At 37.9% G+C, this 72,089-nt stretch overlaps 1 protein-coding gene and 1 pseudogene across 1 annotated transcript; both read right to left on the minus strand.

Moving 5' to 3' along the window:
* Positions 1-4,313: 4,313 nt before the first annotated feature.
* Positions 4,314-15,929, minus strand: LOC141411414 (mas-related G-protein coupled receptor member B1-like). Its single transcript, XM_074042945.1, is given in 5 exon segments — positions 4,314-4,450; positions 15,019-15,212; positions 15,214-15,455; positions 15,693-15,711; positions 15,757-15,929. Coding segments are annotated over 5 exon segments (765 nt in total).
* Positions 15,930-40,924: 24,995 nt separating this feature from the next.
* Positions 40,925-47,961, minus strand: LOC141411424 (mas-related G-protein coupled receptor member X2-like; annotated as a pseudogene).
* Positions 47,962-72,089: the final 24,128 nt, after the last annotated feature.

A 72,089-nucleotide genomic window follows, 5' to 3' on the forward strand; every position in this document is an offset into this window, starting at 1 on the left:
AATTTAGAAGGTTTTTTTCATATTCTTGCTCTGGCAGTGACAATGTTACTGTGTTATTTATGACATAAATCCTTTTCCTACAATCACAGACAAAACTACAGCTATGGGCTTAGCCAACTCTGAGTCCTAATAACTTCTGATTGTCTTTAAAAATGTGGCAACTTTAAGCTCCTCGGTATCACTTTACATGGTGGGAGTGGGTGATATTTACCATCCCATGTAACTCTCCCGAATCTGCTCAGATTGCTAAACTGTTCATAATTATAAGGTGTTCAATTATCCAATTTTAGACCAACTGTTTTCTGTGGAGACCCAGAAAGATATGCAAAGGAAGGAAACTTTTGTAAAGCAAGCAAAACAAGTGACAGGATTCATTCATAGGTTTTAGTTGGGAAAAGTCTACATATACTCCATCTTGTTTCCTCAGTTAAGGAAAGCAGGAGGTTTCTCATTATGTCAGTAAATTTGAACAGTTGTAATGAAGGAGTTGAATAAGAGAGGGTACAAGAATAGAGAAGACTCCTATTTTTTGCCCTCACAGTCAAACCTGCCAGCACAAAGTTGGAAAGAGGGAGCTCCATGTCTCCTCTCTTTATCCTGACAGCCCAATGGCTTCTGTGATATTCCATGCCAAGGTAAAGTTGTGTGGACATAGATTAAGAATAAAAACTTTGGAATTCAGTCCTTAATAAAGTCTTACCTTTTCTTCATTCTTCTTTTTGGAGGTGTGCTTTCTGCTTTGTGATAATAAGAGCCTCCTGGGTTGACAGTTACTTAAGGACACTTAAGGACACTTCTCGGTCTTGGAGAAGTGACTGAAGAAGCTGAGTGAGGCCTGGTGCTCAAGGAAGGCTCATCAAGATGCTGGGCAACCCTGTGATTTCCTGTACTGGGTTTTGTTAAGATGAGAGTCTGTTCAGTCATGAGATGTTTTTCAGTATTTGGACTAACTCTACTCCTTTTCAGTATTTGGACTAACTCTACTCCTATCTCCAACTCTTCCCATCCTCACCCAGTCAGGTCTCCTTCCCTACAAGTAATTGTTGCTTTAGAACTATTTTCTGTCAGCTGAGCAGCAATAAGAATTTGTATTTATAAAAATAAAGCACACTATGCTTACTTGTCATTCAAGTCCCTTCATGACCTGGCCCACTCTTTTTCATTATCTTAGTAGCCCACACTGATTTATGTGTTATATTTTAATATCTCAGCACACCAAATGAAAGACAAAAATCTTCCTGAATCCTATTCTCCAGAATCAACAGCTTAATTTAGTTGCTCTTCTAAGTTCTTTTTATTAGTTATGACTATAAATTTGAATAGTAAACATATTTTGTGCTTCAATACATCTGTATTAATAGTATCAATTGCCATCCTTGAAAGATACAAAAAAATGACTTGGTTTCCAGATGATGGAGTTGGGGGAAGTGATTGGATCATGAGGGCTATGACATCATCAACAGATTAATCCATTTATGGATTCATAGTTTTATGGAATTATTGGGAAGTGATGGAAACTAGGAGATGGGGCCTGGTTGGAGGATATAGTCACTGGTGGCATGCGTTTGACAGGTACATCTTGTCCTGGCCCTTTCTAGTCTCTTTGCCTCCTGGCTGCCATGAAGTGAGCAGTTTGTTCTTCTGTGCCTTTTTTGCCTCACTATAGGCCTAAAATCCATGGAGTCAGCCAACTGAGGGCTAAAACCTCTGAACCATGAAGCAAAATAAATCTTCCCACCTTTTAAGGTGTTTCTGTCAGTATTTCATCACAGTGATGAAATACTGACTAGCATACTACCAAATAGATAAATGTTTATGCTATATATAACTAACAAAGGACTTACATTCAGCATATATTGAAACCCCTGCAGATCAATAATGAAAAAAAGAAATTGAAAATTAAGTAGATACTTCAAAAATAATTATGAATAACCAGTTAGCACATGAAAAGATGGTCAATTTCCAAAGTCATTAAAGAAATACAAATTAAAACACAAAGACATACTGTTTCATGCTCATTAGAATGACTAAAATTCAACAGAATGACAATATCATATCTTTGTGCATGTGAAGCTACTAAAATTATCAAACATGCTGGTGGGAACATGAAATAGTACAGCATATTAGTCAGCAGTTGGACGATTTCTTATAGAGTTAAGTATTCGTCTTCCTATGCTACAGCAATTTCACATTAGATTATTTATACAAGAGAATGAAAACACATGTCCACAAAAAGCCTTGAATAAGAATGTTCACAGCAGCTTTATTGATAGCTGTCAAGAACTGAAGATAGCACATGAGTCTAGCGTTATAAGAATATTTAAACTGTGACACTTTTATACAATGAAATAGTATTCAGCTTCATGGACTTGGATCTCAGGACAAGGGGAGAGCACATACGGGAGATATGGGAATAGGTAGAAAACCCAAAATGTGAAAGCGGTTGATGTCTCCACTCCAGAGGAACTAATCCAGAAACCTTAAAGCAACAGAGGTTAACTTAAGAAGGGGATCAGGAACCAGGGTAAAGATTAGTTAGAGATGAATCAACTTGGGATGTAACACATGTGTACATGAAAGCAATGCTAGGAATCTTTCTGTATAGCTACCCTTAACTCAGCTAGCAAAAATGCTTTGTCTTTCTTATTATGCTTATATCTCCTCTTCAACAAAATTAGAGATAAGGGCAGAACAAGTTCTGCCTGGAAGTGAGGGGGGAGAGGGCAGGAGAGGGGACAGGGGGGAGAAATGACCCAAACAATGTACGCACATGTGAATAAATGAATAATAAAAAATTTTTTTAAATAAAAAATAAATGCTAATATAAGGAATGTAATGATGTGGATAGATCCCCAAAACATTATGCTGCATGAATGATGCTAGGAATTTTAATAGCGCACATGAATGTTTAACTAGATAGATAAGCTTATTATGATTTAAACTTTACATTATATGTACATATATCAAAATATCACATGATACCCCACTAATATGTATGATTTTGTGTTTTATACACAATTAAAATTAAATTCAGTAGGCCAGGCGTGGTGGCTCATGCCTGTAATCCTAGTTATATAGGTGACAGAGATAGAAAGACAGTAGTCAAAGGCAAGCACTGGGCAAAAACACAAGACTCTGCTTGAAATATCAGCTAAAGCAAAACAGCTATGGCTTTGGTTCAAGTGATAGAATGCTTGAGACATGTGCAAGGCCCTGAGTTTAAAACCCCTGTACCACCAAAACAATCAATTAAGAAACAAAAAAGTATACATAATATAGTTTTTAATATATGAAGTCAAAGTCAGACAAAACTTATGTTTGATGACAAATATAGGAACAATTGCTCCCTCTGGGGGCAGGAGGAATGATTAGGGGGTCTTTCAGAGGTTTCAAAATGTTCAATCTTGATGTAATTTTGAATCAGATGGTGTATTCATTTGCCAAATCTTATAGATTATATATTTATGACTTTGCTTATGACTCTTTCTTGTTATAACTCTATTTAAAATAAGAAAATGTAATAATGTAGCATTTTAAATTGATACATTAATTTTATAGAACATGCAACTTAAAACTATGTGTAATTACAATAATAAAATAAATATCATGAGCAGATCAATAATGAACTTTCTGGAATGAAAGGTAAATTTGACCTCCATCCTCTCCCCAGAAACAGAGTCTGTTAAGACCCATCGGAAACCTTCCATGAAGGAATGGAGAGCGTACAAATGGAGAGCACATGTGAAAGGAAACCCAGGAAGACAATCTACATCAAGCATTAAATATGCATGGATGTTGATTTATCTGTTTATAAACCACAACTTTGTGTGCAATAAAACTGAAAATGGTGAAAGCAATATACTTAAGGATGGTGTCACAATAGAGATTTAGCACAGGCTTAGATTAAAAATTAATCAACTTATTCATTAACACTTACGAGGCTAGGGAGATATCCTACAACCTACCAAAATTAAAGAAGATTGTTCTATCAGGGCTAGATTGAAATTTAATGCTTTTTATTTGGGGAGGGAAATTGTAGGGAATGGAAAAAGAAACTTTTCCAAAATGTGACATTCATTATTGAGTGTAGAACCAAAAGTTTACATGAGGACTGGGGTGAAACCCGAGTAAGGCCTTTCCAGACACGCTGAAGTCAGTGTTTGTTTAACAGCTCTTGTCTCAATCCTCACGAGAATGATTATTATCTTGACAGTTTTAAGATCAGGGCAGAAAAAAGAAGTTAAGAAATCTTCCCAAAATGATAGGAGAAAAGTTGGCACTGAAATCTAATCTGTCATACCAAAGCAGGGGCTCTATGTCACTGCAACGCCATTTCCCAGTATCTCCCAGGATCCCTGAGAATGGGTATCTCTACATTCATCCTCCTCAGGAGAACCTGAAGAGCTCTCTGGAGAGCCAGCTGGAGGTTCTGTTGCCACTGAGCCACTGTCTAAAAGAGCCAACAAAGAAGTCGGTGCAACTATTAGCAGATAATGAGATAACGGAACTGAGAAGCATACCAAAAGAATGTACCAAAATCAATCTGAATCCAAAATACTGGGACTTTTAGGACACCAATGGCTAGGTTGAGAAAGCAGGCCAGCTCTATGAGGCTGATGATCACATACAGCCTGGTTATCAGCTTTTGCCTAGAGCTGTAAGAAATCTTGACTAGCAAGACCTGACTACACACAAAAGAAATCACAAATAAAGTAATATGACATGCAATTATGTGAAATCAAGTTTCAGACAACAGTAATAATCTAAACCTCTAGGCAAAAATCCACAATTATTCCCTTTTAAGGAGGCTCAGCAGCAGAGACGGGGCCCAGAGTAGGACAAATATGATGTGTGTGTCAGGCAATGGCAGTGACATCAATGGGCCACAGCATTAAGGATACTCAGGCCTGTAAGGTAGGCAAAGGTCCACAGACTGATAAAGAACACAACTGCATTTCCTGCCAGCCTAACCAAGGCTATGCAGAAGGTCAGCAAGTTCATGATCCAGCTCTCCTTTCAAAGTTATAGTGGAATGTCTTTCTCATTTTCATTCATTATTGGGATTTCAGTCCCACAGGCTGGAATGGTTGGATCCATGATCAGAAACCTTCCACACAGGCCCCTGAGAACACAAACAAAACTTGAATGCTTGCTTCTTGGTCACCAGTTCTAAGAACCATACTGCTATTTGGGAACTACTATTCCTGTGTTATAGAGAAGAAAGTACAGTTTGGAGAGTTAAATTTTTTTGAAATTGTAGGATTCTGGAACTTGGATAAAACACAGTATTTCTTGATTGTTAAGGCCTGGGCTTTCTCTATTGCAGCATAGGTCCTGTATGGTGTCAACACTTCCACTCATTGTTCTAGGTAATGTAATGACCCCTAGTGGCAGGAGAAAGACGAAATCCTGGAGATACAGATTTCCCTCTCAGGACCAAGAATTTAGAAGCCTCCAGCATTAACTATAGGTACCTTCAGTGAATGAAAATGATTCTGGTAGTATGGATAAATGATATCATGATTTAGCATCATTAAGGTAATGTGACTTGCTAGGGAAGGTGTAGGAACTTCCAGATTTCATGGGCTATAATATCTCAATGAATCCACTTCATGAGGATAGGAAGGACTTTATTCTTGTCCATTATTGTGTCACAATGCCAAGTTCCAAGGTGAGGACAGAGTGAGTTGTTAAGAAATTTGTAATTTACAAATTAATTAATGAATTAATGAATAAGGAAGATAAATTTATTTGAAAATTTGGGCCAAAGTTCACACAAAAAATGTTTAAGTGAAATTAGTCACCTGAAAACACATATGTGAAGAAATGGAGGAAATCTAATTTTCATGGTTCCTTTTGTGGAAAACACTGGTGTGTTAAAAATAACTCCTCATGCCTGGAGGGGTGGATAATGTCTCCATCCCAAGAAGCACAAATATATGGCTTTACTGAGAAGCTAGAAAAGTTTATGCCTAACATTTTTTTCTGCTATTGAGTTGTTTGACTTCCTTATATATTCTAGATATTAACCCCTTGTCAGATGTATATTTTGTAAGTTGCCTCTTCCTTTTCTTCATTGTTTTCCCTTGGTATGTAGAAACTTCTTAGTCTGATAGAATCCTCATTATCTATTTTCACTTTTGGTTCCTGTGTTGTTAGGGTCTTGTCTAAAATATCCTTGCCCATACCACTCTTGGGGATATACCCAAAGGAATGGGACACAGATTACTACAGAGGTACTTGTACACCCATGTTTATTACAGCAATATTCACAATAGCCAAGTTATGGAAATAGCCAAGATGCCCCACAACTGACAAATGGATTAAGAAAATGTGGTATTTACACACAATGGAATTTTATGCAGCCATGAAGAAGAATGAAATCTTATCATTCGCAAGAAAATGGATGGAATTGGAGAACATCATCCTGAGTGAGGTTAGCCAGGCCCCTCCCCCATATGCAGACTTTAGATCAAGGGCAAACACAACAAGAGGATAGGACTTTGATTACATAATAACGCGAGTGCAAAAAAAAAATATGGCAAGTGCATACAAGAAAGGTATGAAGATAGGTAGGTAACCCTCCCCCCCCCCAAAAAAGAAGATAGAATTTGATGTCTTTAATGCAAAGGAACTAATGCAGAAACTTTAAAGGAACAGAGGCCAATAGGAGAAGAGGACTAGGAACTAGAGAAAAGGTTAGTTCAATAAGAATTAATTTAGAAAGTAAAACATATGTACATGGAAGCAAAACTAGGAATCTCCCTATATAGCTATCCTTACTTCAACTAGCAAAAACCCCTGGTCCTCCTTATTAATGTTTATATTCTCTTCAACAAAATTAGAAACAAGGGCAAAACAGTATCTGCTTGGAAGTGAGGGGGTGGGGGCGAGAGGGAGGGGATGGGGGAAAAGGGAGGGAGCAGGGGGGAACAGGGGAGTAATGACCCAATCATTGTATGCACATATGAATAAAGGAAATTTTTTAAAATAATAAAATAAAATATCCTTGTCCATTTCAGTGTTCTGAAGCATTCCTTCTATGTTTAAGTAGTCTTATAGCTTTCAGTCCTATATTTAATTATTTAATCTGTTTTGAGTTGATTTTTTGTAATTAATGGACATGTAAATATCCAATTTTCCCAGCATAATTTATTGAAGAGACTGACCTTTCTCTGATGCGGCTTTGTCAAAATCTGTTGCCTGTAGATCAGTGACTTTAATTCTAGAGTCACTATTCTATTCCATCCTATGGTGTCTGTATTTATGTCAATGCTGTATTGATTCAATAACTACAGTTTTGCAGTCAAATTTGTACTTAGTTATTATAATACCTTCTGCTTGTTTTTCCTTATTGCTCAAGATGCATTTGACTGTTTTGGGTACTTTTGTGGCTCAATTTAAATTTGGGGATTTTTTTTCTAGTCCTATGAAGAATGTCGCTGATATTTTGATAAGGATTGCATTGAATCTATAGATCACTTTGAATAATTATGGGCATTTTAATAATACCAATTTTCCCAGTCTATGAGCACAAGATGTCTGTTGCATGTGTGTGTCCTCTTCAATTCTTTCAGTATTTTATAATTTCAATTATAGAAATCTTTCACCTCCTTGGTTAAATTGACTCCTAAATATTTTATTATTTTTATATGCATTGTAAATGGGATTGCTTTCTTGATTTCTTTTCTTTTTTCTTTTGTGATACTGGGGTTTGAGCTCAGGGTCTACACCTTGAGCCAGTCCACCAGCCCTTTCTTGTGATTGTTTTATTTATTTATTTATTTTTGTGAGATAGGTTCTCACTATTTGCCCCAACTGGCTTCCAACCGCAATCCACCTGATCTCTGTCTCCTGAGTGGCTGAGATTATAGGTGTGAACCACTGGCACCCAGCTACTTTCTTGATTTCTATTTCAGGTAATTCACTATTGACAAATGGCAATGCTACTGGATTTGCATATTGATTTTTATTTTGAAACTCTGCTGAATTTGTTTATTTCTAATAGTATTATGATGAAGTCTTTAGAGCTTTCTAAATATAAGATTATGCTAATCACAAAAAAATGACAATTTGACTTCTTTTCTGAATGGGATGACTGTCATTTCTTGCTTTTTCCCAATTGATCTGACTAGAACTTCCAGAATTATGTTGGATAAAAATGGTAAAAGTTGGCATCCTTGTCATGTTCCAGATATTGGAGGAAAATCTTTCAGCTTTTCTCCATGCAATATAGTGTTAGTTGTGGGGTTTTTATATATGATCTTTATTATGTAAGAGTATTTTTCTCCCCTACCCCCCCCAGCACTTTTTATCATGAAGGGACATTTAATTTTACAAAATGCATATTCTTTTTTTACTTTTGAACCCAAGGATTCATCGGTTTCTCAGGTTTCTTTTTTTTTAACTTATATGATTATCATATTTTATTTCTTTCATGAGTGATCTTTCAATGCAAATGGCTGAAACCACCAGAAGAAAGGGACTAAGGCAGAATGAAGAAAAATAGAGGAGATGAACCAATTGGGGCTATAATACATATATACATGGAACTATCACAAGGAAAGCACCTGTGTGTCTACCTTTATCTCAAACAGCAAAAATATAATTTTTTTTCTTTTTTCTTCTACAAAATCAGAGAACAGGAAGGCAGAAGAGGTCCTGCCCAGGGGGTAGGGGTGTTGGTGCCAGTGGGAGAGGTGAGGTGATAGAAAAAGGGGGTAGGAGGGTGAATATGATACAAAAATGTGTATACATGTATGTAAATTTAAAAAACGATACCTGTTGAAACCATTCCAGGAATGGGGAAGAGGGGATAAAGGAGAGTGGTGCAGGGGGTGAATTCAAGTATGATGTATTTGATACATTATAAGGACTTTTGTAAATGCCACAATTTACCCCAACCCAGTACAACAATAAAAAAATAAAATAAATACATTTTCTATACCTATTGAGATGATCATATGATCTTTGTCCTTAATTCTGTTGATGCGGTATACTACATTTACTGATTAGATATTTAGAAGCAACCTTGCATCCCTGGGATAAAATCTTACATGATTTTGGTGAATAATCTTTCTAATGTGTTGTATTTGGTTTTCCAGTATTTTGGTGAAGATTTTTGCTTGTATGTTCTTTAAAGATAATGGTCTGTAATTTTTTGTGGTTGTTAGGTCCTTTATGTGGTTTTTGTATAGGATTAATGTTGGCCTCACATAATATGCTGGAAGAATTCTTTCTTCTTTATTAGAATAATGTAAGGAGAGTTGGATCAGTTCTTTAAATAGAACTCAGCATTGAACCCAGGTGTTTCTGAGTCTTTCTTTGATAGAAATTTTCTATTATTTCAATCTTATTACTTGTTATTAGTCTGATCAGGTTTTCCATTTCTTGATGAATCAGTTTTGGTGGGTTATATGTTCCTAGAAATTTGTCTATTTCTTCTAGGCTAGCAAACTTCTTTTTCATAATAATATCTAATGATATTTCAGTGCTGTTGGTTGTGTCTCTTTTTCATCTCTGATTTTACTTATTTGATTCCTCTTTCATTTTCTTAGTTAGTCTAGCTGTTTATTGGTTTTTATATTTTATAAAGAAAATGTGGGTCTTTGATTTGTTGATCTTTGGCATTGTGTCTTATCCTCTAGTTCATTTGTTTCTGCTCTGATCTTCATTATTTATTCCTTCCTACTAATTTAGGATTTGATTTGTTCTTGTTTTTCTAGCTCTTTGAGATGTAGCAATAAGTTTTTTACTTGAGAGCTTTTTGGTTTTTTTTATGTAGGTGTTGATTGCTGCAAATTTTCTTCTTAGTATGATTCTTTCAGCACTTTATAAGTTTTGATATGTCATGAAGTCTATCTTCACATGCCCTGGTGCCAGGGTAGACTCAGATATGCCTCATCCACAGTCATTACCCTCTAGTTATGCATTGTGGAATTCTTCCCACTCTGGGCAGAATCACAGTGGATTGCACCAACCCCAGGCTTAAGTGATGTGGAAAGTCTGGAACTGTGCCAGTAACAGGTGATGACACAGCTCCAATCTAACTGATTTCTATTCCATTCATCATCACCTGTGACTGGTTATAGCAGCCATAGTCCACAAGTTCACCTCAGCAATAGGCAGTCCATAGCAGTATGGGCCTTCATCCTATCCCAGGGTTGTGCTTGCCTTGGCAGACTGTGGGATCAGGTTATAACAAAGTTTGAAGGTATTGGTGGCAGAGGTACTCCGGTCACAGTGATTCTGCCTAGAGTTGGGCAGAAGCCCCAGGCTTCTGTACCATGCCTATGGCCACCAATACCATCAAGTTCTGTGATAACCTGAACCCAAAGCCTGCTAAAACAAGCACAGCCCTGGATTAGGATAAAGGCCAACACTACTATGGACTGCCTATTGTTGAGATGGACTTGAGGACCATGGCTGCTGCAACCAGCCACAAGTCATGCTGGCAGGAATAGAAATCAGACAGACTGGGACTATGTGTCTTCCCCTAGTACTGGGGTAGTTCAGAGGTTCCACTTGCAGGTAGGTCTAGGGATCTTGGCAGTGTTAGGCTTCACTAACCTGATACTAAGTTCTAAAGTAAAGTACCCTGTTCAACCCCTGGTCCTAATCCTCTTTTATGAAGTCTTATTCCACACCATGCTACCCAAGGTTGGGGTAGTGAGGAGAGTCTATTGGACACCTAGGTTGATGCTATTCTGAGTTGTACATGAATCTTACAGCTGCAAGAATCTGCACAGTCTCAAGTGTACCCTAAAGCCCATGCCAAAGCTGGCAGCAATGTGGGCCAAAAAATGAATCTTTTTCACTAGGGTGTAGGTCTCTGCCTGGTTCCAGGACAGTTCTAGAGCAAGCAGTGTTCTGGTGATAGCTGTGCTGCCTAGGGTTGGGTGAAGTTGGAGGTGACAGTACCTTGGAAACCAATCCTAATGTTCAGCTGGTTTGCATCTGAGTCTCACAGCCACAATAATCTCCATAGTCTCAGGAAAGAGTTGTCTGTCTACTCTAAGTTTGGCAATTAAGTAGGTAGAAACTCAAGTCTGATTAATTAGCACATAGCTCTTGTTTGATGCTGGGTCAGATATAGAATGTCTGTCTATAATTCTGACTTTGTTCAGAGCCTCTGATTTCTACTAGGTGATGGGTCTCACTATAATGGGCCTGGCACTGAGTTCTAATGGAAACTTCTGCTGCTTTTTAAGCCTTTTCCCTATCTAGTGGAGTTTTGCTTCCAATCCTGCTACTCAAGGTTGGAGGATAGGTGGTGGGATTTCCAGTTGCACATTTCCAGTTGCGCAGCCTGTGGGTATTGATCTGGTGGTAGAAATCATGGGTCTCTGCTTAGCACTGGGTTTTACCATGGTGGGCTGGTACTAGGTTTCAAATTTAAGACTTGGACTTTATTCCTTGTCCTTCCAAGCAGAGTCATCTCTCTCTACTCTGTGCTTCTTAGAATTTGGGAAAGGTGATAGAGAAAACTCCTTCCTATCTTCTTCAATGTATCTTTTCCTTTAACTATACTATAAGCAAGAACTCTATTAGCTGGTTCCCTTAGCTCTTGTGAAGGTAGTTTTCACATGAATAGTTGTTCAACTTTGTGGGTCTGTGAGAAGACAATCACCATGGGATCTTACCCAGTGAAGAATCTTGGTCTTACATTACATTAATGTAAGTGTGACTTACCTTAACTTTAAATGTATATTGCAAACTTCAGGATAATCACTAAATAAATATGTAAAAGAAATATAATGGTTATATCAAGATGGAATAAAAATATAGTGACACAAAATGTTCCCTTCTCTCTAAACCAGAGAAGGGAGAAAAGATTGGAGTACAAAAGATAAAGGTGTTGAATAGGACTGGAGTGTATCTCAGTAGTAGAGTATGTGCCTATCATGCACAAGGCTCTGGTCTCAATCCCAGCACCACAAAAAAATAAATGATATTGAATACAAAACAGCTGCTTGTTTGTTAGACATTAACTCACCTATATTAATATTCATTTAAATATGAATTTTCTAAAATAGCAATTAAATAACAGTGACTTGTAGTGAATTTCTAAAAAAAATTCCTAAATATATCATTGCCAGAAATGCACTTTAAAAGTGAAGACATGACATGTTAAAATAAAGTGGTAGAGAAAGATACATCATGGCATTGGAAATCCTGTCACTTGCTACAATATAGGGGGATTTAAAGGACATTATGTTAAGTGAAATAAACCAAACACAAAAGAAAAGTATTACATGATTTCTTCTGTTTGGAATATTTTAATGGAGCCAATACATAGAAACAGAGAATAAGATAGTGGTTACCAAATTTTGCAGTGAGAAATAGAAATTGGGAAAATGTAGGTCAAAAAAATAAAGTAACAAATATGTAGGATGAAACAACTCTAATATACAGCATGAAATCTCTGTAATAATAATGTATTGTATTAAGGATTTTTCCAAATAAATATTTCTTGCCATAAGGATAAAAATAAATAACTATATGAGATGATGAAAGTGTTAATTGCTTCAGATATCATAACCATTTTGATATATATATCATATATATACACATATCTTATGATATGTAACTAAAATACATGTAACTTGATTAATAAATGCTGTGAATTCCTGGTAATAATATAATTCTGATAGAGGTCTCATTTCAAGAGTACATGGAATCTAGTGAAACCTATTGGAAACCTGCCACAAGGGATTAGAGAGCCCCAATAGAAGAAGAATCAGGGCAAATGCAAAGAGGAAGAAATGGGAATAGATACTCTTGGGATGCTAAGAGAGGTGTTGTAAAAGGAAACTTCAAACTTTAAATATACATAGATGTTAATGTGTCTGGTTATAAAACTTAACTTCATGCTTACCAAAGTTGAAAGTGGCAAAAGCAATGTGCTTAAGATGGAGACCCAAATTTGGTAAATGGAGGTTAAGCACAGGCTTGTCTTTAAAACGTATGCTACACAAGTGAGGTATGAGGATAGGTAAGAAACCCAAAAAACATGATAGTATTTGATATCATCAATACAAAGGAACTAATGCAGAAACTTTAAGGCGACAGAGGCCAATAGGAGAAGGGAATCAGGAACTAGAGAAAAGGTCAGTTCAAGAAGAATCAACTTAGAATGTAACACATATGTACATGAAAGCAATGTGAGCAATCTCCCTATATAGCTATTCTTATCTCAACTAGCAAAAACCTTTTGTCCTTCTTATTATTGTTTATACTCTCTCTTCAACAAAATTAGAAAATGTTATCATTTGCTGGTAAATGGATGGAATTGGAGAACATCATTCTGAATGAGGTTAGTCTGGCCCAAAAGACCAAAACTCGTATGTTCTCCCTCATATGCAGACATTAGATCAAGGGCAAACACAACAAGGGGATTGGACTTTGAGCACATGATAAAAGCAAGAGCACACAAGGGAGATATGAGGATAGGTAAGACACCTAAAAAATTAGCTAGCATTTGTTGCCCTTAACGCAGAGAAACTAAAGCAGATACCTTAAAAGCAACTGAGGCCAATAGGAAAGGGGACCAGGAACTAGAGAAAAGGTTAGATCAAAAAGAATTAACCTAGAAGATAACACACATGCACAAGAAAGTAATGTGAGTCAACTCCCTGTACAGCTATCCTTATCACAACTAGCAAAAACCCTTGTTCCTTCTTATTATTGCTTATACTCTCTCTTCAACAAAATTAGAGATAAGGGCAAAATAGTTTCTACCGGGTATCGAGGGGGTGGGGGGGAGAGGAAAGAGGTGGAGTGGGTAGTAAGGGAGGGGGTGTGGGCAGCGGGGAGAAATGACCCAAGCATTGTATGCACAAATGAATAATAAAACAATAAAAAAATTAGAGATAAGGGAAAAACAGTTTCTGCCTGGAAGTGAGGGGGTAGGGGGGGAGAGGGAGGGGGTGGGGGAAAATGAAGAGGGTGGAGGAGTAGAGGGGAGAAATGACCCAAACACTATATGCACATATGAATAAACTAAAAAATAAAAATAAGAAATAAAATGTATGCTATATACAGTCACTGAGTCATTTACTTAATGAACCTTTTTTTATTTATTCATATGTGCATACATTGTTTGGGCCATTTCTCCCCCCTGTCCTGCCCCCAGCCCTCTTCCTCTCCCGCTACCCTCCTTGCTTCCAGGCAGAACCTGTTCTGCCCTATTTTCCAATTTTGTTGAAGAGAAGACATAAACAATAATAAAAAAGACACAGTGTTTTTGCTAGTTTGAGATAAGTATAGCTATACAGACAGATTCCTAGCATTGCTTCCATGCACAAGTGTATCACAACCTGAATTGATTCATCTTTACCAGACCTCTTCACTACTTCCTGGTCACCTTCCCATAGTGACCTCTGTCAGCTTAAGATTACTATATTAGCTCCTCTACAGTGGACACATCAAACACTTTCAAGTTTTAGGTTTCTTACTTTTCCCTATTCCTCATGTATGTGTTCTCCCTTTAGCGTGTGACCCACGTCCAATAATATTACTGCATTTGTTTTAAGTTTAAACTCCACATATGAAGGAGAACATACAATTTTTGGCCTGTTGAGCCTGGCTAACTTCACTTAAGATGATGTTCTCCACTTAATGAACATTTATTAAGATACTGGAGTATTTTAAGACCCAGTTTCAAGGAACTGAAAAAGAAAGATGCCCAAAATGTAACATTCACTAGTCCCTATCAAATACGGTGACCAAAGAAATTCAGACTTTACCCAAACAGCTTTGAAACTTCTGCTGAAGGAGTGATTTGTCAAAAGTGGGAACAGTCCTGAACCTCAGAGTTGTTGAAACTCACAAGGGGTTAGGGTGAGGTAAGGTAGTTCCAGAGACACTGCAGTCAGTATTTGTTTAACAGGCTTTGTCTCACTTAAACCTCATAAGGAAGATTATTATCTCAATGATTTGAGATAGGCAAACAACTGGACAAGGTTATAAAAATCGCCCACATTGATAAGTATGTTCTCAAAGCCACATCTGTCTGACCAAGGCAGAGGCTTTCAATTGCTGCATCAGAGTGTTTCCAATTCTTCCTGGCATCTAGAACCCTATGACCATTTTCATTTTCTTCAGGAGTATCCTGCATGACCCTCTGGAGAAGCAGTTTGAGCATCTGCCACTGTCACTGCAGCTGCCTGAAGGAATCAATGATAAAGTAAATGGTGGGGCTGGTACAATTGTACCAGATAAAAGTCACAAAGGATACCATAATGAAAACTCTGGTTCACATTAAGAGGAAACAGTGGATCCCAAAACAGGTTGAGAAGAAGGAGGACCAGCACTGTAAGCATGATGGTTACATACAGCCTGATCACTGGCTTCCACCTGGAGTCACAGAGTATCTTGACTGGTATGGCCAGGCTGGACTCAGAAATAACCACAAATAAAATAATCAGCCATGCAGTAGTGATGGAATCAAATGCCTGACACCAATCATAATTAAATCATTTTAATCATAATTAAAATCCCTAAACAGGAAGCCACATTCTCCCCTCAGGGAAGCTCAGCAGCAGTAACAGGGCCCAGAGCAGGATACACATGATTGCAGATACACATTGCATCAATGGCAGTCATACCAGTGGTAGCAGATTGGCCACAGGACCAAAAGGCAGTGCTCAGTAACAGCCCTGAGCATACATGGCCCACAAGGTAGGCAGAACCAACACAATAATGAAGAAGCTAGGAATGAAGGAGAGGGAATGGAAGAGGTCAGTAATACTCTACATTGTAATTTGGAAGCAGAAGAAAAGAAAGTTGGCCCCAGCCAAGTAAAGAATGTAGACAGAGAAGGCATTCCTGCACATGCAAAAGCCAAGAAGCCACAGCACAATCACATTTCCTGCCAGCCCAACCAGGGCAATTATGAGGTTAAGCAAATGGAAATTAAAAATCACCATGGCACAGGATGAAAGAAGAGTGTGGTCACTTCCATTTTGATCCCCCAGCCTGGGGTGGCTGAAGCCATGTTCTAGTGACTAGTATCCCTGAAAAGACAAGACATGAGTAACTACTGTATGATCTCTGATTCTCAGGACTATGTTGCTATGTTGGGATGATTGACTTTGAGTTACAAGGGAGAGAAAAATAAGCATGCAGCCAAGATAAGCATAGTAAAGCCAGGAAGCTCTAGAACTTACTTTCAAACCTATTGTCCACTGACTCCAAATCTTGGGCTCCCTATACTGCAATTCATGTCCTCTACTAACATTGGAATAGTTGTAGGTCCCAGCACACCCACACAGCATCTTAGGCTGAGTGAGACAGAGAAAGAACTCTGAGCCCAGCTTTCTGTCTATCCTGAGACAGAGGCTTCCTCTCAGATTCAGGAAATTGGAAGCCCGAAGCATGACCCATGGCCACCTCAATGACTGGGAGGGATTTATCTAACAGGGAAAAGGGAAATTATGATGTGACTTCTTGCTACGATCAGTGTGATTGAAATCACTGGAAAGAATTCACCCCAGCAGAGTTCATTGTCTTAGTTCTCCCAAGCCAACAGGCTAAGCCTAGCCTTTAGACAGCCTTTTCTGGTTTGAGGTATAAAGACAGGTGAAAGAAAATGATTTACTGCACTCCACCAAAAACATCTAGCAAATTTCAAAATAAGAACCCTGAGGGAAAAATTTAGCATTGCCATCCATTCTCTTCTTAGCAAGGAGAAACCATTAACTATTTTTTTTTATTTTCTGAGATTGTTTTGTATCTGTTTTATTTTGCTTTCTCTCACTATTATTTTTTATAACTTCATTCCATATGCTTTATCTCTCCATCCTGTCTTGCTTCTTTCTTTATTCCTAGTTCCATTTTCCATTACTTTATTATTAATACTTTTAATCTTACTAAATTTAACCTCCAGTTTATCCTATATTATCTTAGTGTCTTTCTTTTCCATCCGTATTGGGAGTGTAGTTGCTGTTTCCAGTTTTTACCATATTTGAATATCTGTTCAGTCTTTTCTCTTGTAGATAACAAATCTAAGAGGTTCAGCACATAAAAAGGACCTTAACTCTAGCCTCTGTTGCTCTTTATGGCACCTTATAAGTAGACCCTGTTCAATGGAGGTGAGAAGCATGGCTTTTGTTTTTCCCTTTCTCTTCCCCCCAGGTGTAATGCTGATATGTTGAGGAACCATGAAAGTCCAGTGTAATAAGGGAACCATTCTACAGATGAGGTAGCAGCACAGTGGAAGAAGTTCTAGTGTTTGATATCTTGGTATCACCATTCAGGTCTAACAAACTTTCTCTCTGGTTTAAGTCACTGTATGATAATGGGATCCTTTTTATACCATTATGTGTCATGAAATTAAAATGCATATAAAAGCATGTAAACTGGGCAATTTTGGTTTCATTAATCACAGCCTCAAATCATCCTAATATGATGACAGTGACAGATTATTTGAAAGAAGTGACACCATGTGAGGAGGTACAAACAAACACTTTCAACAAAGTATCAGGGTACAAAATCAACAGACAAAAATCAGTATCTTTTTATATACACCAAGAGCGAAACACCAAAAAAGATATCAAGAATATAATTTCATTCATATTAGACATAGAAAAATAACAAAATGTTTAGGCGTAAATCTAACCAAGAGGTGCAAAACGCTGGGTAGGCAAAGCAATTCTGAGCAAAAGGAGCATTGCTGAAGGTATCACAATACCTGATTTCAAACTATAGTACAGAGCCATAGTAACAAACACAACATAGTTCTGGCATGAAAACAGACATGTAGAACAATGGAACAGAATATAATACTCAGAAATAAACCCTCACAGCTTCATTCATCTGGTTCTTGGCAAAGGTGTCAAAAACATACGGTGGAAAAATACAGCCTCTTTAGCATACTGGAAAACTGAATCTGAAGAAGACTGAAGTTAGATCCCTTTTAGTCACCTTATACAGAAATCAATTCCAAATGTATCAAAGGCCTTAATTTAAGAGCTGAAACTTTGAAACTACAAGAGGAAATCATAGAGGAAAATTTCAAGATAAGGTATAGGCAATGATTTTCTGAACAGGTCGCTAATGGTTAAGGAAATAAGAACAAGAGTTCACAAATTGAATTACATTAATTAAAAATCATCTATGGAGCAAAAGAAACAATTAAAAGAAAGCTTGAAAAATGAGAGACAATCTTTGCAAGTATTTATTCATCTGACAAGAGATTGATATCTAGACTATGTAAAGAGCTAAAAATATTAAACATCAAAAGAGCAAATAATCCAATTAATAAATGGGCAAATGAACTGAGTAGACACTTTTCAAATGAAGAAGAAAATGGCTAATAAATACATGAAAAACATTTCAACAACTTTAGCCATCGGGAAAATGAAAATAAAAAGTACATATAGTACATCTCACTCCAATCAGAGTGGGTACCATCAAGAAAACTGCTGTGAGGATGCAGGGGGGAAGGAATGCTTATACACTGCTAGTGGGAACATAAATTACTCTAGGCACTATAAAAAGTCAGTATGAAGGTTTTTCAAAAAATTAAAAACAGATATACCATATGATTGATCCAGTTATACCATGTCTGGGTACATACTTGAAGAAATCAAAGTCAGCATACACTGGTGATACCTGCACAGCAGCATTCTTCACAAGAGCTAACCTGTGAAATCAGCCCATGTGACATCAATGAATGAATGACTAAAGAAAATATGGCATAAACAGTTCATGCTAAGGGGAGGTTACGAACAGGAAAGGGAAGTTTAAAGAAGGGGCTTAAGAAGGAGAATATGGTGGATGTAGTTTCTATACAAGAATGAATATAGAATTTTTAAACCTGTTGAAATCACCATAAGTAGGGGACTAAGGTAAAAAGGAGAAAATAGAGGGATGAATCAGTTTGGGTTATAATATATGTTAGATGGAAATATCACCCTAGATAGCTACCTTAGACAAACAAAATGTCTTTAAAAAAAGTAGAGGACAGGAAGGCAAGACAGGTCCTGTCTGTGGGGGTGTGGCACCAGTGGGAGGGGGGAGGATGTAAGGAAAGGGTATAGGATGGTGAATGTGGTGGAAATATATACTCATGAATGTAAGTGGAAAAATGAGACCTGTTGAAACTATTCTAGCAATTGTGGAGGAGGGATAAAGAAGAATGATGGAGGGGATGAATTCAACTATGAAATATTATAAGAACTTTCATAAATGTGGCAATGTACCCCCAGAATAACAATAATATAATAAAATAAATAAACATACAAAAGTTAGTAGTTTTTAAATATATCAACAATGAAGAGATTAAGAAAGAAATCAGAAAAACAATTCCATTCACAGAAGCTTTGAAAAAAAAAAAACTAGGTACAAACTTAACCAAGGTAGTAAAATACCTCTACAATGAAAACTATGAAATCTTGAAGAAAGAAATTAAAGAAGACTCCAGAAGCTGGAATACCTCTATGTTCATGGATAGGCAGAATTTAAATTATGAAGATGGTTATTCTACTGGAAGCAGTATACAGATTCAATGCATCTCAAGTCTCAATGTCATCCTTTGCAGAAATTGAAAAGTCAATCCTAAAATTCATATGGAGGTGTCAAAGACCCTGAACAGCAAAAGTAATTCTGAGCAAAAAGAGCAACTGAAGGTATCACAGTACTGGACTTCAAATTACACTACAGACCATAGTAACAAAATCAGCATGGTACCAGCACAAAAACAGATTGAAGGCAAATGAAACAGAATAGAAGACCCAGACATAATATCACAGAGCTTCATTCATCTAGTCCTTGACAAAAACATACTCTGGAGAAAAGACAGCCTCTTCAACAAATGGTATTGCGAAACTGGTCATTTACATGCAAAAAAGACTGAAACTAGAACTCTATTTCTCATCTTGCACAAAAATCATCTTCAATTGGATCAAAGACCTGAAACCTTGAAACTACCACAGAAAAACATGGGGAAATAGGGAAACCTCTGGAAGGTATAGGTAATGATTTTCTGAATAGATCTCCCATAGCCCAGGAAATAAGAGAAAGTATTTACAAGTGGGACTGCATCAAATTTTAAAGTTTCTGAACATCAAAAGAAACAATTACCAGAATCAAAAGACAACCCACTGAATGAGAGAAAATCATTGTCAGCTATTTAACAGATAAAGAATTAATATCTAGAATATATAAAGAGGTCAAAAAACTAAACACCAAAAATACAAATAATCCAACTAATCATTGGGCATACGAATTAAATAGAGAGTTCCCAGAAGAAGAAATGCAAATAGCTAATAAACACATGAAGGAATGTTCAACATCCTTAGCTATAAAGGAAATATAAGTTTAAAAAGTGACACTGAGACTCCATCTCACCCCAGTCAGATAGTCAATCATCAAGAAGACAAACAACAAACGATAGCAAGGATATGGAGTAAAAGGAGCTCTCATATACTGTTGGTGGGAATGTAAACTAGTGCAACCACTATGGGAATCAGTATGGAGTTTCCTCAGGAAACTAAAAATAGAACTACCTATATGACCCTGTCACCTATACCACTCTTGGGCACATATCCAACTAGTATAAATCAATATATAAAAGAGGTAACTGCTTAGCCATGTTTATCGTAGCTCTGTTCACAATAGCTAAACTGGAATCAGCCTTCTGCTAAAGGAGGGAGTCATCAAAACTGGGAACAGTCCAGGACCCCAGAGCTGATGAAGCTGATGTAAGGAGGGAGAGAAGCCCTGAATAAGGCAGTTCCAGAGGCAATGCAGTCAGTGTTTGAAATGATAAGGGCAAAGTTAGCTCTCAAAGCAAATATGTCAGAACAAAGCAGGGGCTCTTCAACACTGCCACTCTGCTTCCCCACGTCTCCAAGTTTCCCTGAGGAAAGCTGCCTCCACATTTGTCTTCCTCAGGGGTGTCCTGCAGAGCCTTGTGGAGAACCAGCTGCAGATTTTCACTGATGATGCTGCTGCCTAAAGGAGTCAAAAAGAAGTAAATGACAGCATTAACATTGCTGTTAACAGAGGCAAAGCTAGATGAATCTTGAAAAAAAACCAAAAGAAAAGAATATAAGAAGTAGTATATGGTGGTGGAAGCCTGTAATCCTAGCTCCTCTGGAGGTTGTGATCAGGATAGGTTTGAGGCCTCAGCAAAAAGTTTGTAAATGCCCATATCAACCAATGGCTGGGCATTGGGTACTTGCCTGTCACCTCAGCTTCTCAGGGAAGCACAAATGGGATCATGGTCCAAATCTTCCCAGGTATAAAGCAAGACTCTATCTCAAAAATAACCAGCACAAAAAAGGACTGGCAGAGTGTCTTAAGTGGTAGAGTACCTGCCTAGTAAGCATGAGGCCCTGAGTTCAATGAGAGAAAGAAAGAAAGCTAGAAAGAGGGAAAGAGAGGGAGAGAAGGAAGGAAGGAAGAAAGGAAGGAAGGAAGGCAAGGAAACAAAGAAAGAAAGAAACAGAGTAAGGAAGGATGGAAAAGGGAAGAAAGACAAAGGGGAGGGAGAGGAAAGAATATAACAAAATCAGCCTAAGCCTAGAGTAACAGGACACTTTGGATGCCTAAAGGTAGGCTACAGGTGAGGTAGATAAGGAACACCAACACTTTGAGCACAATGGTCATCTAAAGCAAGGTCACATATATCTACCTGAAGCTTCAGGGAACCCCAACCAGCAGAGTCAGGCTACTCCTGGAGAGAATCCAAATAAAACAATCAGCCAAGTGGCTATGATGAAATGAAATGTCAGACACAATCAGAGTCAAAACCCTTAAATGGGACGCCACAATGGTTGCCTCTGAGGATGCTCAGCAGCAGGGACAGGAACTAGAACAGGGCATGTGTGGTGTGTGTCTTGGATGTTGTTAGTGGTATCAGTTGGAGTACAAGATAGACAGGCAGTGCTCAATGCTAATGGCTCTGAATATGCTCAGGTCTGCAAAGTAGGCAAAGGTCAACCCAGTGGTGAAGAAGCTGGGGATGAAAAAGGAAAAGAAATGCAAGATGATGGTAAGTATATAATAATGCAGGAGAAGAATTCCAGGCCAGCTAGTCATTTTTAGATAAAGAAGGTATTCCTGTATGTACAGAAGCACAGTAGCCATAGTACAATTTGTTTCTTGACAGCCCAACCAGGGCAAGAAGGGTCAGCAAGTCCAGGATCAGGGGTCTCCTTATGTACAGCCTGAGCTCTCTATATTTTGACAAAAGTCTCTGAATGATATTTAAATATTTGGTAGGCTCAACACTCCTATACACTGTTCTAGGCCATGTTATGGACCCAAGAGGCAGGAGATAAATCTGGGCAGGCTCTGAGGGGCAGTGGGTTCAGCATTCCTTCTGTCTTGGAACAGAGATTTCTTCTCAAGTTCAGGAAGTTAGAAGCCGCAGTTATGACTCATGTCACCACTGTTAGTGTATGGGAGGGTTCATTTAACAGGGAGAAAGGAGATCATGATGTGAACTCATAAAGGTAATATGACCTCTTGCTAGCACAGGTGTAATAATGGCCAAACTTCTTAGGCTAGAAATGTCTGAGAGAGTCAGCATTATGAGGACAGGAAGTCCTTTTCTCTTGTCTACTGTGTATACTTAGTGCCTATTTTCACTTGAGGCTCACAGTGAGTAGACATAAAATTTGTAATCAACAAATGAATGGGAGGCTAAGTATAGATGAAAATTTGAGTAAGCTGTTACTTTAAAACTTTTACATGAAATTAGTAATCAGAAAACTAGCATGTGTAGACATAAACAGAACTCATTTGTCACGATTCCTTCAGTGGTCAATGATGTCTCCAATCAAGGGAGGTCTAGTATATGGCTTTACTGAGCATCTAAATTCATACTCAAGGAAAATATTCAAAACTGAACTGAATTTCTTGGACTTTTGGGGAGTTTAAATAAGGTTTGGGAAAGGAAAGATATAAAAATGGCAATGGAGCCAATCATAGTGAGGTAGAATATCTAACGGGGATCTAATGGGAATTATTAAGTGATTTTCTGAGTTATTGATAGAAACTCATCCATTATCCTTCTTCCCCCAGGTGAATGGAATGGAACTTCCTTTCCTATGTAAAGCACTTGTGAAGAAGATTTATGAGGGAAGATGGTGGATACAGAAAATATGCCTACTCTTGTACCTTAGCTGGCTTAATGAAATGGAGGGAAACCATAATCTCTTTTATCACCTCTTGGGGCACCTTGGTTCTTTTGTTGATGACACTGAACACAATTTTCAGGACTATTTTTAAGTGCTTACCTTTTTTTCTTGTCTCCTTCATTGAACTCAAAGACCTGTTGTGCCTAGAGCTGTCTGGCTTTGTTGTGCACTATTGAACCCACAGTTTCTAGCAGGTGTCCATCAGAGAATCTAAGGCTTAAAGTACAAGAGATTTCCCTGAGATCACAAGGTCAAAGGCAGGTCAAATATCCTTGGTTTCCTGGATCCCTGTCCCACATTTACTTCTGTTGCATGGATTCACAATTCATTTCGTGAGAGGTCTTCCTGAGAAAAATCTTCATATGGAGCACTGAATTTTAGATATCACTACAGGCTATAGAGACTACTAGTTTCCCCCTGGTACCCATTCTCCTCTCTAGAGGAGATTTTGAGAGTTCTGAATCAGAGAAGAATGCCATTTCTCCATCCCATTGATGCTGGATGATAGCCTGAGACTAAGTGGTCACCAATAAGAAGTGGGTAGAGACCTTTCTGGGTTATAAGGTCAATAGAAGGAGTACAGACTCCTCTTCCCCTTCTCCCCCAGGTTGGAAGGCTGATGTGACTGGGAATTGTATAGGACCATGAGGATGAGGTCACTTCACTTTCCTATTTAAGTCACTATTCCTATTTATGGTCTCTATAGGTTCCTCTTTAGAGCATTAAATATTATAAATTTTAAAAACTTACAAATACCTGTGTGTTCCCACTTTTAACTTCCTTCCATTCTCAAGTCTTTTATGATGATAGTGAGAAATTATTCCAAAAAAGTGACAATACATAGGGAAGTGTTAACAAAAAGGAGATAAAATGAGAAACTGATGAAATCACATTGACACAAAGTCTCAGGAAATACAAACTATAGGGAGGCTGTAGGAAAAAATAAAATTTCTTCATTTTCCATCAGTGTAATATATGCTGTTCTCCACTATTCTGCATCCTGGGAGAGACATCTCTGTAACTCCTGTATACTTTCTCTTTCACTCTGGCCCCTGGTTTCAGGTAGTCAAAGCCACACATTGACAGGAGATGACATGGCAGAAGAACAATATAGTGTTTTTTTCTCCCTGGGTTTTTCTCTCTCTCCCTAAATGTGTGGCCCCTTTCTAGGTCCCTTTCCTAAATCACAAATATAACTTCAGCCTATTTACAGTTCTTATAACTTCTCTTAATCCCTTCAGGAAGGACAGTGGTAACAACTCTCCATTATAGTGTATCTTTCTAGGTTTGATCAGTCTGTTTCCCTTACCTGTCTCCACACCTTGTAAACAGTCTCTTCATTAAACCCTTCTCAACTACCTCTTTAGAGCCTTTGTTTTCTGCTGAGATGGGGTGCAGATACAAGAGATACAATGAAAAAAAAAACCTTTCAAATAGCAACAAAATCTGAGGAAAGCTAAGGATATTATTAACAATATGGAGGAGTAAGCTTCTCCAGTGTCTTGTCTCTTCTTAACCAGAGCTGAAGAACCATGACTGCATAACCAGAATGACTTCTGACTTCTTGTATCTCAGTCACTTGTGGGGCTGGAGGAAATGGACCAAGGTTCATTTGAAGTGACTAGCAGAGAGCAACCACAGACATTAGAGAGAGAAGAGAAGACAGTTGCAGATATCTGACAAGGACAGGAGGTAGGAAACAAGTTCCTGACCAACCTAGGCCCTTTCTTGCTGAGTAATAATGATTACCTCCTCCCACAGGAAATCATATGGGCTTTCAGATTCTTGTTAACACCAGATAAGACAGCCACTTCTGCAGGTCACTCTCTAGCTAGAGGACAAAAAGATCGTATTAAAGTCAAGGGCTCTGAAAAGAGCTTCTGGTTTTAAGGTAGCTCTGAGCTAGCTGACTTAACACTGAAGGGAAGGAAAGCAAAGTCTTATTGAACTATTTTATTTTCATGATTTTTCAATTTAGATCAAATTTCTCTCCTCAGCCAAGAGATAGGTCCTTTGGAAAGTTAGAAACTAATAAGGCCAGGGCTCATAGGGCTCCCAGCAGATGTGTAATCAGAAGATTCCTCTAGCTTGATTGAGCTGACTGGGAGAATCAGCTCCTTTTTCTTATGTGCCTTTTTTTCCCCTGTGTCCTCCTCTGGGTCAGCCCTTCTGATCTTCTGTCAGGGAACATAGGAAGAGAAGTTCAAGAATTTTAAGGATGAAAATTTTGGACAAATGGTTCTCTAATTTTCCTATTTGGAGTTTCAATTCCTATGAAGATCACATAAGTTCATTCAACAAACATTTATTAAATGTCTGCTTTGTGCATGGCACTGTCTTACACCCTGAGATAAGCACTGAACATGACTGACAAAAATTCCAGTTCTGGTTGGACTTAATGTTCTGGATACAAATGTATGCACCAGTTGCCAGGCTTGGCTTCATTGAGTGAAATTCAGTTTAATTTTCTATTTGATATGATTGTATTCAATTCTGTGTCAATGCTATTGCTTGGATTTTGGAAGTCCTCATTCCCAGGGAAGCATTGTTAAGAGGTGATGGAACCTTGACCATATGGGGCCTAATCAGAAATCTTTAGGTCATTGGCGTCATGCCCTTAAAGGGGATTTGGGACCCAGTTCCCTGCTCTCCGACTTTTGCTTCCTGGCTATGAACTGAGTGCCTTTGCTCAACTCTATGTTCCTATCATGATTTAGTGCCTCATCATTGGCCCTAAACAACAGGGTCAGTTGATCATTGACTGGAACCTTCAAAACTGAGCCAAAACACACCTTGTTTCTTTATGAATTGACCATCTCAATTACTTTATTACAGTACTTGAAAGCTGACTAATACTGGAAGTTGGTTCAGAAAAGTGGGTTACTATATCTATATATCTGATTATGTGGAGAAGCCTTTGGAATTTGTTTAGAGGAGGGATTTGGAATTTGAAGGAGCCAGATAAAGTCTAGAAAGCTGTAAACAGGACTTAATTGGCAAATCTGGTGAGGGCTCCGAAAATAAGAATGCTGGTAGGAATGTGGACTGTAAAGTCTATGCTAATATAGTAGTTCCACTATTATAAACACGTTCTCTATATAAATGTATATGTTTGCTTTTGTGTATATATTTTTCTTTTGATCTATCTTCTTCATTTGAGAGGAAACATGGTCTTTGCCTTTCTGAACCTGGCTTACTTTGCTTAACATGATGTCCTCCAATTCCATCTATTTACTTTCATACCATGTAATTTCATGCTTCCTAATGGCTGAGTAAAACTCCGTTGTGTGTGTATATATATATATGCTATATTTTCTTAATCTATTCAGCAGTTGTAGGGCATCTGGGTTGTTTCTAAAACTTGGCTATTATGAATAGTCCTGCAATAAGCATTAGTGTGCAAGTGTCTTTAATGTATCCTGACTTACATTCTTTCAGGTATATGCTCAGGAGTGATATCATTGGGTCATATGGTAGTTTTATTTATTTATTTTTTTAGGGAATCTCCATACTGCTTTCCATAATGGTTGTACTAATTTACATTCCCACCAACAGTATATAAAAGTTTTTGTTTTTCCACATCCTCACCAATATTAGTTGTGTTCTTGATGATAGCCATTCTAACCAGGGTGAAATGAAACCTTATTGTAGTTTTGATTTGCATTTCTTTTATGGCTGGAAAGTTGAGCACATCTACATATGTTTATTGGTCATTTGTACCTCTTCCTTTGAAAATTTCCTGTTCAATTTGTGTGTACATTTCTTCATTGGGTTCTTGATTCTTTGGGTGTTCACAGGTTTGTAGCTCTCTGTAGATTCAGGACATTAGTCCCTTATCAGATGAGTAGCTGGCATAGATTTTCTCCCATTCTGTCAATGGTCTCTTGAGTCTAGTGACTTTCTCTTGCTGTGCAGAAGCTTTTTAGTTAGATGAGATGCCATTTGTTCATCTTTTCTCTTACTTACTGAGCCATTGGAGTTCTATTTAGGAAGTTATCGCCTGTACCTATATGTTTCAGTGTATTTTTTGACTACTTCTGTAGATGTTTCAAAGTTTCAGGCCTTATGTTAAGGTCCTTAGTCTACTTTGAGTTGATGATTCTACAGGATGAGAGACATGGATCTAGTTTCAATTTTCTCATGCAGATATCCAGTTTTCCCAGCAACATTTGTTGAAGAGGTTGTCTCTTCTTCATCATATGTTTTGAGTGTCTTTATCAAAAATCAGGTGGGCTTGAACCTGTGTGGATTCATATCTGCATTTTCTATTCTATTCCATTGTTTTTTAGGTCTGTTTTGTGCCAGTACCATACTGTTTTTATTGCTGTGGCTCTGTACAATTGTTTGAACAATTGTGGAATTTTGATGAGGATTGCAGTAAGCATGTGCTTTTGGTACTATATGGCACTCAAGGGATGAGGGATAGGAAATGTGAATGACGAGAATCAACAATATTGAAATGCATTACATCTGCACAGGTAAAGGACATAATGGTAGGTACTGAAATCTGTTGAGTAATGGGGGATGGGAGGGACAGATACATAGAGGGTTGAAGTGACCAAAGTGAAGTATATTTGCAGCTGGGATACATCAAGAAACTCCTTTGAACATTGGCTTTGGAATTAATAACAAAAGACAGGACTGTAAAGTAGGTAAGATGTTGGAGGGAGGGTCCTTATGAGAGGGAAGAAGGTGAATGGAGATGAAGGTGAGGGGATACAGTTGATGATTTCATACACATGCAAGAAATAGAACTATGAAACTTCTTGTAATTGATTCAAGTGGAGTGGGGAGGGGTCTGCTGGAGAGATGGTGGGGACTATCTATCTAATGCACAATGTAAGGCTATTGGGAATTGACACAATGAAGTTCCCTGTACAATTAATATATGCTAATAAAAATGAAAAATGAAAAATAAAATGAATGAGAGCCAAGTGTGGTAGAGAATGCTTGTAAAAAAATGCTATGCTGATAAAGTTTCAGTTGTAAATGAAGACTTTGGAGGTGGACTACCGGCACTCTGGTTATACTTTGGCAAAGAATTCCGCTGCATTTTGTCAATGCCCTGATACATTGTGAGAGGCTACAACTAAAGGTTATATATTCAGCTGTAAATACACTACATTTTGGTCACTTCAACCCCCTCTGTTACTATCCCTTACCCCTCCCATCCCATCCCCCATTATTCAACAGCTTTCAGTACATATTATTATGTCCTCTACTTGCACAGATATAACTGGTCATGGAGGCTTCCACTGAGATTTCAAAGGAAAGACTCAGAGGCCAAGAAGTGTATTGTGGGTCAGAGTCCCTACAGGCAGCCACCAGTGGAGAAATGCATGAAGCTGTGGTAATGAGGATATAGCTGTAGAAGAGACCCCAGGAAGATAGGGGTACTAACATTGCAAAAAGCCTGACTAGAAAAGCTTCAGGCAGTTTGCAAATCCAGGCCAAGTGAGTGCCTACATGAACTACAACCAGCAAGGCTGAAGGAGCAGAGCTGTGCAAGCCCTTATGATCTGAAATTCCATAACAGTGTATCTGGCGGCTGAACATAGAGCTGAAGGATTTAAGGTTTGCCCTGCTGCGTTTTGGTCTTCCTTTTGGCTGGGAATCTCCTTTCTATTCTGATATTCCTCTCCTTTGCATGGAAATGTATACCTTCAGCCTAGTTCACCATTGTACCTTGGGAATATGTAACTTTCTTTTTATTTTTGCAGGGGCTCATAGTTGAGCTTGTCTTAAGTTTCAGAGGAGACTTTGAAACTGGACATTTTGAGTAATGTTAACAGATAAGACTTTGGGTATGGTTGTATGTGAAACAAGTATATTTTGAATAGTGAAATGCCCACGAACCTTTGGGACCTAATGAAAATATTATAATTTGGATCTTTAGGATCCTTCAGAGACCCACAGGCTAAAATCCTTATCCCCAGGGAGGTGCTATTTGGAGTTGATGTTATCTTTAAGAAGTGGGGCCTAATGGCAGTCTTTATGTCATTGGGGTGTTCCCTTGAAGGGAATTATGTGATACTGGTCCCTTCTCTCATTCCTTTGTTTCCTGGCAATGAGGTGAGTGGTTTTCTTCTAAAATGATGAACTGCCTTACCACAAGCCCAAAGCAATGTGGCAAATTGATCATGGACTGAAGTCTCTACAATTATAAGCATATATAAACCTTTTCTCATAAAGAGAAATGGAAAACTGGCTAACACAGTCAACAGTGTTTCTGCTATGAAAGATATACAGCCTTAATATTCATTTCTTTCCTGAAATTTGCACTATTATCAAACTCATGCCTCTTTCTTTACTCAGCTTCTCTCTAGAACTCAGAGGCACCCAGATTCCAAAGGTGGAAGGGAATTTGAGAACACATTACTTATGAGAAAACTGGGCCTTGGAGTAGCTGAAGCTGCATACCCATCAAAAGTATGTGCACAGCTAGAGTTGTGCACATAACTCTAGATTTATTCCTTCTGCTAAGTGCTGCCCTTTCCACCACATATCCATCACTTTGACTCCTTCACCAATGGTAGTTTTATTTGGAGGATGATATCACATTTTTCAGAAAAGGAAATGTGGTTTCAAGGGTTGGCTGGTCACTGCACAGGCTCCTACTACAGTAGGTTTTAAAACCAGCTCTAGAGTTGATTGGTTCTGAGGAACAATAGCAGTCAAACTGCTTCCTTGACTGACCTTGATGAACACATGAGCAAGGAGACTCTGCTATTTTAATCAAGATGACAGTTGTCTGCTAACATAATCTCTGCCTTGTTGTGTTTTCTCTGTGCTTCAGGCTATCTCTGTTTGCCTCTCTCTGATTCCCTTTGTTTTTGCTTTCTTTGACTCCCCACTCTATCTCTATATAATTTGATTTCAGGGTTTTTTTTTCTATCCTTGGTTCTCTGAATCACTCTTATCTCTCTGTTCTCTACTCCAGTCCTTCACAACACCATAAATGGATTGAGAAGATTATTTCTGACAGTCCTCATTAGGGTCCCAAGTTTTTCCCTAAGAGCTCATTCTAGGGGGCGAGGGCTCATAGAGGTGTGAAAATCATGGGGGAAACTGGAAGAGAAGGACTTTGAAAGTCTCTAGAGAGCTTCTGATGGAGCTCTCATGTCAGACATCTCTCTAAAATTTTCCTCAGGTCCAGAGTGTACAGCCGGTCCAACTTCAGTTAACAAACTTTATGGAATACCTATTATGTGCCAGGTGCTGCAATGGGGACTTAGCATGCTACTCTGTGAGCTCAGCTGTCAGTAGGCTTAAGGACAGCTGAATCCTGGGGACTCTGAGGCTCAGAAGAAGAAGGGTAGATATAATCCGAATTGTTGAACATAAGCCTTTTTTGGCACAAATAGAGAGATGAGGGACTATTTCACTTAGAAGCTGCTATTGTGGAGAACAAAGTCAAAGTCTTAGGCCTGTAAGGGGGCTACCACACTGGCCTGGGAGGTCAGCAAGCACCTCTTCATAGGTGGAGCTGCCTTGAGATATAAGGTAAAATCCTATCTTGGCTCTGTGGAGAATGGATAACAGACAGTGCAAGGTCAAAGATTCTGGTTTGAGGCAGATAGGACCAAGTGAGCATAGTAGCTCTGCCACACAGAGCTACTATGTATAACTGTCTATGTATAACAGTTATACTATGTATAACTGTCTAAGTTATAGAAGAAGGTAATTCAATTTAGGAGACTCGGTTCCCTCCTGTAGTATTGGCCCATAGCATTGACCAATGGAATGGTATAAGGAATTAAGTATTACATGTAGCAAGTGCTGTTGGTGCCAGACCCATATTATCTTTACCATTTCCTCCATACAGCCTTGCCTCATTTCTCAATCTGCATCCCAGGTACACACACACACACACACACACACACACACACACACACACACACACACAGAAAGCGAGAGAGAGAGGAGAGGAAGAGAGAGAGAGAGAGAGAGAGAGAGAGAGAGCCAGAACACATTTTTGTCACTCATAAGGAGACCCAGAAATGCACAGGAATTTGTATTTCCTAGGGGACCGAAATGTGTGTGAGTATAGATCTTCAGCTCCCTCAACCATCAGTACAGCTATAAACCATGGCTCACACTGTCTCCAGAATTCCTCCATTGACTGAACCACATCTGCTCCCTGTGGGACTTAGAGCTTCATACATAATCCTGGCTTTCTTCTCTTCCAGTTGCCAACTTTCTACACCCTTACTCATTTTTCCTAGAAAATTTTAGTAACAAACTGCTTCCATGATATTCTTAGCCTAGTCTCAACTTCTGGGGAATTTATCAATCGTTTTTAAACATAAGTGAGATTGAGATATGTCTTAAAGTATGTTTTAAGATTAAGACATACTTTAGTTGAGAGCAAATAACGTTGTATCTGGTAATAAGCTGGCAAATGCTCAAAAACTGGCTCCCCAAGCCCTATTTTGTTGTGTGTAGTGATTTTGATGGTAGAAAAACAACAGTTTTTAAGCTACCATCATGATGTCAGTTGCTTGCACAATTCTTGAAAATTTAACAATTAGCTCCTGAAAGTTACTATGCACTAACTTTAGAACTCCACTGAGAATGTCTTTTCATTGATTATATCTTAGAGATGACAAAATGAAGTAACTTGGGGCATGTATGTACATTTGGTACAGTGCTTGTAAATGCCCAATAACTTGAAGTTAATACTATCATAAAATAATGGTAAAAACCTGTCAAACTATTTACTCATGCAAGAAATATTTATAGAGCTCTAATGTGTTGTTACCTACTACTCCATAACTAATTACCACAAACTTAGTGGTTTAAAATAGCATACATTTATTGTCTGATGGCTTTTGAGGCTCAGGAATCTGAGAGTAGGGGATCATTCAATGTGAATATAAAAATCAAGGGTCATTAGAGTTACCTTTTAAGCTACATACCACTTATAAGCAACCTTATAGGACATTCAGAAACAAAAATCCTTCCTTTCATGAATGATATGTACCCCTTAGGGGCAGATTCCCAAAAAGTATCTTTCACTAAGTAGCAGGTATTCATAGCTGTCTGGAGGGAGCATCAATAGGGAAAGAATGGGCATGAGAGAGGTGATGTTTCAACGGGAGATTTGGTTACCCAGGTCATGCAGGAGAACAGAACGAAGAGGCGTGAGAGAGAGGGGAGAAGGGTAATCATAATGGCAGGCTGTGCCTTGCATTGTGAGTGTATTGATACTTCTTGAAAATCAGTTTATGACATTTATGTGGGTTAATACTTAGACTCCATTCAGTTCTCTTAGCCATATGTCTATCTTTGTAGCCAGTTCTGGAGATTTATACTGTCTTGACATGATGCAGTGCTTGAAATTTGTTTATTTCTTTCAAAATTGTTTGACTAGTATTACTGCTTGCATTTCCGTGCAAATTTTAAATACATTCTTTTGATTTCTACAAAAATGTCTTTTATTGTTTTTGTATGCTGGTTGTTTTTTCTGTTTTATTTTATGGGGATTATTTTTATGATGTTTGGTTGGTTTTGGTTTTATAAGATAAGGTCTCTCCTTATAGCACAGGGTGTACTGAAACTCATTCTGTATCCCAGGCTTGCTTTGAACTCGCCATCCTCCTGACCCAGCCTCCTCACTGCATGGCATGCACCATTTTTTTTTGTTTTATTTTTTGCATTCGATCTTTAGTTCTCTGGGGACTACAAACAGATTGACAGTATTAAATCTTCCAATCTATGAACATAGTAATTTCTTTAATTATATACAAAATCCTTAATTTGTTTTTCAGACTTGGATCAATCCTGTATATTGAGTGTTTCTTGAATAATGAAACAACATTGAATGCTTGAAATGAAACCCATTTGGTTGTGATCTATTATTCTTTTAATATGTTACTAATTTTGATATGCAAATGTTTCATAATGATTTTGAATCACTTCTCTTCAGAGACACTGAGTTGAAGTTTTGTTAACTTGAAATGCTGTTGTCTGGTTTTGATAATCATTCTAATAGTGGCTATTTGTAAAATGAATGTAAAAGTGTTTCTTATTCCTTGCCCTGAAAGATTTTGTGTAAGATTAGTATTCTTCCCAAAATGCTGATAGAACTCACCAGTGAAGTCACATTGGCCTATCAGTTTCTTTGTCAGAAGAGTTTTTACCATAAATTGAAATTCCTTATTTTTTATAAGTTTTTATTCCTTCTCAATCAGTTTTGGTAATTTTTATCTGTAATGAATTTTTTCACTTCACTTAAATTTCCTCATGCTTTTTTAGGAAAATGGGTTCTCAGGAACAAGGACTTCAGTCAGTGGTCAGTGTAAGAGTGCATGTCTAGCATGTTTGAGGCTTTGGGTTCCATCCCCAGCTTCATGGGAAACAAATGGATGGTTCCCTAGAGAAATAAGCTTCAACAGCCTTCATTTCTGGAAAAGGAAGTGGAGGAAAAACCAAAAGCTCTCTTATCTTATCAGCCATGATAGCTGAAAATATGAGTGAAGATAAATAATTATTCCCTTAAATTGTTCTGCCAGGTGTTTTTACAGTGACAAAAATTACAGAAGACAGTAGAAGATGGAAAGACTTAAAATTTCTATATACTGAAAGAAATCTACAGATTTGATGAAATTGCTACAAAATTCTAATGACATTCTTCCTAGAACTAGATAAAACAGTCTTGATATTGTATTTCCATATGGAAATTCAAAAGACTCCAACAGCCAAAGCAATTCTGAGCAAAAATAGCAATGCAAGAGATCCAAAATACCTAGTTTCAAATTATGCTATAGGACCATAGAAAAGCATGGAATTGGCATAAAAGCAGGCATATAGATCAATGGAATAGAGGACCTAGAAATATGCCCACACAGCTACATCCATCTGATTCTCAACAAAGATGCCAAAAATGTGCCATAGAGAAAAGATAGCCTTTTTTAACAAATGGTTCTGGGAAAACTTTATGTCCACATGTAAAGATGGAAATTAAATTCTTATCACTCTATACAAAAATCAACTTAAAATAGATCAAAGCCTTCAATGTAAGACCTGAAACTTTTAATTACTTAAGGAAAAAAATAGGGGAAAATTTCAAGATGTAAGCATAGGTAAGAACTATAGAAATTGAATGGCTCAGGAAATAATAGAAATAATTGACAAATGGGATTGCACCAAACTAAAAAACTTTTGCACAGCAAATGAAATAATCAACTGGATGAAAAAAAAGATAGCCTACAAAATTGGAGAAAATCTTTACCAGTTATTCATCCAAAAGAGTATTAATATTCAGAATATATTAACAACTCAAAAATTTCACCAGGAGAATAATTAATCCAAGCAATAATTGGGAAAAATGAATGAAGAAGTCTAAATGAGTAGTAATTACATGAAAAATATTCAATATCTTTAGCCAAAAGGAAAAACAAATCAAAACTGGATTAAGAAATACTTGAGAGCATAGTTAAAAGAGGAAAGATTTATTTTGGCTCATGATTTCAGAGGTTTCCATCCATGGTCAGCTGGCCCTGTTACTTTGTGGCATATGGCAAAACAGAAACCCATGTGGAGCAGTTCTGCTCACAACAAGGTGGCCAGAAATCAGAGAGAGAGAGAGAAAGAGAGATTGAGAGAGAGAGAGAGAGAGAGAGAGAGAGAAAGGGGACATGGACAATCTTCAAGGCATGTGCCCAGTGCCCTATATCCTTTAACTAGGCCCCATCACCTACCAATTCTCAATAAAGATATCAACATATGAATCCATGAGTAGAACAATCCACTGACAAAGTCACATCTCTCATGATCCAATCACCTCTCAACAATTGGATCCACGCTGGGGACGAAGACTTCAACACATTACTGTTTGTCATGTGTTGTCATTTTATATCTAAATCACAACAAATGCCCTCGTGAAGTTCACAATTATTTCAGTTTGGGCCAACTGTTTCTACCTGACATTTTTCCAGAGAGGCAAAGGAAAATAATTTTAAGAAGCACAAAAATTAAAACTGGGTTGCAAATAAACTCAGTTATACAATATCTACATGTCACCTTGTTTCCTAAATGAATGTACAAGGCAGCATTCTAGTGAAGGATCAGGTCTTAAATGGCTAGGTCTCTGAATTGTTCCTTATGTTAGTCAGCAGTCTATTGTTGTGACAAAATACCTGAAAAAAACTATCTAAAATGTGGAAAGATTGATTTTTCACTCACAGTTTCAGAGATTTCATTCCATGATCACTTGACCACATTGTTCTGTGCCTTTGGCAGCCCAGCACAGAATGGGGGGAGAATAAAATGGCAGAAGCTGCACACCTTATGGTAGCCAGAAAGAAAAGAGAGAGAAGAGGAAGTAGGCTCCAAATATCCTCTTCAAGTGCACACTGCTGGCTATCTAACCTCTTTCCATTATGTCCCACATTTTACTGGTTCTACCACCTCCAAATAACACAATCAGTTAAGGAACAAGCCTTTAACACATGGAAGTTTGAGGGACATTTAAAATCCAAACCATAATACTCCCAGTCCCTGTATAGAAAGTCACAGGGACTGTCCAGAATCTAGGTAAGCCTCAGGTGGTCAACGTATTTTTCTCCAGCTCCTGTAGGCCTCTGTCAGTTTAGAGAATCAAGAAATCTACTCTGCTCTCAATCTGAGAAATGTTCTTCCCTTTGACACAGACTAGGTCTTCATCTTTGTTCAGAAGAATGAAGCAAAAGTAAATGCATATATCAATTCCTATATTATTTCCAAAGTTTGCTAAGGTTTAGTCTATGTTGACATCCATGTGTTTTCATAGTGGGTGCCATGGGCCGGAGGTCATGGAACTTCCTTCAACAAAAGGCAGAACCTATGAAGTTTCCTTCTAAGAACTAGGGGCTGGATGCCACTACTGCAGAATTTTCAAGTTAAAGCAAAGAGACATGCCTCCCCTTCTGATCCAAGTTTCCACATTCTCCCCTTTATTCCAGACCATTCAAATATGCTGTCCTTGAGAGAATGAAGAGTGCTTTTGTAAAAAAAGAAGTTAGGATATAGGCACACAGAGGAAATACCATGTGAAGAGACAGGGAGAAGAAGACCACATCAACAAGCCAAGGAGAAAGGCATAAAAAGAATGCAATATAAGATGGAAGTACATACCTTTTAGGATGACTAACATAAAAGAAATACTTATGGTTTCCAATGTTGAAGGATTTTGAGAAAGTGCACTTTTCATACACTGCTGGAGAGAAAGTAAAATCATAAACTACACTGAAAAACTCTTTAGCATTTTCTGAAAAAGTTACATATAGAACACCATGATACCCCAAAATTCATCCTAGGCATTTATCTTAGAGAATAGATAAAGAATCACTTAAAATCTGCTCACAAATGTTGATAGGAGCTTTATGTTTAATAGTCAAACAGGAAGGAAACCTTCAATATTCACCTTCCAATTGTGAATAGTGAAACAAACCTTAATATATCTGTGTAATGTAATAGCACCTAGAATGTAAACAAGAAACTTGATATGTGCAGGTATTTGGGTGGATCTTGAGGATATTACGTGAAAAGAAACCCAAAACACAAAAGTTTAGATACTGTTTGATTCACTTAGATATTGTTTTGAAATGAGAAAAGTAAAGGTATGGAGAATAGGTCAGGGATTGCCAGGGGGTTGGGAAGTGGAATTAAGGTGGATAGAGCCATGAGGCAGGGCCCAAAGGAATTTATGTGTGGTGAAGGAATAGTTCAATGTCATGAATATGGTGGTGCTTATGTGTATTTGTATATGTGACAAAATGTGGTAAAATTATCCACAAAGAAAAACTCTCCCCAAAACAGAAATGTGCACATGTGAAACCTGAATGACGTCTGTAATGTAGGCAGTTTGTTGAATCGATATAGATTCCTGGCTCTGATAATATATTGTATCTGTGTAATTTATCACCATTGCTGTAGGCTGAGTGATGGGTACACAGGATGACTCTATGTCATTTTTGGAACTACTAGTTAATTTGTAATCAGTTCAGAATTAAAAGCTTAAAACAACTAAAATTGTTATATAGACCGATTCTATAAATATAGAAGTCAACAAGAATGAAGAAGTTTGTCAATCAGGCACACAGGCAAAATTGTAGTACAATTAATTCCACATGCATAATGACATTTGTTATCCAATGAAACCACTTTTATGATAATGATGCCTTAAGATTTTAGCAGAAGTGAAAATTTCCTATCTCCTAGTGATGTTGTGTCCATTGTCACCTTGTAAGAAAATACATTACTCATGCGTGATGATGCAGGTGTCAAGAAAGCCACTGCACTGCCACTGGTAAAAAAATAAAACAGAATAGCGCATATAATTATGTATATTATAATGAATAATGATAACAAATGTCTACATGGTCCTATGTATTTTACTATACTATACATTTATTGTTATTTTAGAGAGTCCTTCTACTTATAAGAAAAAATTCTATTTTAACATTTTACACATTAGGCTGGCAATCTTACTGTGTCTCTTGGTGGTATCAACTTCACTTGCCTTTGATGTATTCTTATTAATTATTGGCACTAGGAGAAATAGAGTATACACTCTGCCATATAGCCTACATGTTTAATAGGCTACACTGTCTATATTAATATAACTACATGCTATGATATTCATACAGGGATGGAATAACCTAAGGACATATATCTCAGAATGTATCCCTTCTCTTAAGTGAGAAAAAAACTATATAATAAAGACTCACTAACTCATCACTAAAAAAAGTTTATGTTAAAATTTTTTCCATATATGTTTCCAATCATCCATTAAAAGTTAGCAAAAACACTATCTATGTCTTTCTTATTATCTCTTATGTCTCTCTGCAACAAAACTGGAGAAGAAGGCAGAAAGGGTCTGTCTGGAAGTGAGAGAGTTGGAGGAGAGGGAGGAGGTGGGAAGCAGAGGGGAGAGATGGCCCAATGTATGCATATATGAATAAATGTATGAACAATTAAAAAATAAAAAAGTTAATAGATAGAATTTTAAAGATCCTCTAAAGACTCAGATCTGCATCTATCTACTCTATAATCTTTGGAAATTGCTATTATACATTATTCTGTCATTTGTGTAACATGTTAAAACAGTAAGTTTAATCTGCATAATAAGACGCTATGGGCATTGCATTTCTTTTTTACTGGCATGTATTGTACATAGTAAGGTTTCATTATGACATTTACATTCATGTCTATAGTGTGCTTTGACACATCTATTGCTCTTTCTTCTTCCCCCTCATTTATCCCCTTTATCCTTTCTATCTCCATAGTTGTCTCCCTTGTACTTCCATGACCTAAGATTTTTTGCTTTATTTTGTTTTCCCTAGCATCCTCACATGAGAGAAAAATATGTGATACTTGTCTTTGTGGGACTGACTCATTTCACTTAAAATAATGATTTCCAATTCCATCCATTTTCCAGAAAATGATCATAATTTATTTCCCCTTAATGACTGAGTAGCCCAGTGTATAGAAATACCACATTTTCTTTATCTATCTGTCCAAAAATGGGCACCTGGGCTGATTCTATAATGAGTACAAGGCATTTATAAGAGGTGCAAAATGATAAGCAGAGTTTGAATATGACATTTCTGACAACTGGCCACCAAGACTTCATCCACATAAGTCTATAAAAATGTTTTGAGTTGAATTTTTATGTCAGGAATAAAATGTTCAACTTACTTAAAAATGAACTATCTCTTCTGTTCCCAATTTGGGGCCTACAGGAGACAAAAAAGACTGCATAAAGAAGTGTGTGCATTCCACTGTTGTTGTCATCTCTGGTCTACCACAAATTTCTCCTTGGTCTATTCTCTGTTTGTATTATGGTTTCTGAACCAATAGGGTTGGACACATCTCTGGGAAGAAGATTGGAAGAGTACTACATTCTTTTTGTCTTATCCTGCTGGGGTTATATGACTGGCCCTATCTGGACTTGCCAGTATTGTAGAGCTGATTTCAACTGTGTTTACAAACCTTATGCCAGTCTTTGTCATTTCAAGTCTGTGACTGTGACAGAATGGCTCTTTGCTCACAGCCCTGCAGAATTAAGGTCCTCCTTAACAGAGATTTTTCAACCATGACTAAATACTTTGGGTAGCCCAAGGAATGAAACTCATTTTCATACTGAAAAGTATCCTCTGAACTACTTCTATGCTTTTATTATCCCTGTCACTATTAGGGCTGGGGATGTAGCTAAGAGGTAGGTTGCTTGCCTAGTATGTGCAAGGACCTTGGCTCAATCTCCAGTGTTACAAACAAACAAACAGACAAACAAAAAATCTTATTTAAGGCCAAGGCTGGAGGTGTAGCTCATGTGTGAGGTACCAGATTTGATTCCCAGCACTGCAAAGAAACAACAAGCAAAAAAGCCCTCTATCTGGTCCCATTTCTATCTGCTCAGGTTCTTATCTTTCTTCACTAATTTCAATTTTTATGTGGCTGTCAAAAATGTCAGAGACTGCATGCTTGTCAAATTGTATTTCAGGAAACCTACCTTGATCTCCTGGCCACCATAATGAGCAAATCCACTGATATCTCATGCTCTTTCCTATCTCTGTGTTGTCAGCAAGAAAATAGTCAGGTGGTTTTCAACAGTTTAGGTAAGTGTCTTTAAGAAGATATCTTCTTCCAATCTATACATTCATATCCTGGAGAACAGTAACCAAATCACATCTATATTAGAGCCAGAACATGTATATTGTCAATATTGGTGTCCAAAACATACCACACCATCTTACAGAAAGCATAAGGCAACAGTCTCTTCTAATTCCTGGTAGCTTCTCATTGTGATTATAATCATAATGTAAACATGAACTTCTGAGGTGGCTTAACTCATGATAGTAATGCCTTTGAGTCCATGTCAATGATAAAGTCAAATACCATCATCTTATTCTGAAATCAGATACCAGACCACTAATGGCATAAGATTTAGATTTAAAAATCCAGCAGCCTCACTACCTACTTGGGTTGACTAGTTTGGGCATGTGTCCATGTTAGCCAATGGCTCAGAATGGAATCAAAGTGACTCATTCCAAATGTAGTGCTCTTTCTAATCTAGCAACTGCCAGGTTCTTCTTTCTGATATATTAAGGGCTTCTGGATATACAGGATAATGATGGGACATATTTCTAGACTATAACTGGTCATGAAAAAAGCTAAATTACTGCTTACCAGATCTACAGTACAATGGCTATAGTTTGATCTCTTGGAAAGCAAGTCAAATTTATCACCACGAAATTGATAAATGTCACCAGATGATTTTCCCTAACCAATTCCTGGACTGTTCTTATTCAGGGAAATCATTTCCCCTACCCAGAGAGGTCAGAAATATATAGATGCAGCAACCCTCACTCTTTCAAACCAAGCTTCCACTTGCAGCACTATCCCAATCATAGAACATGACATAATTCTCTGGGGAACATAGTTTGAGCCAAAGGTAAGGAATCTTCTTTCTTGCTATCTTCTATTTAAAAAATGCTGATAAATTTGAGTATATGGTTTTGACCCATGAATTTTTCCACTTCATTAAAAAATGGCAAGAAAGGTGTTCCATAAGAAATGTTCAGAGGAAATTCAAGAAATTCTTTCATAAAGATTGGAGAATTCGTATGTCTATTTTCTTTAAGAAAAACAAGAAAACCCAGGTTAAAAATTATATTTGAAGGCACTGCAAAATCTCTGAGGCATTTCCAAGTCATGAATCTAAGAGAGTAGCAGATATCTGTGTCAGGACTGTCAAAGCCACATCTGTCTGCCAAAGGAGAGGTTCTTCATCAGCTTCTTGATAGCTTCAGGGTCTCCTGATGTCTGTCTCTACATTCATCTTGCTCAGGAGTGTCCTGCAGAGCCTTCTGGACAACACCTTGAGGGTGTCATGCTGTCACTGCTTCCTGAAGGATCTAATGAAGAAGTAAAGGATGGGGTTAGCACATTTGTTAACACAGCACAGGACAACAGAAAATGGATGAAAGTAACAAAAGAGATGATAAAAAGAATTTGGAAGCCATCATAAGAAGAACCAGTAAGTGCTAAAAGGCAGCCCACAGGTGAGAAAGACCAGCAACGTCAGCAGGATGGTCACACACAGTCTAGTAACTGGCCTCTGCCAGGAGCCACTGAAGATCCTGACCAGCAGGGCCACACTGGATGCAAGAAAGTTACAAATAAAATAACTAGCAATAAAATCAACATTTTTCTCCCAATCCCCATCAAAAAACCTAGCCACGTGTCTAGACAAGCACAATTTCAGGACAATCAGCATCAGGGACAATCCCCAGAACAGAACACAAATGACAGATGAAATGTATTCTCAGTGGTGGTAGTGGTATCAAATAGGCCACAGGACAGACAGTGCTCAGTGTTAATGGGACTAAGTATGCTCAGTCTAGCAATATAGGAATAATCACCACATGACCTAATATTACATGTATCTGGATAGAGAAGTAATGGAAGAAGCTGATGATAAGCAACAGGGAACCAATGATGAGGCAGCTGAAAAGAAGGAAGTCTGCTGCAGCCAGGTTTAGAATGTAGACCGAGATGGCATTCTTGGGCAACTGGAAGATTAGGAGCCACAGCACAATCACGTTTCCTGCCACTCCAACTGGGACAATGATAAACAGCAGCAAGTACAGGATTATCTCATTGTCACAAGATGTGTAAGAGAACTGACTACTTCCATTCGTGGTGTGGGCTCTGTCCACTGAGATGGGAAGGGTGGATCCATGCTCACAAAACTTCCACTGGTGCTCCTGAAAACATAAATGAGATCTGAGAGCTTACCATATGGTAACATATTCTCAGGACCTCCTTGCTATAGGGAATTACTCTCCCTGTTAAAAAGATGAGGGGAACAAAGATTTATAGTGAATAAGTAAACTATCAAGCGCTAAGGAGTCCAGGAATCTGGATTCAAACCCAGTACTAGTTGAACCTGAAACCTGAGCTATCTGTCCTTGAACTCAGATCCTCTACATAAATATGGAAATATTCTATGATTTAAACACCTCCATTCAGTTGACTAGCATCATGGACACAACACTACTTTGTCCTGGAACAGATAATTTTTCTCAGTTTCAGGAATTCATAAAGACACAGATGTGATCATTACATCCCTATGTCGATAGGGTTCCCTCTCTAGCGGATGAAGGCCTTGCTTTAGAGCAATAAAAGGATTGCTACCTCTTTCTTGGACATTTGTGAGGATAAATGGGCCAGGTGAACTAGAAATATCTCAGTGTGTCAGCCTTAGAAGACAAGAGCACATTTTATATCCCCAGGACTTACTCTGTGTGTAGCACAATGTGTTCTCAATATTTTTTCAAAGAATGAAGAAATGAATGAGGACCCTTACAGTAGTGGGTAAGTTGAGTTGAATGGAAAATAAAAGTGAAAGGAATTACAACACATTCTATAATGTTAGAAGAAAATTTCACTCAACATTATCACTTCTATAACTGGTTCCTGAGTGTTAAGAATTGCTTATGTAATTCTTCTTATTCAAAATAGCTTTGGAATTCCTAGCTGGATCAATAAAACAGATGAAAGTAATAAAAGGGACTCACAAATATATAGGGAACTCAAAAAACTAAATTCTCCAAAAATTAATGAACCAATAAAGAAATAGGCAAGTGAACTAAATGGAAATTTCTCAAAAGAAGAAATTCAAATGGCCAAAAAACACATGAAAAAATGCTCACAATCACTAGCAATAAAGGAAATGCAAATTAAAACCACACTAAGATTCCACCTCACCCCTGTTAGAATAGCCATCATTAATAACAACACCAACAGCAGGTGTTGGCAAGGATGCAGGGGAAAAGAAACCCTCTTACACTGTTGGTGGGAATGTAAACTAGTACAACCACTCTGGAAAAAAATTTGGAGGCTACTTAAAAAGCTAAACATTGATCTACCATTTGATCCAGCAATACCACTCTTGGGGATATACCCAAAAGACTGTGACACAGGTTACTCCAGAGGCACCTGCACACCCATGTTTATTGTGGCACTATTCACAATAGCCAAGTTATAGAAACAGCCAAGATGCCCCAACACTAACAAATGGATTAAGAAAATGTGGTATCTATACACAATGGAATTTTATGCAGCCATGAAGAAGAACGAAATGTTATCATTCACTGGTAAATGGATGGAATTGGAGAACATCATTCTGAGTGAGGTTAGCCTGGCCCAAAAGACCAAAAATCATATGTTCTCCATCATATGTGGACATTAGATCAAGGGCAAACACAACAAGGGGATTGGACTTTGAGCACATGATAAAAGCTTTAGCACACAAGGGAGGGGTGAGGATAGGTAAGACACCTAAAAAACTAGCTAGCATTTGTTGCCCTTAACGCAGAGAAACTAAAGCAGATACCTTAAAAGCAACTGAGGCCAATGGGAAAAGGGGACCAGGAACTAGAGATAAGGTTAGATCAAAAAGAATTCACCTAGAAGGTAACACCCACTCACAGGAAATCAATGTGAGTCAATGCCCTGTATAGCTATCCTTATCTCAACTAGCAAAAACCCTTGTTCCTTCCTATTATTGCTTATACTCTCTCTACAACAAAATTAGAAATAAGGGCAAAATAGTTTCTGCTGGGTATTGAGAGGGGGGAGAGGGAGGGAGCAGAGTGGGAGGTAAGGGAAGGGGTGGGGGCAGGGGGGAGAAATGACCCAAGCCTTGTATGCACATATGAATAATAAAATTTTAAAAAAATAAAATAAAACAATAAAAAAATAAAAAATAAAATAAAATAATTTTTAAAAATGAAGGAGAACATAGGATTTTTGGTCTTTTGGGCCAGGCTGACCTCACTCAGAATGATGTTCTCCAATTCCATCCATTTACCTGTAAATGGTAACATTTCATTCTTCTTCATGGCTGCATAAAATTCCATTGTGTGTAAATACTACATTTTCCTAATCCATTTGTTAGTGGTGGGGCATCTTGGCTGTTTCCATAACTTGGCTATTGTGAATAGTGCCACAATAAACATGGGTGTGCAGGTGCCTCTGGAGTAACCTGTGTCACAACTTTTGGGTATATCCCCAAGAGTGGTATGGCTGGATCAAATGGTAGATCAATGTTTAGCTTTTTAAGTAGTCTCCAAATTTTTTTCCAGAGTGGTTGTACTAGTTTACATTCCCATCAACAGTGTAAGAGGGTTCCTTTTTCTCCACATCCTCACCAACACCTGTTGTTGGTGGTGTTGCTAATGATGGCTATTCTAACAGGGGTGAGGTGGAATCTTAGTGTGGTTTTAATTTGCATTTCCTTTATTGCTAGGGATGGTGAGCATTTTTTCATGTGTTTTTTGGCTATTTGAATTTCTTCTATTGAGAAAGTTATTTTTTTTTCCTTTTATTAATCATATGTGCATACAAGGCTTGGGTCATTTCTCCCGCCGGCCCCCACCCCCTCCCTTACCACTCACTCCGCCCCCTCCCTCTCCCCCCACCCCCTCAATACCCAGCAGAAACTATTTTGCCCTTATTTCTAATTTTGTTGTAGAGAGAGTATAAGCAATAATAGGAAGGAACAAGGGTGTTTGCTGATAAGGGTTTTTTTGAGATAAGGATAGCTATACAGGGCATTGACTCACATTGATTTCCTGTGAGTGGGTGTTACCTTCTAGGTTAATTCTTTTTGATCTAACCTTTTCTCTAGTACCTGTTCCCCTTTTCCTATTGGCCCCAGTTGCTTTTAAGGTATCTGCTTTAGTTTCTCTGTGTTAAGGGCAACAAATGCTAGCTAGTTTTTTAGGTGTCTTACCTATCCTCACCCCTCCCTTGTGTGCTCTCGCTTTTATCATGTGCTCAAAGTCCAATCCCCTTGTTGTGTTTGCCCTTGATCTAATGTCCACATATGAGAGAGAACATACGATTTTTGGTCTTTGGGCCAGGCTAACCTCACTCAGAATGATGTTCTCCAATTCGTTCTTCTTCATGGCTGCATAAAATTCCATTGTGTATAGATACCACATTTTTTTAATCCATTTGTTAGTGTTGGGGCATCTTGGCTGTTTCTATAACTTGGCTATTGTGAATAGTGCCACAATAAACATGGGTGTGCAGGTGCCTCTGGAGTAACCTGTGTCACAGTCTTTTGGGTATATCCCCAAGAGTGGTATTACCGGATCAAATGGTAGATCGATGTCTAGCTTTTTAAGTAGCCTCCAAATTTTTTTCCAGAGTGGTTGTACTAATCGACATTCCCACCAACAGTGTAAGAGGGTTCCTTTTCCCCCACATCCTCACCAACACCTGTCGTTGGTGGTGTTGCTAATGATGACTATTCTAAGAGGGGTGAGGTGGAATCTTAGTGTGATTTTAATTTGCATTTCCTTTATTGCTAGGGATGGTGAGCATTTTTTCATGTGTTTTTTGGCCATTTGAATTTCTTCTTTTGAGAAAGTTCTGTTTAGTTCACTTGCCTACATCTTTATTGGTTCATTAGTTTTGGGAGAATTTAGTTTTTTAAGTTCCCTATATATTCTGGTTATCAGTCCTTTGTCTGATGTGTCGCTGGCAAATATTTTCTCCCACTCTGTGGGTGTTCTCTTCAGTTTAGAGAGCATTTCTTTTGATGAACAGAAGGTTTTTAATTTTATGAGGTCCCATTTATCTATGCTATCTCTTAGTTGCTGTGCTGCTGGGGTTTCATTGAGAAAGTTGTTCTCTCTCATATTTTACATTAGATATAGGGCATACACCACAAGGGGATTGGACTTTGATCACATGATATAGTGAGAGCACACAAAGGAGGTATGAGGATAGGTAAGTGTCGGAGACAAGGCTCCCTTTGTGAGCCATTCTGTCTTGACCTTGCCCTGGAACATTTTGCGGTTGTTTGTCCCAACTTCTCCATCTCCAGCACAAGATGGCGCCGTCCCTGCTTCTCTTCCAGGAGTTTACCTTGCAGCCGGCGCGAACGTGCACCCTATCAGAAGTCCTATAGCAGAACCAGCCAACCAGCCTGCACCTTGTCATACCCCTCACTCCCTCAGCACATAAATACCCCTGTGGGAACAATAAAATTTTGCAGCTTGATCAGAACTCCTGTCTTGCTGTCTCCTTCGTGTCTCTTGTCCCTTCATTCTTCCCCTTCTAGGTTCGCTACCCACGCTGATGTGTCCTGCAGGATGGGACAGGTAAGACACCCAAAAAACTAGATAACATTTGTTTCCCTCAACACAGAGAAATTGAAGCAGATAATGTAAAGCAACTGAGGCCAATAGGAGAATGGGACCAGGAACTAGAGAAAAGGTTAGTTCAAGAAGAAATAACTTAGAATGTAACACACATGTACAGGAAATCAATACGAGTCAACTCCTTGTATAGCTATCCTTATCTCAACTAGCAAAAACCCTTCGTCCTTCCTATTATTGCTATACTCTCTTTTCATCAAAATTAGAAATAAGGGCAGAATAGTTTCTTCTGGGTAGCAAGGGGTAAAGGGGTGTAAGGGATTGAGCTGGGGGGATGGGGGAGGTTAGGAAGGGGGTGGGGGGATGAGGGGAGAAATGACCCAAACATTGTATGCACATATGAATAAAATAAAAATTAAAAAAAATTTACATAGAAAGGAACATAGGATAACCAAGAGTTTTATTTGGTAAGCATGTGTTTCTTAAAGGTATTCTAGTATCTTCACTAACATAGGAAGAAACTGGGGCTTATATAGACAAAAGGATTTTTCTGAGCTAACATCATCAGTAGCAGGATCAATATCATCCCATGGTCTCCTTGAGCCCTGTCTGAGGCTTCCCACTGTTCTCATATCAATCATTCTTTATTTCTGAGGAACTCCCAAAAAAATCTTCTTGTTATCACAGAATCTAATTGATAATTAGAGTCTGGAGAGACTGTTAGCAACTCTATATCCATTCTCCTTTTCTGTCACGTGGTAATTTGCTTAGTTTTATACCAGAAAACATATGCCACATTTCAGTCTCTCTTGGTGCTGGATGGCATCATGTGGCTAGGATTGATCAATGGGAGGGGAACAGATTGATTTACCTACTTCTTGGTTACAGAATTAATCCAGTAATCTTCTCTTTCACTCCTCTTCCCCATGGGATGTAATTCTGAAGGGGCTGGGAACCATGCAGGACCACAAAGTTGAGGGTGCCACTCTAGACTTTCAGAGCAACAATTTCAAAGAAGTCCTCAAATTTGCTATCTTGGAACATGCAGCCCAGTTTGAAAACACATCATGTTAAATCCATTATTATACTAGTACTCTATTTGAGCCAAATCTATGGTCTAACCAACATAGAATATGTTTTCCTTTTTTAGTACATTCCTTTTCAAGGTTTTTTTGATCAACATAGGGAATGCCCATAAAAGTGACACTAGAGAAAGAAGCTGAAAACATGGAAAAAATAACTGATGAAGGTGAGAAGTGATTCAACTATATTTATGTTTTTTCTTTTACTCATATGTGCATACATTGTTTGGGCCATTTCTCCCCCACAACTATATTTAGATACAGAAAAACCTCAGAGAGTAAAGAGTGAGGAGCTGTGAAGAATAGTTTCCATTTTCCTTGAGGATTTTCATTCTATGTTTCTTGACCCTATTTGCATCCCAAGCATGTGCCTTCCATTGCATCCCTTTTCATTCTTGTTTCTGGTTGAATTGAGCCACTGGAGGCACCACCAGGAGACAGGAATGCAGGAGGAAAAGGATTTAGGTTTGTTTCATCCCCTGGCTTTCTGCATGTGAAGCTATTTGTTGACAATGGCAGTGCTTTTCCACTCACCTGGTCATCCTTTCCTACTGTTGTAGCTGCATGCATAGCTATACTTTAGTCATTGTTTCTTCCCCTGTCCCTTTAGTCTATGGGTAGAACTAATGCTTCACCATGATTTGCCTAAGGCTTCTTCACTGTGAATTGTCCCTTTCTCTTAATGATACCCATTTTCTAAATATATAAATTACTGCTCCTTAGTTATTTCAGTTTAGGATAACCTTTTCTTCTTTGGAATATATGAAATGTGGAAAAAGAATAACTTTGGTAAGCTATTAAAACAATGAAAATTGTGTTTATAGCAACTAAGCCCTGGGAAGCATTGCTGCAACATTACCTTAGTTCTTAAATGGATTTAAGGGCCATGCTCTCCCCATGAGAGAGATTAGAGTGGTTAGAATAAAATAGAGACTTTGGCAATATCAATCAAAAGGGGAAAATGTCATTGACCCACTAGGAATTTCCATAGTCAGGTCTTGGTTTTCAGAGGAAATATCCTGTATCCTGCATTTTCCTGATGAGAGCAATTTTTCTCCTGCATGTATCACCCCAAGGTGGAAACACGGATGTGAACTGAGATCAAATGATATGACTATAAATCAGCCTGTCCTATGTGAACCTTTACCTTCCATCCATTCTTCTGTCCAGAGTTAGAGAGCTGACTTGAACTGAAGGGGAAGAGCCTATACAGATTGAGTGACACCAGAGTCCACGGTGTTCATTTTTAAATCAAAAAATAAATACAAAATCTGGAATAAAATCTGCTGACCAAGTGAGGCTCATTAAAATGCTGGGAAAGTCCTGTGATTCCCTATATAAGACTGAGAGCAAATCAGACCCCAGAGCCATTTAAGACACAATCCACACTGTGATGTTTCTGAACATTAACCAGTTTTCACAGGCACATCAGCCTGTCTTATCCCGTCCAGTCTAGTCCACATCCCTCTAAGATTTGCTGTTCTGTCTTTTTTTTATTCATATGTGCATACAATGCTTGGGTCATTTCTCCCCCTTGCCCCCACCCCCTCCCTTACCACCCACTCCACCCCCTCCCTCCCCCTCCCACTCTCTCCCTCTCCCCCCCACCCTCTTGATACCCAGCAGAAACTATTTTGCCCTTATCTCTAATTTTGTTGTAGAGAGAGTATAAGCAATAATAGGAAGGAACAAGGGTTTTTGCTGAGATAAGGATAGCTATACAGGGAGTTGACTCACATTAGTTTCCTGTGCATGTGTGTTACCTTCTAGGATAATTCTTCTTGATCTAACCTTTTCTCTAGTTCCTGGTCCCCTTCTCTTATTGGCCTCAGTTGCTTTAAAGTATCTGCTTTACTTTCTGTGAGTTGAGGGCTACAAATGCTACCTGGTTTTTTAGGTGTCTTGCCTATTCTCACACCTCCCTTGTGTGCTCTTGCTTTTATCATGTGCTCATAGTCCAATCCCCTTGTTGTGTTTGCCCTTGATCTAATGTCCACATATGAGGGAGAACATACGATTTTTGGTCTTTTGGGCCAGGCTAACCTCACTCAGAATGATGTTCTCCAATTCCATCCATTTACCAACGAATGATGACATTTCGTTCTTCTTCATGGATGCATAAAATTCCATTGTGTATAGATACCACATTTTCTTAATCCATTCATCAGTGCTGGGGCATCTTGGCTGTTTCCATAACTTGGCTATTGTGAATAGTGCCGCAATAAACATGGGTGTGCAGGTGCCTCTGGAGTAACAGTCTTTTGGGTATATCCCCAAGAGTGGTATTGCTGAATCAAATGGTAGGTCAATGTTTAGCTTTTTAAGTAGCCTCCAAATTTTTTTCCAGAGTGGTTGTACTAGTCTACATTCCAACCAACAGTATAAGAGGGTTCCTTTTTCCCCTGCATCCTCGCCAACACCTGTTGTTGGTGGTGTTGCTGATGATGGCTATTCTAACAGGGGTGAGGTGGAATCTTAGCGTGGTTTTAATTTGCATTTCCTTTATTGCTAGAGATGGTGAGCATTTTTTCATGTGTTTTCTGGCCATTTGAATTTCTTCTTTTGAGAAAGTTCTGTTTAGTTCACTTGCCCATTTCTTTATTGGTTCATTAGTTTTGGGAGAATTTAGTTTTTTAAGTTTCCTATATATTCTGGTTATCAGTCCTTTGTCTAATGTATAATTGGCAAATATTTTCTCCCAGTCTGTGGGTGTTCTCTTTAGTTTAGAGACCATTTCTTTTGATGAACAGAAGCTTTTCAGTTTTATGAGGTCCCATTTATCTATGCTATCTCTTAGTTGCTGTGCTGCTGGGGTTTCATTGAGAAAGTTCTTACCTTTACCTACTAACTCCAGAGTATTTCCTGCTCTTTCCTGTATCAACTTAAGAGTTTGTGGTCTGATATTAAGATCCTTGATCCATTTTGAGTTAATCTTGGTATAGGGTGATATACATGGATCCAGTTTCAGTTTTTTTGCAGACTGCTAACCAGTTTTCCCTGCAGTTTTTGTTGAAGAGGCTGCTATTTCTCCATAGTATATTTTTAGCTCCTTTGTCAAAGATAAGTTGGTTATAGTTATGTGGCTTCATATCTGGGTCCTCTATTGTGTTCCACTGGTCTTCATGTCTGTTTTTGTGCCAGTACCATGCTGTTTTTATCATTATTGCTTTGTAAGATAGTTTGAAGTCAGGTATCATGATGCCTCCAGCATTGTTTTTTTGACTGAGTATTGCCTTGGCTATTCGTGGCCTCTTGTGTTTCCATATAAATTTCACAGTAGATTTTTCAATCTCTTTAATGAATGAATGTCATTGGAATTTTGATGGGAATTGCATTAAACATGTAGATTACTTTTGGGAGTATATACATTTTTACTATGTTGTTTCTACCAATCTATGAGCATGGGAGATCTCTCCACTTTCTATAGTCTTCCTCAATCTCTTTCTTCAGAAGTGTATAGTTTTCCTTGTAGAGGTCATTCACATTTTTTGTTAGGTTTACACCTAAGTGTTTGATTTTTTTTGAGGCTATTGTAAATGGAATTGTTTTCACATTTTCTTTTTCAGTTCGTTCATTATTAGTGTATAGAAATGTTAATGATTTTTCTATGTTGATTTTATATCCTGCTACCTTGCTGTAGCTATTGATGGTGTCTAAGACCTTCTGAGTAGAATTTTTTGGGTCTTTAAGGTATAGGATCATGTCATCTGCCAGTAAGGAAATTTTGACAGTTTCTTTACATATTTGCATACTTTTTACTCCTTCTTCTTGCCTATTGCTCTGGCTAGGAATTCCAGTACTATGTTGAATAGGAGTGGAGATAGTGAGCATCCTTGTCTAGTTCCTGATTTTAGAGGGAATGGTTTCAGTTTTTCTCCATTAAGTATAATGCTGGCTATAGGTTTGTTATATATAGCTTTTATAATGTTGAGGTACTTTCCTTCTATTCCAAGTTTTCTTAGAGCTTTTATCATGAAATGGTGTTGAATCTTATCAAAGGCTTTTTCTGCACCTATTGAGATGATCAAGTGATTTTGTCTTTGCTTCTGTTAATGTGATTTATTACATTTATTGATTTTTGTATGTTGAACCACCACTGAATTCCTGGGATGAATAATCTTTTTGATGTGGTGTTGAAATCGGATTACCATTATTTTATTGAGGATTTTTGCATCAATGTTCATTAAGGAGGTTGGCCTATAGTTCTACTTTTTGGAGGTGTCTTTGTCTGGTTTTGGGATAAGTGTAATACTGACTTCATAAAATGTGTTAGGCAGTTTTCCTTCCCTTTCTATTTTGTGGAACAGTTTAAGGAGGGTTGGTATCAGTTCTTCTTTAAAGGTCTGATAGATTTCAGCAGAGAATCCATCAGGTCCTGGACTTTTCTTTTTGGGGAGACTCTTGAGTGCTGCTTCAATTTCATTTTGTGTCATAAATCTATTCAGGAGATTAATTTCCTCTTGATTCAGTTTTGGATGATCGTATGAATCTAGAAATCTGTCCATTTCTTTAAGATTTTCAAATTTATTTGAATATAGTTTCTCAAAGTAGTCTCTGATGTTTTCCTGGACTTCCATGGTGTTTGTTGTTATCTCTTTTTGCTTTCCTGATTCTACTAATTTGGGTTTTTTCTCTCCTCATTTTAGTCAGGTTTGCCAGGGGTCTGTTGATCTTGTTTATTTTTTCAAAGAACCAACTTTTTGTTTCATTAATTCTTTGTATGTTTTTTTTGTTTTTATTTCATTGATTTCAGCTCTTATTTTTATTATTTCTCTCCTTCTATTTGTTTTGGGACTTGCTTGTTCTTGTTCTTCTAGGAGTTTGAGATGTATCATTAGGTCATTGATTTGGGATCTTCCAGTCTTTTTAATATATGCACTCATGGCTATAAACTTTACTCTCAGGACTGCCTTTGCTGTGTCCCAGCAGTTCCAGTATGTTGTGTTTTCATTTTCACTGACTTCCAGGAACTTTTTAATTTCCTCTTTTATTTCATCAATGACCCATTGTTCATTAAGTAATGAGTTATTCAGTTTCCAGATATTTGCATGTGTTTGTCTTTAGTTTTGTTGTTGAGTTCTAGTTTTATTGCATTGTGATCAGATAGAATGCATGGTATAATTTCAATTTTCTTGCTATGTGCCTTAGAATATGATCTATTTTGGAGAAGGTTCCTTGGGCTCCTGAGAAGAATGTAAATTGTGTAGAAGTTGTATAAAATGTTCTGTAGACATCAAGTAGGTCCATTTGATCTATTGTGTATTTTAGATCTTGGATTTTTTTATTGATTTTTTTTGTTTGGATGACCTATCTATTGATGATAATGGTGTGTTAAAGTCTTCCACAACCACTGTGTTGGAGTTAATATGTGCTTTTATGTCTTTCAGGGTATTTTTGATGAAATTGGGTGCATTGACATTGGGTGCATACAGATTGATGATTATTATTTCCTTTTGGTCTATTTCTCCTTTTATTAGGATGGAATGTCCTTCTTTATCTCATTTGATCAATGTAGGTTTGAAGTCTACTTTGTCAGAGATAAGTACTGCTACTCCTGCCTGTTTTGGGGGGGGCATTGGCTTGGTAAATCTTCTTCCAGCCTTTCATCCTAAGCCTATGCTTATTTCTATCGGTGAGATGGGTCTCCTGTAAGCAACAAATTGTTGGATCTTCCTTTTTAATCCATTTTGTCAAAGGGTGCCTTTTGATGGGTGAATTAAGTCCATTAAGTGTTAGTACTGACAGGTATGTGGTGATTCCTGTCATTTAGCTGTCTCAGTTGTTTGAAGGTTTGATTGTGTGTACCTAAGTTGAGGTTACTCTCTACTTTCTTGCTTTTTCTTTTCCTGTAGTTTGGTGCTGCCTGTCCTTTCATGGTTATGTTGGGTTTCACTTTCTGTGTGCAGAATCCCTTTAAGAATCTTTTGTTGTGGTGGCTTTGTGGTCACATATTGTTTTAGTTTCTGCTTATCATGGAAGACTTTTATTGCTCCATCTATTTTGAATGATAGTTTTGCTGGGTAGAGTATCCTGGGGTTAAAGTTATTTTCATTCAGTGCCCAGAAGATCTCACCCCACACTCTTCTTGCTTTTAATGTTTCTGTTAAGAAGTCTGTGATTTTGATGAGTTTACCTTTGTACGTTATTTTTTTTTCTCTCTTAGAGCTTTCAATATTCTTTCCCTAGTTTCTGAACTTGTTGTTTTAATGATGATATGTTGTGGGGTAGCTCTATTTTGATCTGGTCTGTTTGGTGTCCTGGAGGCCTCTTGCATCTGTATGGGAATATCTTTCTCTAGATTTGGGAAATTTTCTGTTATTATTTTGTTGAATATATTACGCATTCCCTTCGCTTGCACCTCTTCTCCTTCTTCGATGCCCATGATTCTCAGGTTTGGTCTTTTGATGGAGTCAGTGAGTTCTTGCATTTTCTTTTCACAGGTCTTGAGTTGTTTAACTAATAGTTCTTGGTTTTTCCTTTAATTATCATTTCATCTTTGAGTTCTGAGATTCTGTCTTCTGTTTGTTCTATTCTGCTGGATTAGCCTTCCATTTTGTTTGCAATTCTGTTTCATTCTTTTTTCTGAGGTTTTCCATATCCTGAGTTGTTTCCTCTTTAATGTTGTCTATTTTTGTCCTGAGTTCATTTACCTCTTTATTAATCCTGTTCTCAGTTTCACTTTGGTGTTTATACAGTGCTTCAATGGTTTCCTTTATTTCTTCTTTTGCTTTTTCAAATTCTCTATTTTTGTTTTCTTGGAATTTCTTGAGTGTCTCCTGTACATTTTGGTTGACCCTATCCAGTATCATCTCTATAAAATTCTCATTGAGTACTTGTAGTGTGTCTTCTTTCAAATTATTCTTGTGGGCTTCATTGGGTTCTTTGGCATAGTTTATCTTCATTTTGTTGGAGTCTGGATCTGAGTATCTGTTTTTTTTCATTTCCCTCTGGTTCCTGTAGTAATTTTTTGCTGTGGGGAAACTAGTTTCCCTGTTTTCTCTGTCTTCCCTTCATTTCCCTTGGTGTTGTTATTGTCCCTGTACTGTGTGTGGTTAGGCATTTTGTGGCTTGTAATAATAGCACCAGTGATATTTAGAATGGAAGGGTGGGAAGAGATGGAAAGCAAAGAAGTTAAAGGAAAATGGAAAAACAAATAAAGAAGTACAAAAAAACACAACAAAGAAACAAACAAAAAATGTTTCAAAGATAAAAACAGGGAGAGGCAGTGTACTAATCAACTGTATGCTTGTCCACATCTTCCCAAGCTGCCTGGGTGCCTGCATCTGGCAGTGGCCCAGGGCCCTCCTGATTTCTCCATTCAACCTGAAGTGGAGATGCTCTGCACAGGCTGGAGGTATGGAGGAGTCAAAGTTTTGTCTCTTCTCAGTGGCCTTGCCTGCAAGGTGTGTCTCCAGCATCTCTCCAAGATTTCACTTTAGGAGGCACGCTTTCTGCTTTCTCCCTCTAGCCACCATCTTGGAATCTCTGCTGTTCTGTCTTTTAATGGCCATCTACAAACCTATGTAACACAATCAATGTGAGTTTTCAATATGGGGCTTTATAATAAATAATAATGTATCATTGGCTCATAGCTTGACCCCCTTGACTTTTCCCTTTAGTATTTTCTTTATTATAGTAGTAACACATTCATGTGTATGGTTTCATTTCAACAAATAGAACAGTGGATACAAGGTCAAAGTCTCCCTCTCCTTCTTTAGCAGCTACTGTTTGCTGCCATTCCCATTCTTATTTCTTCTCTTTTTAATACCTCTGAAGAGTAAACTTATATTCCTAGGAATTTTTTTAGCAGTACTAGAGTTTGAACTCAGGTCTGCAAGCTTGCTATGCAGGTAACTCTATCACTTGAGCCATGCCTCTAGCCCTTTTTGCTCTGATTATTCTGGATATGAAGTCTGCCTTGCTTTTCACCCAGGCTGGCCTGGATCACAAACTTCCTATTTTAAGATACAAAGAATATATGTCATACAACAAAGTCAGCCAAAATGAAATTAAGAAATCAATAATAGAAAGATAGCTAGAAAATACTGAAATAGATGGTAACAGAAAATGTCAGATGAATTACATCTGCTGGCATCTCTCCTCATGAACACACCTTACTGAACAGCTATTCTCACATCAAACCTTCTCTAGAAGAGCTAAGGAATCAAAGTTGGTGGCAAAGTAGATTTGATTGTACCAGCATCCCATGAATACACTGGCAGGTGCCAACAAACATGGAACCAAGGCCCCAGTTGATAGTATAGAGTGTAGAGTGAAAAGGTGATCTGAAGGTAGCCTGGAGAAAAAAGTTGGGGAAGCTGAGCTCCCCAGTCCAGCATGTCTGGCCCTGTAGTTGAGAGCTTCCAACCTACATATCTAAACCACTGCCTCACAGAAACCTCTATGAGCCAAAATGTATGCTCCTGAAATCAGCAAGGCCCTGCCTGCCACTAGCCACAGAAGCATTGGTGCTAAGTGGCATGGCCACAGAAAGATTCAGGCAACCAAGAGCAAAGCACAGCAGTCACTTTCCTGGTAACCAAATTGCATGGATCTAGAGAACAGCCTGGGGGCTAGGAAAACATGGAGATGCCTCAGGTAAAATGGAAAGTGTTATCTGGGATTTTAGGAACCTGGTCCAGGAGCCTGCACAGGTATTTGCAATTAGAACTTTTTTCCCCTTTATTCATTTATTCATATATGCATACATTATTTGGGCCATTTCTCCCCCTTGCCTCCCACACCCTCCTGCTCCCTTCTACCCCCCTCACTTCCAGAAAGAGCCTGTTCTACCCTCTTCTCCAATTTTGTTGAAGAGAAGACATAAGCAATAATAAGAAAGACATAACGTTTTTGCTAGTCTGAGTTAAGGATAGCTATACAGAGATTCCTAGCATTGCTTCCATGTACATGATTATTACAACCCAAATCGATTCATCTCTACCAGACCTCTTCACCACTTCCCAGTCACCTTCCCATATCGACCTCTGTTGTTTTAAGGTTACTATATTCTTGCAGTGGACACATCAATCACTTTCAAATTTTGGATTTCCTACCTTTCCCTATTCCTCCTGTATGTGTCCTCCTCTTAGCAATTAGACCTTTAAATCTATAGTTCTGTGCTGGTGCCTCACCTAAGGGCTCTGAGTGCTCACTACTTCACTGAGCTAAATCTCTGAATTATCACTGACATAAACCCTTCAGACTTTAAAAGGAACAGCTCCTTAGGAGTGCAAGTAACAAATACTGATTATTTTTATCTTTGCCTTTTTGATTTTTGGTCTTGGGTATTTTTATTCTTTTCACTTTACTTTTTGTTCTTCTGTTCCACCCTTCCTTTTAATTTTTTTTAGCAGTAATCATATGTGAGCTAAAACAACCCACCTTTTAATGTTCAGTCTTAAACCAAATCTTCTCCCTCCTTATCCTATTATCATGTCCCAATTCCACTCTTTCTTTTCACCATTACACTAGTTCTCTTACTTTTCTTTTCACGCTATTCTTCTGTCCACAATCCTTCCCTGTAGGCTTTGTTTTCAGGAGTTAGATTATTAAACAGTTTATTTTTTCTCTCTCTTCTTTCCTTCATCTTATACATTTTGATGAATCTTTTCCATCTAACTCTTTTATCTTTCTCATCATCCCCCTCTATTAATTTTAGCTGCCTCCCCTTCCATCCTTATTACACCATATGTCTTGTACTATACATAAGTATTATTTCTATCTTCTTTCCATTATTACCCTTTTTAACTAATGTCAACCAAGTCCAAAGATGGCAGTGCCTCCAAAGATGGCAGTGATTTGTTTTAAGTTAAGCGTTATTGCATTTTCATAGTGGGTTTATCTATTGACTGTGATTATTTCTGTAGTTAATCCTCTTCTTCCTGTGTGGAATAGAGGGATGGACCCTCTACTTGAGGGTATCATCTCTAGCCCAGTAATGAGAAAATATACCACAGCTTAGCAACTAACCACTGTCACCTAAACATTAGGAATGCTTCAACTGAAAGGACATAGGAGATTAAAATATCCAACATAAACAAATGTTGCCTCTGATGTATAAATCCCAACACAGACACACAAGGAAATTGAAAAGACAAGGCAACATCCAAAGCCAACAAGTCTGCAACAAAGGACTTTAATGATAGTTAAAGTGAATGAAATATCAAAAAATGAACTCACAATATTGGTGATAAGACTAATTAACAGGAGAGGATTCCAAGATGGCAGCTAGAGGTAGAAAGCAGAAAGCGAGCCTCCTATAGTGAAATCTTGGAGAGACGCTGGAGACACACTTTGCAGGCATAATCACTGAGAAAAGGCATAACTTTGACCCCTCCGCACCTCCAGCCAGCGCAGAGAATCTCCACTCCACATTAAACAGAGAAAAAAGGAGGGCCCCCGGGGCCGCCAGTGGCCGGCACCCACTGGGAAGACGCGGACCAGGTGAGCTTCGCGGTACTGCAGTACCCCCACAGACAAGCCTGGGCCAGAGCAGCATAGCCCCCTGGACAGACTGACCTCCACCCGGGGAAAAAAAGAGAAACTGAGTAATAAGCAATAAGAACAATTAAGACACGCTGGAAAGAGGGTGGGGCGCCCTGAGCGCTGAAGATTGGGAGAAGGGAATCCTTCCTGGGACTGTAAATAAACAAACCGGGCAGGCCGGAGAGCCTCTGGTGGGAGCGGGGCATGCACCCAGCAACCAGGAGCGGGGAAGCTTGTGAGAGTGGTGGAGGGAGAAAAACTCCACAGGAGAGGAGGGAAGACCCACTTCCCACGTAAACTGTAAATAAACATGGCGGCCAGCAGGAGCAGCAGCACCGCCCAGTAACCAGGAGCGGGAAAGCTTGTGAAAGTGGCAGTGGGAGGAAAACTGCACAGGAGAGGGGGGAAGACCCACCTCCCACATGAACTGTAAATAAACATGCAGGCCTGACAACATGGGTGCATTGTGACCTTTCCCAGTGCTTGGAAAGGGGAAAGCCTGTAGCAGAGGCTCCCGCACAGGAGAACTCTGAACAAACAAAGCCTGCGGGAACAGGTGAGTGCTAAGTTCACCCCAGAGATCTGCATAAATAACGCCGCCAGCTACAGCAGGCTGAGAGCAGCAGGCAGGCAAGCCACAGTTGCAGATACCACTCTCAGAACTGTCTCCAGACCCTTTTTTTTTCTTTTTCTCCTTACCTTTGATAAGAGAACAACCGAATTACACCTGCAAGCCAAAAAACTTACTGAAACTGTATTGCATTTGAACTTGGGACACTTGGAGGGGCTTTTGTGTGTGTGTGTGTGTGTGTGTGTGAGTGTGTAGTTTTGTTCTACTTTATGCATCCCCTTTGATGAGACAACTACAGAACAACATCTGAGGCACCAACTCCAGGACTAGAGATTGAGACAGACACCCAAATTATTAAGAATGAAACTGCATTGCATATAAACTTGGAAGTTTTTAATTTTTTTTTTAATTTTCTATTTTCCATTTTATTTTAATTCATTTTTATATATAGATATTTCATTCATTTACTTATTTTTTATTTTTTGTATCTTTGATTTTCAATCCTCTCTCTGTCTTGCTAATGTCTGTTCAGCTTACTGTTGATTAGTACACTAACACTCCCTGTTTATACCTTTGAAACTTTCTTGTCTGATACCTTGTTCTGCTTTCTCCCTCTTGTCTGTATATTTGTTTTCCGCTTTTCTTTAACTTCTTGCTTTCCATCTCAGCTCATCCTTCCATTCCAAACATTACCATTGTTATTATTACAAGCTACAAAATACTTAATTGCACACAGTACAGGGACAGTAACAACACCAAAGACAATGACAGGAAGACAGAAAAAACAGGAAAACCAGTTTCCCCACAGCAAAAAATTAGTACAGGAACCAGAGGGGAATGAAGAGAACAGAAACTCAGATCCAGACTCCAACAAAATGAAGATAAACTATGCCAAAGAACCCAATGAAGCCCACAAGAATAATCTAAAAGAAGACATACTACAAGTACTCAATGAGAATTTTATAGAGATGATACTGGATAGGGTCAACCAAAATGTACAGGAGACACTCAAGAAATTCCAAGACAACAAAAATAGAGAATTTGAAAAAACAAAAGAAGAAATAAAGGAAACCATTGAAGCACTGTATAAACACCAAAGTGAAAGAGAGAACACAATGAATAAACGTACAAATGAACTCAGGACAGAAATAGACGACATTAAAGAGGAAAACTGCCAGGATATGGAAAACCTCAGAAAAAAGAATGAAACAGAACCGCAAAACAAAATGGAAGGCCAATCCAGCAGAATAGAACAAACAGAAGACAGAATCTCAGAACTTGAAGATGAAATGGTAACTAAAGGAAAAACCGAAGAACTATTAATTAAACAACTCAAGACCTGTGAAAAGAAAATGCAAGAACTCACTGACTCCATCAAAAGACCAAACCTGAGAATCATGGGCATCGAAGAAGGAGAAGAGGTGCAAGCGAAGGGAATGCGTAATATATTCAACAAAATAATAACAGAAAATTTCCCAAATCTAGAGAAAGATATTCCCATACAGATGCAAGAGGCCTCCAGGACACCAAACAGACCAGATCAAAATAGAGCTACCCCACAACATATCAACATTAAAACAACAAGTTCAGAAACTAAGGAAAGAATATTGAAGGCTGTAAGAGAGGAAAAAACAAATAACATACAAAGGTAAACCCATCAAAATCACAGCAGACTTCGCAACAGAAACATTAAAAGCAAGAAGAGCATGGGGTGAGATCTTCCGGGCACTGAATGAAAATAACTTCAACCCCAGGATACTCTACCCAGCAAAGCTATCATTCAAAATAGATGGAGCAATAAAAGTCTTCCATGATAAGCAGAAACTAAAACAATATGTGACCACAAAGCCACCACAACAAAAGATTCTTAAAGGGATTCTGCACACAGAAAGTGACACCCAACTTAACCATGAAAAGGCAGGCAGCACCAAACCACAGAAAAAGAAAAAGCAAGACAGTAGAGAGTAACATCAAGTTAGGTACACACAATCAAACCTTCAAACAACTAAGACAACTAAATGGCAGGAATCACCACATACCAATCAGTACTAATGCTTAATGTTAATGGACTTAATTCACCCATCAAAAGACACTGTTTGACAAAATGGATTAAAAAAGAAGATCCAACAATTTGTTGCTTACAGGAGACTCATCTCACCGACAGAAATAAGCATATGCTTAGGATGAAAGGCTGGAAGAAGATTTACCAAGCCAATGGCCCCCAAAAACAGGCAGGAGTAGCAATACTTATCTCTGACAAAGTAGACTTCAAACCTACATTGATCAACCGAGATAAAGAAGGACATTCCATACTAATAAAAGGGGAAATAGACCAAAAGGAAATAATAATCATCAATCTGTATGACCAAATGTCAACAACCCAATTTCATCAAACATACCCTGAAAGACCTAAAAGCATATATAAACGCCAACACAGTGGTTGTGGGAGACTTTAACCCCATTATCATCAATAGATGGGTCATCCAAACAAAAAATCAATAAAGAAATCCAAGATCTAAAATATACAATAGATCAAATGGACCTAGTAGATGTCTACAGAACATTTCATCCAACCTCTACACAATAAACATTCTTCTCAGCAGCCCATGGAACCTTCTCCAAAATAGATCATATCCTAGGGCACAAAGCAAGCCTCAGCAAATATAAGAAAATAGAAATAATACCGTGCATACTATCTGATCACAATGTAGTAAAAGCAGAACTCAACAACAAAAGTAAAGACAAAAAACATGCAAACAGCTGGAAACTAAATAACTCATTACTTAATGAAGAATGGATCATCGATGAAATAAAAGAGGAAATTAAAAAGTTCCTGGAAGTCAATGAAAATGAAAACACAACCTACCGGAACCTATGGGACATAGCTAAGGCAGTTTTGAGAGGAAAGTTTATAGCTATGAGTGCATATATTAAAAAGATTGAAAGATCCCAAATCAATGACCTAATGATACGTCTCAAACTCCTAGAAGAACAAGAACAAGCAAATCCCAAAACAAATAGAAGGAGAGAAATAATAAAAATAAGAGCTGAAATCAACGAAATAGAAACCAAAAAAACCATACAAAGATTTAATGAAACAAAAAGTTGGTTCTTTGAAAAAATAAACAAGATCGATAGACCCCTGGCAAACCTGACTAAAATGAGGAGAGAAAAAACCCAAATTAGTAGAATCAGGAATGCAAAAGGGGAGATAACAACAAACACCATGGAAGTCCAGGAAATCATCAGAGACTACTTTGAGAACCTATATTCAAATAAATTTGAAAATCTAAAAGAAATGGACAGATTTCTAGATACATATGATCATCCAAAACTGAACCAAGAGGAAATTAATCACCTGAATAGACCTATAACACAAAATGAAATTGAAGCAGCAATCAAGAGTCTCCCCAAAAAGAAAAGTCCAGGACCTGATGGATTCTCTGCTGAATTCTATCAGACCTTTAAAGAAGAACTGATACCAACCCTCCTTAAACTGTTCCACGAAATAGAAAGGGAAGGAAAACTGCCAAACACATTTTATGAAGCCAGTATTACACTTATCCCAAAACCAGGCAAAGACACCTCCACAAAGGAGAACTATAGGCCAATCTCCTTAATGAACACTGATGCAAAAATCCTCAACAAAATAATGGCAAACCGAATTCAGCAACATATCAAAAAGATTACTCACCACAACCAAGTAGGCTTCATCCCAGGGATGCAGGGGTGGTTCAACATACGAAAATCAATAAACGTAATAAACCACATTAACAGAAGCAAAGACAAAATCACTTGATCATCTCAATAGGTGCAGAAAAAGCCTTTGATAAGATCCAACACCATTTCATGATAAAAGCTCTAAGAAAACTAGGATTAGAAGGAAAGTTCCTCAACATTATAAAAGCTATATATGACAAACCTACAGCCAGCATTATACTTAATGGAGGAAAATTGAAACCATTCCCTCTAAAATCAGGAACCAGACAAGGATGCCCACTATCTCCATTCCTATTCAACATAGTACTGGAATTCCTAGCCAGAGCAATTAGGCAAGAAGAAGGAATAAAAGGAATACAAATAGGTAAAGGAACTGTCAAAATATCCCTATTTGCAGACGACATGATCCTATACCTTAAAGACCCAATAAACTCTACTCAGAAGCTTCTAGACATCATCAATAGCTATAGGAAGGTACCAGGATATAAAATCAACATAGAAAAATCATTAGCATTTCTATACACTAACAATGAGCAAACGGAAAAAGAATGTACGAAAACAATTCCATTTACAATAGCCTCAAAAAAAATAAATACCTAGGTGTAAACCTAACAAAAGATGTGAAAGACCTCTACAAGGAAAACTATACACTTCTGAAGAAAGAGATTGAGGAAGACTATAGAAAGTGGAGAGATCTCCCATGCTCATGGATTGGTAGAATCAACATAGTAAAAATGTCGACACTCCCAAAAGTAATCTACATGTTTAATGCAATTCCCATCAAAATTCCAATGACATTCATTAAAGAGATTGAAAAATCTACTGTGAAATTTATATGGAAACACAAGAGGCCACGAATAGCCAAGGCAATACTCAGTCAAAAGAACAATGCAGGAGGTATCACAATACCTGACTTCAAACTATCTTACGAAGCAATAATGATAAAAACAGCATGGTACTGGCACAAAAACAGACATGAAGACCAGTGGAACACAATAGAGGACCCAGATATGAAGCCACATAACTATAACCAACTTATCTTTGACAAAGGAGCTAAAAATATACGATGGAGAAATAGCAGCCTCTTCAACAAAAACTGCTGGGAAAACTGGTTAGCAGTCTGCAAAAAACTGAAACTAGATCCATGTATATCACCCTATACCAAGATTAACTCAAAATGGATCAAGGATCTTAATATCAGACCACAAACTCTTAAGTTGATACAGGAAAGAGCAGGAAATACTCTGGAGTTAGTAGGTAAAGGTAAGAACTTTCTCAATGAAACCGCAGCAGCACAGCAACTAAGAGATATTATAGATAAATGGGACCTCATAAAACTAAAAAGCTTCTGTTCATCAAAAGAAATGTTCTCTAAATTGAAGAGAACACCCACAGAGTGGGAGAAAATATTTGCCAACTATACATCAGACAAAGGACTGATAACCAGAATATACAGGGAACTTAAAAAACTAAATTCTCCCAAAACTAATGAACCAATAAAGAAATGGGCAAGTGAACTAAACAGAACTTTCTCAAAAGAAGAAATTCAAATGGCCAGAAAACACATGAAAAAATGCTCACCATCTCTAGCAATAAAGGAAATGCAAATTAAAACCACACAAAGATTCCACCTCACCCCTGTTAGAATAGCCATCATCAGCAACACCACCAACAACAGGTGTTGGTGAGGATGTGGGGAAAAAGGAACCCTCTTACACTGTTGGTGGGAATGTCGATTAGTACAACCACTCTGGAAAAAAATTTGGAGGCTACTTAAAAAGCTAGACATCGATCTACCATTTGATCCAGCAATACCACTCTTGGGGATATACCCAAAAGACTGTGACACAGGTTACTCCAGAGGCACCTGCACACCCATGTTTATTGCGGCACTATTCATAATAGCCAAGTTATAGAAACAGCCAAGATGCCCCACCACTGACGAATGGATTAAGAAAATGTGTTATCTATACACAATGGAATTCTATGCAACCATGAAGCAGAAGGAAATGTTATCATTCGCTGGTAAATGGATGGAATTGGAGAACATCATTCTGAGTGAGGTTAGCCTGGCCCAAAAGACCAAAAATCATATGTTCTCCATCATATGTGGACATTAGATCAAGGGCAAACACAACAAGGGGATTGGACTATGAGCACATGATAAAAGCGAGAGCACACAAGGAAGGGGTGAGGATAGGTAAGACACCTAAAAAACTAGCTAGCATTTGTTGCCCTTAACGCAGACAAACTAAAGCACATACCTTAAAGCAACTGAGGCCAATAGGAAAAGGGGAACAGGTACTAGAGAAAAGGTTAGATCAAAAAGAATTAACCTAGAAGGTAACACCCACACAGAGGAAATCAATGTGAGTCAATGCCCTGTATAGCTATCCTTATCTCAACCAGCAAAAACCCTTGTTCCTTCCTATTATTGCTTATACTTCGCTACAACAAAATTAGAAATAAGGGCAAAATAGTTTCTGCTGGGTATTGAGGCGGGGAGAGGGAGGGAGCAGAATGGGAGGTAAGGGAGGGGGTGGAGGCAGGGGGGAGAAATGACCCAAGCCTTGTATGCACATATGAATAATAAAAGAAAAAGGAAAAACAAAGACTAATTAACAAAATTAAACATAACATGTATAAACAACTGAATGGATTCAAGAAGAATAGAAATGAACAACGAAGTGAACTTCCAGAAAGTTCAAATAAACAGCCAAATGAAATAAGGAAGATAATACAGCAGATGAAACAGGGAGTTGAAAGTTTAGAATTGAAAACCTCAATAATCCAAATTTTAAAAAAACTCAGCTGAGAGCTTTGCAAATTGAATGTGACACTTTAAAAATAGACTATCAAGGATTTATATAAATATAAATATATAAGTAACATAGCATAATGAAACCCATTAAATACTGTTTGAAAAGGGGAAAAGGGAGTCATAAGAGAGTATAATGAAGGGGACGAATCTGACCAAAGTATATTGTACACATTATGAAAGTATCACAATGAAACTGATTTGTACAATCAATGTATTTTAATTTAAAAAAATCCCTTGCTATGGACATTAATTTCTCAGTTGGTTTGTTTATAAATAGTGTTGGACAATATATGTAAGCCTGAAGTACCAAGGTAGAAATCTCTTGGACTATCAATATGCATGTGAAAAATGAAGGACAGAAGGGAAAAATAGATCTTTTCTAGAGAAAAGATCTACCAGTGGGAGGCGTGTGAGCATAACGAAAGGGGGAATGAGGGTGAATATGGTAGGTGTATTTTGTATTCCTATATGAAAATAGAATGAAATTTGGTGAAATTTTTCTAAGAAGCAGGGGAGGAGAAAATAGGGAGAACAATGGAGGTGGTAAATCTAACTAAGATGTGTTGTGAGTACATATGCAAATATCACAATGTATCCCCCTGTGCTAATAAAATAAATAATAAATAAGTAGTGTTGGAACCTATGAAGGAAAAAAACTTAAATGACACAGAAATTATGTAAATTACTTTTGCTAATTAATGGAACTTCAACGTGACTTGCCAGGGGAAAAATAAAATAATTTTACAAAAAAAGAAAAATGAGCCAAAAAAAGAAAAAGTAGCAAAGAAAGATATTAAGATAATTATATAGAGGTGTATAACATTTGCTTCCTTCACAGAGCAGGACCAAAACAATAATAACAAAAATGGCAAATAGTATAGGAAAAAAATGCTTTGTGATATTGATTAGAGAATTTGAAATTAAATACACTGTAAGACTTTTCTACACACCCACTAGAATGGATAAAAACAAAACATTGCAAAACTGTGGTAAGGCAACAGCAATAGGAAACCCACACTTTGTTAATGGGAATACAAAAAGGTACACCACTTCACAAGACAGTCTGGAAGTCTGTTATTTAATATGAAATATAACCATATCACATGATCCACTAATCATGATCCCAGAAAGTTAACAAAATGTGTTGAAAATTTATGATCAGATAGCCACCACAGCTAAAATTACTCCTTCCCACTGTCTTTCAAAACCTAGTGATGTCAAATGCCCCCCATACATGCCAAATTCTCCTCTTGGTGGGAATAGTTTTCATTATCCCGTGCAATTTTCTCCAAATTTGCCTACATTGGTAGATTGTCCATGGGCTAAACTCATTGCATTTAGACTACCTTATTCTTTCCTATAATCTTACGTACATGAAAGATAGGAAACTTTTTTAAAAAGTTTATTACCAGCAATTTCTTTAGGGAAAGCACTCATGTACCCAATCTGTCTTCCTACATTAAGGAAAGTAGTAGATTTCACCAAATTATTGGTTGGAATGAAGGATACGTTGGGAGAAGTTCCAAGAAAAGGGACAAGTCCTGGGTGACAGCTTTTGAAAATCCCAGAGTCAAGTCTGCTGGTACCCAAGATGACAGAAGGGAGCTTCATTTCTCATGTGGGTTCCTGCTGGAGCCCTTGTGCTTCCTAGGATGCTCTATCCCAAGGTGAAGGGATGTGGGTTTGGACTAAGGAAAAAGACAGCAGTGACGTTAAAAAAAGGTTATTGAGAAAAATCTTACTTTTCTTCTATTCTTCTTATGGGAGATGGAAGGTTGCTCTGTGCCAAAGTAAAGAGCCTTTTTGGTTGACAATCTCCACAGAACACTCGTACTGTCATGGAGAAGTACCTGCTGGAGTGAACCCTGATGGTGGAGTTGTACTTATCAAGATGCAAGACAGCCTTGTGATTTCCTGTCCTGAACCCACTGGCAAATGAGAGTGCAGATCCCATTGAGTCATGCTACTAAACATTTCTCTACATTTGCTTTTATTTCTACATTTCTACATTTGCTCTTACCCTGCTCCTATTTCTCAAACTCTTTCATCCCCACCCCACTGTGTCACTTTTCCTGCAAATGATTGTTATTTTGGAGCTTCTTGCTACCAGGTGGCCAGGTATGCCAAATGATGTAGGCTTCTTCTGGGAGCCTGTGAAAATAAGAACAAAACACATCTTTCTGTTTGTCATTTAAGGCTTTCCTGGCCTTGTCCATCACTTTTCTTCTTCTGAGTAGCACATGAGCTTCTTCACATATTCTTTCTCATTGACCCAACAGAGCATGAGAGAAAATGTGAAAGTCTTCCTGAGTTTTGCCTCATAGAATCATTGACTTGTTTAAGTTATTCTTTATTTGTTATCCTTATAAATTTGAATAATAAATTTATTTTTGTGTTTCAATTCATCAGCATCAAAATTGCATCAATTGCTTCCACTGGAAGAGGTAAGGTATTTAGAGTGCTGATGAACTTTAGACTTCAAAATGACTTAAAATAAGTATGATTAATGTGCTACACATTCACATGGAAAATATGCAAGAGTAAATGAATAATATATGGATACTCTAAAAAAAGAGAAAGTGGCAGGAAAAAAAACATATAGCAACAGAAATGAGTGCTATGGAAGAATGCTCAGAAGTAGACAGGACAGACTTTAGAAAAAATACAATGAGCCTAAAGATTAAAGCTCACTGAAGGGACTTAATAGAAACTATCCATATTGAGCCAGATGTGGTAGTGCCTGTCTGTAATCCCAGCATTAGGGAGGGTGAGGCAGCAGTATTGCCTGTTGGAAGACAGGCTGGTCAACACTGCCATAATCTATCTCAAAAATAATGAAAAAGCAAAGAGTTTTTACAAATTGGACATCAAAGAAACAATAAGATTGCTGGTAAAATAAATGAAATAGAATATTTACAAGCTGTTGGTCTATTACCAAAAATGTAACCGATGAATAATATGAATACTGCAAAAAGAATATGACTAGAACAGAAAAGGAGAGTTATTTGAAGTAATATTGGCTGAGAACTTTCCCAAATTATTATCAGACACTAAACCAAAAATTCAGGAAACTCAGGAAAAACCAAGCCTGAAAAATCTCTAGACACACAGTATTCAAACTTCAGGAATCAAAGTCAAAGCTAATCTTGAATGACTCCAGAAGGAGCCTGACCTATGACAGAGGAGAAAAGAATTATTCAGAATCCATGCAGCATGTAAAGCAGGGAGTGAAGTATTGAAAGTATTGAAAGAAAACAGCCACCAATGTAGGACTCTCAAAACAAGGCAGAAAGAGGACTTTCTCAGACAAACAAAAGATTGAGGAAATTTATTATCAGTAGTTCTGTCTTGCTAGAGATCTTAAAGAAATTCTTTAGAGAGAAGAAACATGACATTGGTCAGAAACTCAGACCTACAGAGAGAAAGAAAGAACATTCAAGAAGGCATATGTGAAAATACAAGAATACTTTTGTGCTTACTCATAACATAAAACATAACATTTGTTCATCACAATAATAACAACAATATTTGAGGCTATAGCATATGTGAAGTGAAAAATCTATGACATCAGTGTTACAAGGCATGAAGAGGAGCTGGAAACACTGTTGTGCAGTAACTGCACTGCCCAGTAATGGTATAGTGCTACTTCAAAATTGACTTAAATTAGTTTTAAATATATATTGGAAACTCTGGGGTTATCCTTAAATATATTTGTAAAAGAAACATAATAGTTATGCTAAGAAAGTATGGAGTCATATAAATTGCTCAATTAAGCCAGAGAAGGCAAAAGTGAGGAGTACATAAAGGAAAAGTGTAATGAATAAAACATGGATACACAGTAGCAGATGCTGATCTACCTATATCAATAATTATTTTAAATGTGAGTGCTTTAAAACAGAAATTAGAAACAGAGACTCATGGTGGATTTTTAAACAGAATACATAACTACATGTTGTTTTCCAGCAATCCACTTTAAATATAGACACAGACTATATTAAAATAAAATGATGGAGGCAAATAAATCATCTGATAGTCACTCAAAGAAGTGACAGTAGCAATGTTAATATGAGACAAAGCAGAGATCAGAGCAAGGAAACATTGCCAGGATATAGAAAGCCATGAACACATAATAAAGAAGCCAGTTCTTTGAGAAGACACAAATAATCCTGAATGAGAATTTCTCTTTGATCAATAAAGTATCTGGGGCAAAGTCTGATAGACATTCGAGAAATAATACATGAATTAATACTAGAATTGAAGGTTTAACATCTCTCTTTCAGTAATTGACAGACATGGCAGACATAAAAATCAGCAAAAATATACTAAAAATCTGTTGCTTGTGAATAACACCAACAGCTTGATCCACTAATAATAAAATCCACTTCAAATTCACATGTAACATTCATCAAAACCTACAACATTCTGAGCAACAAAAAAATGCTTAACAAATTTAAAGAAATCACAAAAAGTATGCCTTCAGAGAACAGTGAAATTAAAATTCTTAAGGAAGAAGTTGCACAAGAAATAAGTATTTTCAGATTTATTAAAATAAAAAGAATTATATAAAACTTTTGGTGTGCAACAAAAGTATTCTAAAGACTAAAGGGAATTTATACCAAAGAAAGAGATCAGAGGTTTTTTTTTTGAAAGATCTAAAATTCATAACCTAGAAGTCTATTTTAAGAAACTCACAAGAAAAGAAAAATTAAATAAAAATATACAGATGAAAAAGTAATTTAAAAAACAGCAAGTATCAATGAAATTGAAATAGGAAATTAGTAGAGAAAATCAATGAAACCAAAAGAGATGAAAAATTGGTAAGCTTTAACCAAGCAACAAAGTAAAGAGAGAGAGAGAGAGAGAGAGAGAGAGAGAGAGAGAGAGAAATTGCTAGCATTAGGAAAAGAAGAGGGGAGGGACCTCACAACTGTCTGTGAGAGTTAAATGCAAAGAAACCATAAGAAAGAGTAATACAAATTAAGAGACGATATCAGTGACATTGAAAATGGAAAGCAGTAGAAAATGTCAGTAAACCAAAACCTGGACCTTGAAAAGATCAATAAAACCAACAAGTCTCAATGCAAATGAAGAAAAAGAGAGATGACACCAAGTACTAACATCGGAAATGAAAGGAGACAGCCATCTGAAATTCATGGACATTAAAGGAATATCAAGGAATACTAGAAATAAGTCAATGCCTTCAAATCTGTTAATTCGATGAAATGGGTCAATTCTTCAAATGTACATCTATCAAAATTCACAGGAGAAACAGATAGTAAAAAATCAGATGAACATCTAGCTCCTCATCATTGACTGAAAGGAGAACTGTGGAGCCATGTGTGCTGGGCCTTACCTCTAATCCCACCTACTCCAGAGAAGGAAACACAAGGTGGTTCAAGGCCAGAATTGGCAAAGAAGTTAATGAAACCCTGTCTCAAAAAACAAGCTGGGGATGATGGTTTATGCCTGTAATTCCAGAATTTAGGAGGATCATAATCCATGGGCTAACCTGAGAAAAATCACAAAATTTGAAAAACAAATAAAGCAAAAAAACCATATTAATGTGACTGGGAACAGATGAACTGATACTTTAATAAGGAATATGTATTCCATTTTTAAATTATATTCCATTGTCAGGCATTTTTGCTAAATGTGGGCAAATTCTTCATGAAGTAACAGTAGAGAAAAAAGTTGGAAACAGGAAAAAACATGCCACTGATGGAGATGAGATGAAGATGACTCAATGATATTTAGCTGGAGCACACCTCAGGAGTAGAAGTCTATAAGAAAATGTAAAGGATTGTCTCATATGCTATGAAGATTTTCTTTCCATTCCTCTCCTCTCTGATAGGTACTCAAGAGGGGTATGTACTTTGAAGTGGGATCCTTTTCTTTCATGTTTCTTTTTGAGTTGAGCCACTGGGAGAAACCACAGAACACTGGATGGCAGGAAGAAAGTGACTTAGGCTTTTCATCTCCTGACTTTCTACTGAGGAGATGGTGACAGTGACAGTGCTTTTCCACCTGCCTGGTCATCCTTCACTACTGATGCAGCTATTGCTATAACTGTGCTGTTCTGGCAGTTGCTCCTTCCCTTGTCCTTTTAAGTCTCAAGAAGGAAATATTGATTGCCTTAAGGTGCTACAGTAGTTTGGATAAGAATTGTCTCTCTTAATAGACTCATGTGTTTGAAGGCCTGGTTTCCAATGTGGTAGTGTTCAGAAGTAGGATTTTGGGAAGGTGACTTGATCATAAGTGCTCTGATTTCTTCAGTGCATTAACCTATTGATACAGTAATAATTTGGTGGCATTATTTGGACGTGATTGGAGGTGAGGCTTTGTATGATAAAACAGGTCACTGATGGTATGCATTTGAAGAGCATCTTCTTCCTGACCCCATCGTGACTCTTTTCCTGCTTCCTGGCTGCCCTGAAGTGAGCAGTTATACTCCGCTATGCCCTTCAGCCATGTTGTACTGCCTCACCACAGGCCCAGAAACAACAGAGCCAGCCAGCATGGACTGAAACCTCTGAAGCCATGGGCCAAAATAAACCCCTCCTCCTTTAAGCAGTTTCTCTCAGATATCTGTCACAGTGATGAAATACTGTTACGTTACCAGGCATTGTCATTTTCTCTTTAAACATACCCATTGATATAAGCACTGTGACAGATACCTGAGAAAGTAGTTTAAGGAGGAAAGGTTTATTTTTGCTCATGGATTCAGAAGATTCACCAGTGACAGGTGACCCCATTGCTTTGAGGCTTGTGGGAAGGCAGTAACATCACGGTGGTGTGGGAGTGCAACTCACTCTAATTGGATAGAGATCAGAGAAGGAAAGAAAAGGAGTATAGATAAGATATTCTTCAAAGGCACATCACCAGGGCCAATTTCTTTCAACAAGATCCTATTTCCTACCTATTTCCAATGATGATATATAATTATGTATCCATCAAGAGGACAATCTATTGATGAAGCCAAATGACTCATGATCCAAATAACTCTCTATGATTGGGTCTTCCAGCAGTGGGCCAAGTCTTCAATTCATGAACCTTTGAGGAGACACTTCATATCCAAACCATAAAAGGTGCTTTCATGAA

This window comes from Castor canadensis, chromosome 1 (assembly GCF_047511655.1).
Source record: "Castor canadensis chromosome 1, mCasCan1.hap1v2, whole genome shotgun sequence".
Classification (NCBI taxonomy): domain Eukaryota; kingdom Metazoa; phylum Chordata; class Mammalia; order Rodentia; family Castoridae; genus Castor; species Castor canadensis.